The sequence below is a fragment of the Temnothorax americanus genome, unplaced genomic scaffold (genome assembly GCF_048541705.1).
Source record: "Temnothorax americanus isolate GAGA-0224 unplaced genomic scaffold, ASM4854170v1 Scaffold174, whole genome shotgun sequence".
Lineage (NCBI taxonomy): Eukaryota > Metazoa > Arthropoda > Insecta > Hymenoptera > Formicidae > Temnothorax > Temnothorax americanus.
Window position 1 is genome coordinate 75948 of NW_027509312.1, and position 72089 is coordinate 148036.

Genomic DNA, 72089 nt, shown 5'->3' on the forward strand with positions numbered 1-72089 from the left:
GGCCCACCCGTGCCCGATCCCGGGGTTGGCGGGATCGTACGGCTCGGGGTCCTCTCCCAGGATCTCCTCGATCTCTCGCAGGATATTTCGCTCCGTAGCTTGCTCCGTCGCTGTGTCTTCCGTCATGGTGACAGTCGATCTGACGGGTCGGTGGCCGCGTTGTTCGCTCGCTTCCTATCGTCGCCAGGTTTCCTGGCTTATTCGGGGGGGAAGGTCGTACCATCTTTATTTTGTTCGGCGTGACAATAATATTCCACGGTGATCGTACCCGTTGACAATAATATTCACGGTCCCTGACAATAATATTTTTGTCGGCGCTAACGGTTTCAGCGCGCGTCGTCGGCGTGGGTTCGTAATGTACGGTCGCGACGGCGGTTTCGTCGGCGGGCTCCCCTTCCAGGTCGGGATCGTGTACGACGGGTGTCGTATCGGTGGGCGCGCGTTTGAGATCCTGTACATGCACGTGACGGTACCATTTTCCCTGGCGGCTACGGAGGTCGACTATTACTGGCGAGATGATGCGACGAACTTCGAGTGGACCGATAAATTTTGGCGCGAGCTTCGCGTTGAATGCGGCTTCTTTGTTAGACAGGGGTCGGTCGCGCTTACACACCCACTCCCCGATTCGCGGTCGCCAGTCCCGGCGGCGGAGATTGTAATGTTTTTCCTGGCGTTGGAAGGCGCGGGCTAATTGAACGCGCACGAGCTCGTACGCCTCGTTCAAACGACGGTGTACCGGTGTGGCCGGACCGGCCGCGGACGGTAGGCCATTTTCCCCGGGGCGGCGTAGTTCGCGGCCGTGATTTAAAAACGCGGGTGTGTAACCGGTCGCGTCGTGCGTTGCGGTGTTATATGCGAACTGGAGTTCTGGCAGGTGCGCGTCCCACGTTTTATGTTTCTTGGCGTACTGCGCTATCATTGTTTTAATGACGCGATTAGTTCTTTCTACGGGGTTGCAGTGGGGTGCGTATGCCGGCGTGAAACGTTGTCGGATACCGCACTCGTTTAGTAGTTGCGCGAGTTGTTTTGACTTTAGTTGCGTACCATTGTCCGAAAGAATCTCCTCCGGACAGCCGTGTCGAAGGATGATGGTTTCGGTAATATGCTTTACGATCGCGGGCGCGGTGGCGCGTCGTAGCGGGCGGAGCTCGACCCATTTCGTAAAACGGTCTTGCATATTGAGCAACCATATGTGCCCGGCGGCGGATCGTGGCAACGGACCGACGAGGTCGATGGTGACCTGTTGCCATGGTCGTTCGAGGGCGGTCGGGTGCAGCTGGCCGGCTGGTTTTTCCTGCGCCACCTTATGTGCGAGACAGGTCGCGCATTCGCGGACGTACCGTGCGATATCGCGGAACATGCCGGGCCAGTAAAATCGTTGCGCGATCCGCGCGATTGTTTTGGCGATCCCCAAGTGGCCGGCGGTCGGGGCGTCGTGGTACCGCGCGAGAATCTCGGGGCGTTGATCCTTCGGCACGCACTCTTTCCACTGTTCGTCTGCCGGTGTATCTTTAAAATCGAGACTGTGGAGCACGTGCTTCCACAGTCGGCCCTGGTCTATTCGAAAATCGGGCGCCTCGTGGGGCGCGGTTTCGGCTGCATGCCACATGCGCGTATACCATGGGCACTTCGGGGCGGTGACGCTGAGGAGCTCGGATTGCCTCGACAGCGCGTCCGCCACCTTGTTCAGTGTCCCTTTGCGGTATTTAACGTCGAAGTCGTACTGCTGCAATTCAAAGGACCAACGTCCCAATCGGCCGGACGGCGACTCTAGTTTCTGTAGCCACTTTAACGATTGGTGATCCGTGATCACCGTGAACCGGTACCCCTCGAGGTAATCGCGCATCCGCCTAATTCCCCATACGACTGCCAGACACTCCAGTTCGGTAGCGCTATAGTTTCGCTCGGCGTGATTCAATGTGCGGCTAGCGTACGCGATGACACGCTCGCCCTCCGGAAAGTACTGCGTGAGTACGGCTCCCAGACCCGTGGTGCTGGCGTCCGTCTGGAGGTGAAATTGCCGCGTAAAATCCGGACAGGCAAGGACCGGCGCGGTGGTCAGCGTGCGTTTGAGTGTGTCGAACGCGTTTTGCTCGGCCTCCCCCCAGGCCCATCGGGCCTGCTTGCGTGTCAGCGCGGTGAGCGGCGCGGCGAGGGTGGCGAAGTCTTTGATGAACCGGCGGTACCAGCTCGCGAGCCCTAAAAATTGTCGGATGTGTCGTACGCTCTGGGGCACGGGCCAGTTCGCGACGGCGCTAACCTTGTCTGGGTCGGTGCGGATGCCGTCGCGGTCGACGATGTGGCCGAGATACTTGATACGGTCGGTACAGAAACGGCATTTTTCCGGGTTAATCCTTAGCTTCGCGGCCCGGAGTCGGCGGAAAACTTCGCGCATAACGCGTAGGTGCTCCTCGAACGTTTCAGTGGCGATCACGATGTCGTCCAAGTATACGAACACGTGCGGCCATAATTCGGGGCCGAGGATTGAGTCGAGCAAGCGCTGAAAAGTCGCCGGGGCCGAATGCAAGCCGAATGGCATAACCCGGAATTGCATCAGCCCTTTGCCGGGGACCGTAAATGCGGTTACGGGTCGGCTCTCCGGCGCGAGGGGCACCTGCCAGTACCCGTTTTTTAGATCGAGGGTTGACAAGTACCGAGCCCCCCGTAATCTATCTAGCGTCGCGGTGATTTGCGGTAGTGGATACGCGTCTTTTTCGGTAAGCTCGTTAACCCAGCGGAAATCAATGCAAAAACGCGGTTTGCCGTCTTTCTTTCGTACGATCACGATCGGCGAGCTCCAGGCGCTGTGCGACGGCTCGATGATGCCGTCCTGCAGCATTTTTTCGACTTCTGCGTCTATGATCGCCTGCATCGCAGGGTTCCGCGGTCGATACCTCTGCTTAACCGGGCGGTCGGTTTTTACGCGGATTATGTGTTCCCCGCGGTCCGTGGGGCCCTGCACCCCTTCGAACTGCGCGAGTTCGTCTGCCAGAAAACGGCGGAGGCGGTTCTCCTCGGTCGCCGCGTCCTCCTCGTGAATGCCCCCGACGGCGGCTGCTATCGTGTCGGCGCTGGGTGGCGGCGGGGGCAGGATGGCGAAATCCATTTTGCCCCACAGGTCTACGCCTATCAACATGTCGCAGTCTAGCTTGGGCATGATTTGGAACCGGTGCCAAAACATGCGTCCTTGTACGGTCACGGGGAACGTAATTAGACCCGGGATGTCCGCGCGCGTCCCATCGGCGAGATATACCCGCCCGGTAATTGTCGTGATTGTGAAGTTTGCCGCCAACGTTTCCGCGGTGCTCGCGTTCACGAAGGAGGCTTCGGACCCGGTGTCTAAGAGAGCGTCGAATGTTTGGCCCGCTACGCGGACGCTCAGGTGCGGACGCGGTTTGTACGTTATGCGGAGGACCGGGGGGCGGCCGACTCTTCCCCGGCCCGCGTGGCATTTCCCGACGGCGGGTGACAATCACGCGTAAACACGCCGTCCCGCCCACATTGTGAGCAAAACCGTTTGGGTGGCCGGCGGCAATCAAAACGGGTGTGCCCGCGCTGTTTACAGCGCCAGCAACACTCGTGTCGGTCGTATGCGGTAGCGGCGAGCGCGGGTTGCGGGGCGGCAGGCTGTCGCGCGCGAGTCCGCTCTTCGATGCGCTCGAACTCTTCCGCCTGGCGCAGGATCTCGCGCGTCCGGGTGACGGAATCGCGTCGGATGTAGAGCTGGTACCGCGGGTGCATATTATCGTAGAGCGCGTCGAGTCGGTCTTCCTCTGTGAACCCGGTCGCTCGGCGCATCATGGTGAGCATTTCGGTGGCAAATTTGCGGTACGGTTCGTCTGGTCGCTGCATTCGCGTCTGTATTTCGCGAATGAGTTGAGCGCGGTATCGTCGCGGGAGGTAATACTCGCGGAAATCGGCGTGGAAGTCCTCCCAGCCCTGCCATGTGTGCCGGTTATTTCGGTACCAAAGAAACGCGTCGCCCTTAAGTAACTCCGGAAGCCCCGCCAGTATTTGCGCGCCGGAAATCTGGTACGCGTCTTTAAGTTCCTCTAGCCGCTCGAGAAACGCGACGGGATCTTTGCCATCAAAATGGCACCCCCATTTTCTTATTTGATCCACGACTTGACCGGGGAGTCCGGCCGGGCGGTCGCTTGCCGCCGGAAAGAAAACTTCGTACGGGGTTGCCGGAGCCGGCGGCGGGCCGGTCGTTGTCGGCGCGAGGAGCGATCCCGGCGGCGGTATGACGATCGGAGGCACCGTTTTCGTCTCGTTGCCCCCCGCGGCGTCGGTTCGCGTCATCTCGGGATGATCGGTCGCATGAGCACTCAGGCGTTGCCGTAGCTCGTCCATCGTGCCGCCGGCGTCGAGTTCGCGTCGCGTGAGTTCTTCGATTAGCTCGTTTTTCGGTAGTTTATATATCCACGCTTTGGCCATTGCGTATCCTGGTCTTCTGTCTCTCGGAACGATCAAAACGGTCCCTGTTCGGGCGCCATGTAACGGCCTGCCTTTTGGCTGTTTTTATCGAACGCGGACTAGCTCGCCGGACCAGGAGTTCGATGGTAGGCCCAGAGACAGAAGGCAGTTTTGATACGAAACGTGGTTTATTACAGTGGTTCAATTACAGAGTACGGAAACGCATTCGGTTTATGCGGCGGACGCGGGCGGATCATATGCTATAAGACAGCCGCGATAAGTACAACGCATTCGGTGTATGCGGCGGACGCGAGCGGATTATATTCTATAAGACGGTCGCGATAATTACAAATTTCGGGAGCGCATCTGATTTATGCGGCGGACGCGGGCGGATTATATGCTATGAGACGGCCGCGAGAATTACAACGCATTCGGTGTATGCGGCGGACGCGGGCGGATTATATTCTATAAGACGGTCGCGATAATTACAAATTTCGGGAGCGCATTCGGTTTATGCGGCGGACGCGGGCGGATTGTATTCTATAAGACGGTCGCGATAGTTACAAATGTCGGGAGCGCATTCGGTTTATGCGGCGGACGCGAATCAGGTGGTCCGCACCGGCGCGATGCGGTACGCGTGCGAACGGGCCTTGAGGCCGGCCAATGGCTGGTCGGCCCGCGGCGCGAGAATCGCGGCGCGGGCGCGTGTGTGTTATCCGGCGCGGTTTCTTTTCTCGCGATATGATCCGGTGTTAATTATGCGGCGCGGAGGTAAGGGAAACGAACGGCCAGGGGCTAGGCTGGTCGATCGGTTGACGAGGAGGTCCGACTGTTCCGGCGGCAAGAACTCTTGTCGAGAGGCCGAGCACGCTCGACCCCTGGTTACCGTGGCAGACGGGGTGTCCCGGGTAGGAAGGCGGTCAGCGCTCGAGAACTCTCGAGCGAGGCACAGAACGCTGTACCCCGTTTCGTGAGCTGGCCTAGGAAGCGGAAAGGTACTCGTCTCCGAGGGTAGCGGAGCACAGGTAGCTAAGCTCGGATTGCGAGTGTCAATCTGTCGCGGCGCCGGTATTTTATACTCGCCCGGGTGGTACGCTAGGGAGGGGAGGCCGATTCCCGCGTGAGCCGCGCCGCCGGCGGAGCGGAGCGGGATCGGCGTGGCGGTAAGCGTGCTCGCGCTCGGCGGCGTTCGGCTCCCCTCGGTGTCTGTCGGAGACCCGGGAAGATGTCGGTGCGGCGGAGTGCCGCGCACACGATCGCAGTTCCTTCGTTTAAAAAATAAGGTGGGCGCACCGCGCCCTTTCCTCGCCTGACGGGGATCGTCGGGCGGCATCCGGCAGTTCTTCGCCGGGAATGATGCATGTGTGGGGGTGCATCGTTACAAACGAAAGAACGATAGAGATTACCGCGAGGACACATGGTGACGATGGATCAGACTGATCAGAGTCCGTGGCGAGTATGCCGCATGACAAGCGTAGCGCGGATTGTCTGACGCTGATATTTCCCACTGGTGTTCTGCAATCGTATTTGGAAATTACTAATAATGTAATAATTTCTTAATTAATATAAATTAAATCATCTTACTGCATCTCCTCCTCCATTGACCATCATCTCTACCTTTCTCATAGTCATCGTTGTTTTCTTCCATTCTCTATCCCAGCGGTCCTAGCTAATTTTCTTCTTCTTCTTCTTTTTTTCCTATTCGTATGACTCCGATTCTCTGGAAGGCTCGATACGGCCAATAATCTTTTTGTTAATGCCTCAGCTGCGATAACTGAAATTATATCAATATAAATTTGTCGTATAATAATTATTTACCATTCAAATAATTAACATGTTCTTGTATTTCTTATACTCTCCTTATACTTCTGGACGATCCCTCGTGGTTTTTAATCTCTCTTCCGCAAACACACAGCTGTCAAACTGACAGTGACTGACAGCTCTCCACGATACGGTTGACCGTGCTCCACGACGTTACCGACCCAACAATCATGAAGCACGAATAGCGCTAGACGCGACGCGTTCAGCTACTATCTGCCCCCGAACGCGACTGACTTTAGGTGGAAGGCATTAATGACCGCGACTGTACAATGGCTAAAAAATGAGGATATTTTAAGAACTATAGAGCACGCATTTTAAGTTGCAGAATTGAAATTTGTAAACTTCTTCTATGAAACAGAAATCAAGAAGAAGTTAAAAAGTATTTTATATTTAGAAGTATTTACAAGAATTTCAACACATTGTTCCACGCTACTTGATTATTTAATAGAGGAAACTGCACAAGAGTTTATTGTTTAATAGTGCAAATATATATATATAAAGGAAGATGTCCTGACTCACTTACTCACTCACTCACTCACTCACTCATCAACGCCCAGCCCAAACCCATGAACCGAATTTATACCAAAAGTATATGAAATAGGGGTAGAATTTTCCGGGGAGTGCCACTATGTGTATAGTTTTTTGTTACCGGTTTTCTGGAAACCGGTTTTTCTAATTCTTCTAATTTTTCGGGAAATAATTCACCGAATTTCAAAGAATTGTAGATCAAACAGGGGTAGAATTTTCCGGGGAGTGCTATAAAATATATAATTTTTCGTTACCGATCTTTTTGGGAACCGGTATTCGACATTTTTTCATTTTTTCGGGAAATAATTGACCAAATTTCAAAGAAATATATATGAAACAGGTGTAGAATTTTCCGGGAAATGTCATGATGTGTATAGTTTTTTGTTACCGATTTTCTGGAAACCGGTTTTTCTAATTTTTTTTAATTTTTGGAAAATAATTGATCGAATCTCAAAGAATTGTATATGAAACAGGGGTAGAATTTTCCGGGAAATGTTATAAAGTGTATAATTTTTTGTTACCGATTTTTTTGGAAACCGGTATCAGAAATTTTTCAAATTTTTCGGGAATTAATTGACCGAATCGCAAAAAATTATATATGAAGTAGGGGTAGAATTTCCCGGGGAGTGCTATAAACTGTATAGTTTTTTGTTACCGATTTTTTGGGGAATCGGTATCTTTTTGGAAATTGGTTTTGAAAGTATTGTATATGAAGTAAGGGTAGAATTTTTCGGGGAGTGTTATAGAATGTATAATTTTTTGTTACCGATTTTTTTTGGAAATTGGTATCCGAAAGTAGTATTGACTGTGAAATTTAATAACGTCACCAAGTTTCAAGTTAATCGGCTTCTCACATTCTATATAGATAAGTTGATAATTTCACTCAGTATATGTCAGTTGTTAGTAAATGTCAAAAGAAATATATGGAAAAAAAAATATATGGAAATGGAAATTAATCTTAAAAAAATGGATATTAAGGAAGAAAAATAAGAATAAAAAAATTAAAAAAATCTATATATATATATAAAAATGAATGAATGTATGTATGTTCTTTATGCACTCTTAAACTAATCGACTGGTTTTGAAAGTATTGTATATGAAGTAGGGGTATAATTTTCCGGGGAGTGTTATAGAGTGTATCGTTTTTTATTACCGATCTTTTTGGAAATCGGTATCCAAAATTTCCCAATTTTTCGGAATATAATTGATGAATTTTAAAGAATTGTATATGAATCAGGGGTAGAATTTTCCGGGGAGTGCTATAGAGTGTATAGTTTTTCGTTACCGATCTTCTTGGGAACCGGTATCCGACATTTTTTCAATTTTTCGGGAAATAATTAACTGAATTTTAAAGAATTGTATATAAAACAAGGGTAGAATTTCCCGGAAAGTGCTATAAACTGTATAATTTTGTGTTACCAATTTTTTTGAGAACCGGTATCCGAAATTTTTCCAATTTTTCGGGAAATAATTGACCAAATTTTAAAGAATTGTCCACATTATAAAGAAAATTTAATTGTTCTCCTTCAAATCCTTCAAATTTTAAATATGTGTATAATTTTTTGTTACCGATTTTTTGGAAACTGGTTTTTCTAATTCTTTCAATGTTTCGGGAAATAATTGACCGAATCTCGAAGAATTGTATATGAGGTGAGGGTAGAATTTTTCGGAAATTGCCATGATGTGTATAATTTTTCGTTACCAATCTTTTTGGAAATAGGTATCAGAAATTTTTCCAATTTTTTGGGAATTAATTGACCAAATCGCAAAGAATTATATATAAAGTAGGGGTAGAATTTTACGGGAAACGCCATGATGTATACAGTTTTTGTTACCGATTTTTTTGGAAACCAGTTTTTTTAATTTTTTTAATTTTTCGGGAAATAATTGATGATTGAATCTCAAAGAGTTATACATAAAATAGGGACAAAATTTCCCGGGAAGTGCTATAAAGTGTACTATTTTTTGTTATCAATCTTTTTGGAAACCGGTTCCAAATGACCAAATCCCAAAAAATTGTATATAAAAACAGGGAGGGAAAGAAAGAGGGGGAGAGGGAGAGAGATAGAGAGAGAGGGAGGGAGAAGGAGAGAGAGTAAAAGAAATAGAGGGAGAGAGGAAGAGAGGGAAAAAAAGAGAGAAAGAGAGAGAGAGAGAGAGAGAGAGAAAGAGGGCGGAAGAGAGAGAGAGAGAGAGAGAGAGAGAGAGAGAGGGAGAGAGAGATTATTTGCGTGTTTTACTACATATGTCCTCCGGGGCGAAGTCCGGGTAGCCAGCTAGTTTATTAATAAAATATTAAATGGAACCCAACGAGAAAATTATGAAAACAACTACATTTATAATGAATTGAAAAGAATGTCAATAAGGTTCACAAAAAAGAAAAATTTGAAACAAACAAAATAATTGTATCAATCTAAAAAAAGTGGCACCATCTTTCGACAGATTGTAAGTATATTACAGTGTCTTGATTATTTTAATTATTATTAATTAAATTATCTGAAATTGAAATAAATATTTTATGTGCAAATTAACAATAGATTAGTAACAGTAATTTTGGTATTTTTTATTTATATATATAGCAGTAATAATTATATAGTAGACGCACTTTTTGTATCAATAATATATTTCTTATTAAAAATTATGTCAAAAGTTATTTTATATCACTGAATTATTGAATGTTATATACTTAATTTAAACAAACAACTTATTTTTTTCCTTTTCTTTTTGCAATTTTATTATAAATAATTAAGACGCTATTTTTCTTACCAATTTTCTAAATAACTGATAATATTTTGTCTACGTGTACACATATATTGCTGATTTAATTGCGCAAACAATAATATTACTGCAAATAAATGTTTATGTTTTGATTCGACGTTCTTATAACTCACACAATCTATATCGTGTAAATTTTTTTTTGCAGGACGAGGTGAACACACAAATTGCAATAAACAATAACAATAACAATAACAATAACATTAACAATAATTAAGTAAACACAAAAATTGCAATAAAGCTATCAAAAGAATAAAATTTTTAAGAAATAAAGATACTATTTAACCAATGGTACGATTTATCAATACTCCTCTCTAATTTTATAAAATTGCGATAACAAAACATTCACTATTTACACATCGTTGCGATAACAAAATATTTACTATTTACATCCAAATTAAATTAATATTAAAAAAAAAGTCGGCAAAAATAATCGGATGTGATAGTCGAGACAACTGTAATCGGTCATCACATATGCATATTCATGTGCATATATGCTACGGTTATTTATACTTTTGTGATAAATAAAATATTGTATTAATATAACTATTACGAACGTTTCTCTCTTTTTTAACACAAAATTTAATTTTTTACTTATATATATATATATATATATATCCAGAGCCGGGATTTAGTTGCACATTTCGTGCCGATTCTCGATTTGAAACACAATGTCCGCAAAAATCGTACTTTTGATCGTACTTTTTTGACTCGGAGTCGGGTCGAGTCAGCAAATCGAATATGCCATAAATCCTGGCTCTGATACACACACACACACGCACGCACGCACGCACGCACGCACGCACGCACGCACGCACGCACGCACACACACACACACACACATATATATATATATATATATATATATATATATATATTACACATGTACATATACATATACATATATACATATATATTTTTTTTTATTTATATAGTGTCCGGCGAGGGCGCCACAAACGCTGGCTCTTCCAAAACCATGGGAGATTGTAGCCCCTGGATGAGTCGCGGTCTGGACAACCGATCTCACGTAGGCGGACTTTAAACCTACCGCCGGCGGATGGGAGCAGTGACAAGGGGCGCCCTAGTGCGGCGCGGCGGTCGCCTAGAGGGATTGCTGGCAGGCCAGGGCGCAGCACCGACCAGGCTAGGGAAACCGGCGCGCGCGGGCGCGCGCGGGCCCAGCGTGGTCCCGCCGGTCCGAGGGAACGCGACCATGATGGAAATATACATGGTGTGCTCAGTATTGGTCTGTCTTTTTCTAAAATCTCCCGGCTCTCTCTTTTCTTGTCGCCGAAAAACACAGGCTTCCATCAACAAAATATCCCTAGAATAGTGGGTATTTTGTGTTGTTACGATGCAGAATTCGACCCTCTTCCTGTGATTTTGGTTTCGTGTAAAATAAAGGTAAGATGTTTTTTTTAATTAAAACTAAAATATTTGGCCATTATTCGTAACAGTAATAAATATAATATGCAATAAATTTATATAATAATGAAAGTAAAAAACAGGAAAAAAAGATTTATTTTAATATACTGTCGATTAATTTTTCATATCTATTTTTTTTAAATAAAGACTTTTTTTTTTATAAAGACTATTGTTTATTAAAGACATTGTAAATTATTCATCATAGATGATCCACAATGTCTCGGTAGCTTCCTCTTCGAATTTAGGCTTGCATTATTCATATTACATGTGTACGTTAAATTTTTTTTTATTTACTTGTTTTCACGATTGTTTTGTGATTAATTTATATAATTAATAATACTTTTTAAATAATTCTTCTTCACTTACAACTAATTATTAGATAACTTAATCAATGTGATAAACTGGCTTCTAGTACTTTCTGTTATATTTACTAAATAAAAAATCATTCTTTTCTATGTTTAGACCAAATTCATTCAAGCTGTTGAATTGGAACAAGTGGATAAGAAAATCAATATTATCAGTCCAGAATGTGATACGCAAAATGCTTGTCTATCAGCAAAACCGAAGCTGCCAAAGATATTGCATATTGACTGTCACATATTTGCTACCAGGTCGAGGTATATTAATGAACTTGCAGGAGTTAAGGATTAATAAAAGGTATCTCTAAAAGTAAAGTTGACAGAAGATTAAGGTTTATTTAATATATACACAAAGACAATGTTTATTTAATATATACACAAAGACAATGTTTATTCAATATATACACAAAGACAAGGTAACAATCATATTAAACAAGTTTCTTTTATTTATGTACATTTTCTTCTTGTCGGAAGAACGTTCATTTTTTTTTAATTTCTTATCTTTTCTTTTTTTTTCCTTTCTTGCGTGTGTCTTTTTGCCAATTTCTTTAACTCGAATGTATGTGCGAGTTCTAACAAGGCATTTTAACACCTCCTCGGGTACCCAATTGACGTTGTATCCAGAGTTCTTAACAAGAGTGACCACTTTTTTGACGACATACTTTTCTTTTGAGAAACTGTCCCCATGAAAAGCTACAAAACAATCCTCCACAACTTTACTAAGCTTCATCAACTGTTATGCTTTTAAAACGTAAACTTAAGTCACTTTTTTTAAACTGATGATAAATAATGAATATCAATGCAATTACAAATTAATCATTACTACATATATTGCACCATAAATAGGCAGTAAAGTATTTCACTCACCGACGTTGACGTTTCAATGGTGGACTTCCTTGTTCACTATTATATGCTGCCTCGTGAACTTTCGTCTTCGAAGTAAACCGTTTACTCCTCGATCGTACTGTACTACACTTATGTAGCACTACCTTCTTCTTTTTGGATCTACAAAATATACATATATAAGGTCATTAAAGAATTTCCTAACTTGTCACTGTAAAACTTAATTATTGTATTGTTAAAACTAAACAAGAATTAACAGATATAAACAAATTGTGCAACGCATTGAAATGGACTTGCTGAAAAATTTGTTAAAAATTTTCCATCTATGCGTACGAGTGTGTTATATCACGAATAAATTTTACTAACCTTGTTGGAAAACTCTCACTGCGCAACAGTTCATAGGATACTTCCTGAACATCGTTGTCACTGTTAGTTGGTTCCTGGCAACGATTACTGAAAAAACATATAGAAAATAATGTTACAATTAATGTACACCGAACTTATAGTGATGACACATGGAAAAAAACCTGTGCACATTGCATTTCAAAAGAATCAAAATATCTTTAAATGACTCACTTAAGTCGAATGTATATTACACAACTGTAGGAATTACATTATTTATTGTGGAAAAAAATAACTTGAATACAAGATATATCCTCAAAATGTGGTACTTGTATTTTAATACATACCTAGTAGATACTAATGTTAAGTGCTCAGTGACTCCTACGGGGGATGGTACTGGGGTCGAAGATCGTATCGGAGTATTTGTGTTCGTAGATGGGCAAACCAAATGAAACTCCCGCCGTATCACCTTCATATTATTTTCTTCAGGAGATGCTCTAAAAGAAGAACAAAGTTATTGTAATTTCATATACATACTACAGAAAGACTACAATTGCTAGCTTTGTAATTTTAATAAATATCAGAGCAATGAAAATGATTGTTATATCTCGTCTAATAATTCATAAATAACATATGATAGCACTATATATTATTAACGATATGGAGCTATGGTTACAAAAGGACTATATTGATTTTTCCTTGTTAACTTACTGTTCATTTAATGGCTGCAGATGCAATGTAGGCACAGCGGATGGCAAAAGACTCCGCCTTTTTGAAATTTTTTCTGCAGCTCTCTTCCTCTTCGGCTGAACAAATGACTCTGACGTAAAGTGCATTGAACAAATTCTTGCTGTAATAACAAAAAATCGTAATGTATTTTGTTGATGTATCAACATCACCTTTAATTTACTTCTGGATGAATGTTATTACTAATGTTATAACATTTTTAACTAACGCTCGGAGTCAATTGAATAAAAAAAATGTTCCTTCAAATTAGCTAACTGACGTTTATTTATGTATATTTTCTTAAAAATTAATTTCTATCAAATTTACCTAAAAACAAAATGAAAACAGCAGTTTATCACTATTAATTTCTCATTTCTTATTAAATAATTTGATAAAATAAGCATAGACATAAGCAAACAATATAAAGCATTATATTTATTATTATTAAGACTTACCGTTCACCGTATTGGAAGGAAGGACAACTTCTCCGATATTTTTGTACCATCCTTCACGCATGATTTGGTTTTCCGGTATTTTGTGGAAACTGACTTCCTCCGGAGTACATGTTGTATTGGTGTTTTTACAATTTTTGACAATACACCGCACCATTTTTGCGTTCTCCAAGCTCCTGAAATCAATTTTCAAAATTAAACAAACGTTGTCTAGTAAGTGGAGGTTAAAAATACACACAGACACTTTACCTGAAAGAGACAGACGACGACAGAGGAATACGAGATACACACACGATTCACGTGCAAGAGAGACGCTACTAGTACAGTAGTGCCAAACTTCCAACGCTAAACATTTTGTTTCTCACAGTTGCCCACCCTGTGTTTTTCGGTGACATTCACGTTGAAAAGGGGCGTGGTTTACGAGTTCTGAGCACACCATGTATATTTCCACCATGAACGCGACTGTCGTGCGAGCCGCCATCCCGGCAACATCCAGCCCTGCGAGCCGAGCTGCCGGAACAGGAAGAATTTGTAAGTCCACTGCTCAGCCTTCCTCGAAGTAAGATCGCGGTAATACCTAGGCCCTCCCGGGAGTCGCGTTGTGCCGCGGTAATACCTAGGCCCTCCCGGGAGTCGCGTTGTGCCGCGGTAATGTATGAAATCAGCCGTAATTGAAGAATACCGAGTGCCATACTGCGGGAAGGCCCGCGTGACAAAGAGATCGCGAGTGCCCGTCTCGGGGATGCGAACGTACGGCCGCCGACAGTCAGCGTGCTTATGGTTTCGTTTCGTGTGATTTTGTTTCGCGTAATTTCGTTGCGGGTGATTTCGTTTCGTGTAATTTCGTTGCGTGTACTTTCGTTGCGGGCAATTTCGTCACGTGGAAATTCATGATCGCCGTTGGCTTAACCGTGCCGTAGTTTTGAGAAGGGGCTCTCGCGCGTGAGAGGGTCTCGTAGTTATCGTTGCCGGTTAAGTTTGTGCCATTTGTAATTAGCTATCCGTGCGTTTCATCGGGAATAATGGCCCACGGCTGTGTCGAGTTTACGGGTGAGGCCGTTCGTGCGTCTCGAGGGGAGAGAAGATCCCCAGCGTTGTCGCGGTAGACCGTAAGGAAATTGCGTTAATTGTTTAATTGTTAAACGTAGACGTTCCGAGTATTTCGCGTTTGACCGTCCGGGTAGAATTCGATGCAACTTATGTCGGGGAATACTCCTGTACGAATTTGATCGGGATTGCCGTGCAGTTCAGCGACGGAATGAGTATTGCGCTCGTGGGGTGACACGTGGCGCGTACTCGAATTCTGCTTGTTCGCCGTGGAACACGTCATCATCCACATGTTATCTGCTTTAACTGAAATATAACTTTATGTTCTTTGTTATTTGAGTGTGATGATTGCGCTACGCTCCCTCTCCTATTCCAACCGCGGTTAATCAAAGAAGCCCACGCCTGAGAATACTGTGATCTCGTGTATCGTGGTGCGAGGAATCGCACCTGGCGCCCAACATTACATCTTAAAAATATTCAGTCGAGCTACCATCGGGGTTTCGGAAAGGAATATTGCGAATTCTAAAGAGATTTAGTGAAGAAAGCGACGGCGCGCTCCTCCACGGTCAGCGAGACCGTGAGGACATCGTCGTCGTCTTCACAATATATATATATAATAAAATCATAGAATGACCCTCGAGAATTAAAAATAAGAAAGAAAAAAGGCTATTAGGGTTGGACGCGGTTCTTCGTGCGTAGAATCAGTATATTCGTCTTCTTGAAGTACATTGAAAAATATGAATTTCCCGACTCATTTTTGAGCCATCCTCAGCGTTAACAAGCAATTTGCCGCACGTTCTCCATGTCAACTGGCGAGGTTACAGACTCGAATTAACGTGGACCAAATCATCTTCTTATCTGTAATTTTTTAAAAATAATTAGATGAAATAAGAACAAAAAGGTTTATAGACTCACCAAAAGGTCAAAGTGAACGTGGGGCATGAAGCCGTAAACCATAAAAATAGCGATGGGACTTATTCGCCCCATCCACACGTTACAACAGCAATGAAATAATAAAATTTGAAAGGACGAAGCGTGTCACAAGTCAAACCATCGGTAACGTTTTACATAGATAGTTGTGTCAATACGATAATATAATGTTATGATATCGGATCCAGAGTACCAATGACAACGCCAGAACTCGACACGTCACCAAGTTTAGTTAACCAGTAAGAAGTGTTCATGGGCATAGTTTATAATTAATTTAAAACAGTTATATATGCGTGGTGTAAAACACTATTTCTCTGTAATTTTATGAGTCATTTCCGAGACCGATCTCCTGGATAAATATCTTTCTTTATCAGGAATTTCCACGTTCTCCCAATCAAATTCGTGATCCAGATTTAATCTATGTTCCGTGATGACAGATTGTGTCGTGATATTTCTGTGAATAAATTAATTAAAAGACGGCGATACAAGTCAAGCGCGGTACGTGGTGCGCAACTAGAGAATTAATAGTTACAGAAGTAACGAATTACAATGTATATACGTATATACATATATTCCAACTTAATAAACTGCGCGCCGATTGTTTGTCGGACTTGAAACACAGTTATCGTTGGAACATTAATACCCTTCCCTCCCCGGAATTAAATCTATACGATTTAATTATTTAAAAAACTGTAAAGAAATTATTGCGAAAAATATTACCTCAGCCAGGATTCGAACCTGGAACCTCCCTCATTCCGTGAAGGGCGTCGTACCAATTCGACTACCGAGGCATTTGGTAATATTTATCGCAATAACAGCGTTGATAAGTTTAACAAGCGCATGTTTCAGCTTGCGTAGATTCAAATATATCAGTTTATTAAGTTGGAATATATGTATATAAGCATATACATTGTAATTCGTTACTTCTGTAACTATTAATTCTCTAGTTGCGCACCACGTACCGCGCTTGACTCGTATCGCCGTCTTTTAATTAATTTGTTGACATTTTCACGAGTCTAATGATATATTTGAATCTACGCAGGCTGAAACATGCGCTTGTTAAACTTATCAACGCTGTTATTGCGATAAATATTACCACATGCCTCGGTAGTCGAATTGGTACGACGCCCTTCACGGAATGAGGGAGGTTCCAGGTTCGAATCCTGGCTGAGGTAATATTTTTCGCAATAATTTCTTTACAGTTTTTTAAATAATTAAATCGTATAGATTGTGACGTGACATTTGTCGCGTCCTCCGCCCAGACGGTAGCTCGGCCGAGGGGAAGGTCAGGGATGGCGCCTCGACTCGAGTTGAGGAAGGGCCACTCGCGTTAACTAAACCTTTTAGGCTAATTTCCGTAGGGACGACAGGTGGTGCCGGAGCGTGGGATCACGACCTAATGTACCGACGTTAGTCGCGACGAGAGAAGACCGGGCGCTCGGAGGACGTACGGCGGAGGGGTTGGACCAACGGGCGGGCTACTAGGGCCTGCCGCTGGAGAAGCGCCGAGAATGTCTCGCACAGCGTAACACGGCCCCGCCGCAGCATAAACACAGGTGCACCACCGCGACTGCAGCGCGGGTGGGCGACCCGCACACTCTCTCCGACGGCGCCCCGAGGGCCGAGCGGCGCCGCCACGGCCTGGCCAGCCGGGCGGGAAACCGCGAGGGGCCAGCGCGCAACCAGCAGCCAAATCAAACGAGCCGCGGGAAAATGGCGGAAAATCGTCTGCAACGTCGCGAACAGGGCGACGCACACGACCAATCGGCGGGGCGGAAGAACCGCGAGCTTGAGGGCGCAAGTGCGGGGGCCCGGCGTAATCCCGCCGAACCGACCACTCCTCACTGTCGATCGAGCCGCCAACGAGAAGCCACCCCTGGACGAGCGCCCCGACGCCGCCGAGCAGCAGCGAGCAGCCAGACGTGTAAGATCTCCACTCCGGTGCTACCAAGTAATCGTGGGCTCGATCTCGGTCGCGACCCGGCGCAAGTAAGCGTGTATATTGACTAGATTACCGTGTGAATCGGCCTGATTGCGTGCCGTATTTAGCTACCGGCCCCGCCGTCGTGGGTGCCGGGAACATTATCGCGACTGTTTGTCGGGATCGCGGGCCCGTGGAGGGCCGAGATCGTAGCCAGAAACCTCTCTGAAAGCCCTACTCGATAGCTCGCGTACGATCGGCAGTCAATTTGCGGCTATCGCCGTGCGTGTTTTGTGAATCGTGGACGGAGGCGTACCGCGGGCGGTACACTCCGGTGCATATTGTGTTTAGAGTTACGTATTCGGGTATATTGTTGCGTGTCGTGTACGGAAGCCCCGTGTGCGTGTCGGGAGGGACCGCGCCGGGCATCTTGTGGTGCATCGCGAGCCTCGCAGATGTTTTGCGTCGCGTGCGCGGGCAAATATCGTCGCGCCGGCTCGAGGAGGGATCTCGCGAGCGCGCCATTGCGTGGCGTTGCGTATATTGTGTCGTGCGTGTGCGAATCGTTGATGTCGAGTCGGTGAGAATTGTCATGTCGGGTGGATAAGAATTGTTCATGTCGTGCGCATAGGAATCGCCGTGCGTTCGGAATCGGGGGATTAAGACGGGGGCGGATTGGCGTTACCGCGTGGTCGCGCGTATTTAGACCGAGATTGCGGGGCTCGCCTGAGAGCTTCGTTCGCGAAGGGAGTCTCGCGGGCGTGAACATCACGCACTCCGCGCGCGCTAACGGCCGATCCGATTGCCGCGTTGGCACCGGCCCGTCGAGCAATATCCGGCCCCGGTTTTCCGATATGATTTATCCGCTCATTATGTGAAATATATCTAATTACTGTTGTTCATCGCCGAGCTTTATTATGTGTGTCGGTTGTGTCACGCTCCTTCTCCACTTCCACCTCTTTCGCGCGGACTTACGCCCTGAGCTCGCGATGAGGCCATTGAGGCTACGGTGAGCATTGCCGAGACGTGGTGCGCGTCTATAATCGCACCTGGCGCCCAATCACAAGGTATCGTCCAAGACCTTAGATACCGGAATTACGGTAATGAATCGGACCTCGGTATCCCCTTTTGAGCTATCGTCTGGCGGTAAGTCAATGCAATTGCAGCCGCGCTCCCTCGGCTAGCGAGACCGAGGGAAATCGGTTTGCAAGATTTAATTCCGAGGAGGGAAGGGTATTAATGTTCCAACGATAACTGTGTTTCAAGTCCGACAAACAATCGGCGCGCAGTTTATTAAGTTGGAATATATGTATATGCGTATATACATTGTAATTCGTTACTTCTGTAACTATTAATTCTCTAGTTGCGCACCACGTACCGCGCTTGACTCGTATCGCCGTCTTTTAATTAATTTGTTGACATTTTCACGAGTTTAATGATATATTTCTGTGAATGTGGTTCCGATGCTCCGAAATTCGCGTTTTTAATTGCCTCTTCGTCTGGCCTACATATGATGCGTCACAATTTTTGCAGGATATTTTATAAACCACATTTTTATTAAATTGAGTTGGGAGAACGTTTTTTTGTATTTTGATAAATTTATTAAGTTTGTTTAAGCTGAAGAAAGACAGGTTGACATTATGCTCTTTAACAACTCTTTTAAATTTTTCTGAAATGCCCTGAACATATGGGACAGTGAACCACGTACGCCGTTCCTCTTCGATTAGAGGTTCCTGTCTGCAAGTGCGTTTGTTGAGTAACGATTTAATTCTCGTGTTGATAGTGTTAAAGACAAAAGTCAATAGGTAATCGTTCTTGTACTGTATCAGTTAATTATTGTTTAACATTTAAAGAAATAAATTAACAACTCGAAAAATTATTTTAAAACAGAAATTTAATAAGTAAATTACAAACTGACAAAAAATATAAATATAAATAACAAAATATACAAAAAAAATATGAAACAAAAACGTAATTGTTCTTTGAACTATGGGAAAAGCATAACGGAAAGTAATATTAATGATATTAAAAAAGATGAATTTGCAAATAAGATTGCAAATGAGAGAAAACAAGAGATACATCGAGAAAGAGAGAGAAGAAAAAAAGTTAAACAAATGAAAAGACTACGACAAAATCCTTCGTATAGTAAACGAGAAAAAGAAAAGAATATATACAAAGAATACCCATCCCACACAGCACACTGTATCTTGAGGATATCCCAAATTGACCAAGATTTCCAAATACGATCCCACGGATATCACAGCAGGTGATCTCGGGATATTCCAATAAGATATCGTGAGATATCCTATTATGATCTCAGGATATCTAAATATTCTGCCATTCCGTTGGCTTTGCATAAAGATATCTTACGAGATCTTCTGAAGGATATCCTTTAGGATATCTTATGCTTTGCATAAGATATCTTAAAACTATAAAAAGATTAATTGCACGTACGTCATTTATTTATTATACAATAATCATATATTTTTGAATTAACTTCATAATTACATAATTAATTCTATAATTGAAAAATGTGAAACATTATTTTTTGGAAAGTATTGTATTATATGTAATAATATTATATTTAATCTATATTATAATTACGAAAATCGTAAAAACATTTAAAATATAAAATGTCTTTACTTATTTTATATATCTTAATTCATTAATTTTTATAGACAGAGAGGGAGAGAGAGAGAAAAAGGGGGAGAGAGAAAAAGGAGGAAGTACAAAGAAAATATTATAATTCAAATTACAAAAATAACGTTTTTATCATACGGAACATTATACAAGTTATTATTACACAATGTTGATACACATTTTAAAAAAGTTTCAACAATAAGTTTCAATACTGAACAAAATAAAAGTTATTATCAAATTAATCACTGTCATTGTGTAATAATGGAAGGACAACATATTTGTCATCTCTATACGGAATTATAAAAAATTTTCGGTTTACCGTAAACAATGGCCATATTGTGTTTTCTGATAACGCTAATTTTGAAACAACGTAAGTATCTAGCAAACTTGATTCGCAAGGAGTAGTATAAAAATTTTGTTTTCTTAGAAATCGTTTTCCTATTATTATGTAATCATTCAGCTGTACATGCCATGCTATTTGCTGAACGATTACAATGCTACCATCTTCTAAACCGCAACAATTATTAGCATCTTCTTTAATTGATAATGTAAAATTACTGCATACTGCTTTACTGTATAAAGGATTTTTACATCCATCTGGTACGACGTCGTTGTAAGCAGAAGATTGTACAGGTACTAATTTATCTAAATTAGTTATATTATGCTTATCATTTTTATAACGTTTATAAATTTCATTGTAACGATTAAAAAGCTGTTGTAGTGGTGTCTCGCTTTTACGAATCAATGTTTTGATAAAATGCATAAAATTTTCGAACCGAAATGCACTAAAATTTTCTATATTTCCTAAATGTTTAACATCCTCCGTAATATGTATAAGGCCATGAACATTATGTGATACTAAATAATTGTTATAAAGAAGACTAAACGACTCTACAAAATGTTCCAGAAGAAACTGAGCATAATTTAAATGTTCATGAAGATCGCTGCACGATAAAATTTTAACTGCAACATGCAATTGTACAAAATGCTGATATAAATCTTCACGCAATACATATCGGAGAACTACCAATCCTGTGTAAAACAACAATTGGCGATATTCGGTCGCTTTCCATTGTTTTAAAAATATCAACGAACGTGGTTTGCGTTGAAACTCACTTGGGACATACAATTTTATCTTTAGTAGAACATCTGACATATGTTGAATTTGATTTGCGCTAAGTTGCCATTTTCTTTTCTTACCATCATTGTGCACCCACAAATACATTAATTTACGCATCACACCTAAACAGATCAAATGCATATAATCGAGAGGGATACATTTAATCAGATCAATGTCTAATAAAATTTCTAATTCACTCCTATCCAAATGATAATAAAAATCCGCGTGCAATCTAAATTCTTCATTAGTTCTTTTCTGTGCATTTTTTTCCAAAAAATATACACGTCTATGGTCACTGAGACCCTTAACATGACATTTCGTACAACTGTTGTAACCTGTGTGCCCTTTCACATTCAAAACATATGATTTTGCTGGTGCATCCATGACAAAGTATTTGATAGAAAATGGAACTTTTATGCCATCTATTTCAATTCCGTTTTCATACAAAAATGATGCTTCATGTACAAAATTTCTCAAAAAAAGATTGCTACTTTTAGGTTTAAAATTTCCATGATAAGCTCCAATGATAAAGACAGATCCATTAGGAAGCACAGAACCTAAAATTGGCCAAAATGTACTAGATGATGATTTGCAAAGGGGAAGACCGTCAATACCTACAGCTATTTGTACACCTTGCAATTTACATTTTTGTCTTTTCAAATCATCATTTAATATTGTGTCCATTATATTAGCTATGCCGAAATGACAATATTTACCGGGTTCTATATCTATAGTATTACATTTTCGCGGAGTATGTAACAATGTTCTGGCATCTTTTGGAAGAGTAGAAAAGTACGGATATTTTTTTAAATGCGACAGAAGGTCTGTAACAGCAATATTCTTGATTAAATGTTTTACAGTCCAATTGCTTAAGAAATTCTCTACTTCTGACGTTGCCTCATCTTGATCGCTGTCTTCACTCTCTTCCAATGATGAATGTAATGTAGCCAAACATCTACGTTCATTTTCTTCATATCCACACATTCCATGATTTAACAATTCATTATCACTGTCAGATGGATTGTCAGTATGCAAATCATTGCAAAGTATAGGCAAATTGCTTGCAGTATCTTCTTCACATACCTGTAAAAATTTATTTAGATTAATATTAATATGCTTTTGTACTGTTTTAGAAAGAACTGCTTGAATTGAGTATTGTGCTAAAAGAATACTTATAATAAATACTTACTGTATCACTTGTAGCATTTGATGAGACAGAATTTAATGGGACATTATTGTTATTCTGATTACTTATACCTGTAAATTAAAACGTAAAGCAGGAATCATGCATTATTATCATATAGCGTTTTAAAACTAAAGAATATAGTTGCAAATTAACAATTCTAATTCAATAAAAACATTGGGTGCTTTCCAGTTAACGACACAAGTTGACGCAAGCGTCATTCTCTTTGTTGTTCATGCACTATATAATAAATGGAAAATTACTTACTCTCATAAGTAGCTCTGTTTTCAATCTTGTCTATTATCTCCATCATAGTATTGTGAACACGCCGACAAAATTGTCGACTTGAAATTTCAGACACATGTTTTAATTTTTTTAAATTCATTTTTGAATAAATGCTTTAATTTCCTGTAAAAATAAATGAGAGTTAATTTAAGGCTATGTTTGTATCTTTATACAACTATAGAAAAAACAAAATGTACTGTTTACACATTTTGTATAACATAACATTTTCTGCTTATATTAGATTCAGATTAGATTAACAATAATCCATACTTGGAAAAAAGAAATTAAATATTCTATATGTATATTTTTTAATTTAGCTAATTGCGCATGATAAATACTCACTTTTTGCAAATAAAGAAATGACAATGCTGTGCACCAATTGTGCAACAGGTCTTGCCCGACCAGCTTAAACCAGTGCGTAAATTGGATTTCCTTTTCCCTTCAACGTTAATATATGGTGTAGTACTTATTATTTCACTGTGTGGTGTAAAAGTTAAGTCTGCAATTTATTAATATAAAAAATAAATATATTATATAAGCGTAATAAGCGTACCAAACGTAAGGCGTAAAACCCGAAGATTTATGTACACCGGTATATAATAGCACACAAAACGTATTAAGTATTAAAAAACCATACCTTGGATATATTCGATGTATATATCTTATTTTTATATCTATACAAGAGAGAGCTGTATGCACTAGACGGTATTAATACGTGAAGCAACGTGATGTATCAATGTTATACACCATCGATCCTTTGTGCAACAGAACAGGTTAGGCCAGTGCGAAAGTTAGCTTTCGTTTCTTTTTCCTTTAACGCTAATATACGGTATTGCACTGTAGAAGTCAAATCATTACAGATAATTCAATAATATATAGAAAATAAACGTATAAAATATAATAAGTGTAGACTGAACGTAAGACGCGATACCCCGGAGATAACGTGTACCGACTGTACCGAGGTACCGACCGGCATAATCAAAACGTAAGCAGTAAGGGTGGCGTCCCATGGCATTTTCCGCATGACCAATCAAAAGCTTAACAGAAAATGCGTAACGCTTCTGATTGGTTAGTCTGCGTTCGGAAACGTCACCCGAGTGCACACGAGCCACACGAGTATACTTCAGCATACTCCCTTCTTTTTCTATCTCAGCGAGTAGTCGCGGTACGCGGGAAATACATCATTGGGGCACGTGGCACGTTATCTCCAGGTATCGCGTTTTACGTTCAGTCTACGCTTATTATATTTATACGTTTATTTTCTATATTATTGAATTGCCTGCAATATTAGCGTTGAAGGGAAAAGGAACGAAAGCTAACTTGCGCATTGATCTAACCTAAGATCTGTTGCACGAAATTGCACATTGCACGAAGGATTGATGGTGTATAACATTGATATACATCACGTTGCTTCACGTATTAATATTGTTTAGTGCATACAGGCTCTCTCTTGTGTAGATATAAGAAGATATACATTGAATATATCCAAGGTATGGTCTTTTAATGCTTACGTTTGTTAATTTGTGTGCTATTATATGCCGGTGCACGTGATCTCCGGGTCTCGCGCCGTTTGGTTACGTACTTATTATATCTATAGTTTATTTTTTATATTATTGAATTGCCTGCAATGATTTAACTTTTACAGTGCAATACCGTATATTAGCGTTGAAGGGAAAACGAAGTTTAGTTAACTTGCGCACTGATCTAACCTGTTCAGGCAAAATCTATTGCACGAAGGATCGATGGTGTATAATAATATTGACATACACATCACCTTGCTTCACGTACAAATATCGTCTAGTGTATACAGCTTCTCTCTTGTATAGATATCAGAAGATATACAACGAATATATCCAAGGTATGGTCTTTTAATGGTTCAGATTTAAGTATTATAAAAAATATCTTCATTCTCTCGAATAGCAGTGTACCAATTATTAATTATTATTTGTATTAATACCAACATTAATCAAATATAATGAACAGTAATATTATTTATTTATAATGTTATTCAAAAAAGAAATAATATCTACAAAATTACCTTTTCGAAATGATAATAAATGACGCCAAATGCACGCGCCCATCATTATGTTAAACATTTGTACAAAAGATTTGATATGAAAAACTGACATCAACTTATAGTTGGTGTCAATGAAATCTAATATTACAACATTTTATACTTTTGCACACTAAATGTGAATAGATCCTTTTATCATGTGTAAAAAACAATTGATAAAAAAACTGATGTCAATTAGCATCTGTAAAATTTAAATTACTGTAATTTAATATAAAAATTATTATATCATAAAAAAAATCTTTCAAGAATTTTTTATAAAATTAAAACCTGACACCTGCAATTTATAGTTTTTATAAAATTTATTTTTGTTTTTTAGTTAGTCGCTCATATTCTGCCTAATTCGTTTAATTAATATTCAAAAAAAGCGTTAATGATACTACCGACCGACGAATATGATAAAAATATTTTCCGTGTAAAACACTCATCCCTTTTGACAAGGATTTTTCCTCGTAAACTCTATCGCTGTAGTCTCTGTTCTCCGCGGAACGTTTTAAATCTTAACTCGTTTAAACACAGGGAAGTTTTAGTTGTGAGTTCATTTCGCGATCAACTCTTTTGTCTTTGATCGTCAAATGCGTGATTCACGACGCGAGTTAAAACATTAATGTCTATTTCCACCAATGCAGATTAACTTTAATCTAGGTTTAAATTATTTTTCATTTTTTTCTAATTCTTAGAAAAAGATAAAAAATTAGAAATTTGCACATGGCTTCCTCATAGAGAAAGTTTTAACTTCCGCAAATTTGGAGATATCGATCTATTACTAATTTTATTATATTTTTTAGTCTTTTCTACCCCTATTTCATATATAATTCTTTAAAATTTGGTTAATTAGACTTAGCTTTATATGCGATCAAAATTATGGACCTTTGATCGCGTATAAAGCTGGGTCTAATCAAATAAATCTTAAAAAATTATATATGAAATAGGGGTAAAAAAGACTAAAAAATATAATAAAATTAGAAATAGATCGATATCTCAAAATTTGCGGAAGTTAGAGCAACCACGGACATTTTTAAAAAAATTATAGTAATTAGCAATTTTTATTTATCGTGTTTGGAAATATCTATTATGTGGAAATAGCATACATCGGACCAAAATTAAATATTGGCGAGGTACAGATTCTGTACCGAAAAACAGATTTCACATTTCGATACTGGTCTAGTACAAGACCAGTATTAAAACAATAACGTTTTGCTACTAGCCTATTATCTAAATCAGTATTGAATAATGGTACTAAAACGGTGTTGTTTTATGTACGATTAGAGAAAACAAAACCTTTATTATTTAGTAGATAAAGGAACAGAACATCGACAAAGTGTGTACGAATTCAAATGTTTAATTCGGTTGTAATGACAATTAAAAGATATAAATATGCGGATGGCAGAACATGAAATATACACATGCGCTATATTGCAGCAGACAAAGTTTCATTTATAATATAGAACACATTCGATAATTATTCGAGCAAATAATCAAAAACATTTAAGTAAATATGACAATTTCATAAATAGATAATTCAGTAATTGAGAACAATACTTAAAATAAGAATCTTTGAATTCAATGACAATAAGAATCCTATTCCGTTCTTTAATATTAAGCACTGAGATGATTGTAAGCAAGCTTTACAATTGAATTCCTGACTATAAAGATGATAAAGGTAAATAAAAATGTAAATAGAAAGTAGGAATAGTCTTGCCAAAAGGGCATTTCAGAAAATCAAACGGATCAATTCATCATTGAATTCATACACATTATATACAGATATCAAGAGACACGGTAGTGTCTCGCGCCAAGTACACGCGGAGCGAGACCGACCGTGACTCTTTTACGCGACGCGACGGGTTGCGAGTACCCGAGATGTTGAGATCTCGATAACGAGTGAACGAATCAAGTTCTAAGTAGGCTTGATCGATAGCTTGGGGTCCAATTAGGGGGGGGGGGTTTCTCTCATAATATTCCGCTACGTGCTCTACGAGCGGAGATATTGTGACGCAAAGTCCAAATGCGAAAATTTATTTTTAAGATACTCCTCCTCCTCCTAACGCCGACGTCTCAATATTATTATGATTATCAGAGAAACGTCCCTTTCACTTTTTCGACGCTGGCGGCGCAGGTATCGCCAGTTTCGATATCGCGCGCGTATTTCGAAATTAGGTCGATAGACTTATCGGTCAGGAGAAAGATTTCTATTTAGGTAAATTAGGTATATATATAATAAATATTGAGTCAACGGAAAAGAAGGTTCTCTACGCTTGGCAGAAAGTGCCGCTAGACAATTTTTAAGTCGATTCTTATGAATCAAGCTTGAATTTGATGTCTATGACTACGTTTACACGGCCCGATTTAAGCCGAAGTTATAACATCGATGTTATAACTACTGACGTTAGATGCCGTGTAAACGCTCTTTTACGACGAAGTTATTACATCGATGTAGTAACTCAAAGTCGGTTGATGAAGAGGCTTAGGGTTACTACATCGACGTAAGAAGGACGTGTAAACGGTCGCACTGTAACGATGACGATAATGCCAACCGTAAAAATTAAGCATTCTGCGAACTCTCAATTATTTGCAGAGTACGTGATTCTATATAGTACAGAATACAGAAAGCAAAGAAAGTGAAAGAAATGGAAACCAAAAAGCGTGAAAGTTGGGAAACCGAGGAAACTCGATATTTTCTCAAATTAATGAGAGAACGGCAAATCATGAAAAGTTTAGATGGAAAAAGATTTCGGGCGGATGACATTTTCAAATATTTAGAATCGCCCATGAACGAAAGAGGTTATAATAAGATGTCAAAGCAAATGCAGACTAGATTTAGAACTCTGAGGCGTAAGTAAAAATATATTTTATGAGAAGTAAATATATGTAACGCAGTTGATAATGCTTTTGATTTATTAAACGATAATTTCATATTGTAACATTATTTCCAGTTCAATATAATAAAATCCGAAGACAAATGGGAAAAAGTGGATCTGGCAACTGCATGTCCTCATTTCCGTATGCCGAAGAAATGAGCCAACTTTTGGATTTCCGTCCTATTGCTATAGGAGATGTTATAGACAGCACACCGCCATCACAAGATTTCTCTGGCAATGAGAGTAATGACACTAATGACAATAGTTGTAAGTGATTTTGTTACATACGTAATTTTATGAAGTGTAGTACGTAAGAACCTAATGAGAGCATATATATAAGATAATATGAAAAAACTATCCTATACTATATTATTCAAGCGACAGGACCTATGAAGATGAACCAGATCCACGAGACGGTGCAATTCCAGGATGTTCGTCGACATCAGACAGTAATTTGACAACAGTAGACTGCCTGTCACAAGAAGATTCGTCAAGCAAATTGAATACCGCGGCTCCAAGTAGGGTTAAGAGCGCTGTTCCTGCAAAAAGACGTAAAGTGAGCAGATCAAATGAAGCTATCACTTTAAGATACGCGGACAAATTAAAAGAAAATTATGAAGAAATTCAAAGCAAGATTATGACAGAGAATCGATGTTTCATTGAACGGTTAATGAAATCTGAACAAAAGTTAGAAAAAGAAATAATTAACGATATGCTGGAAGGCCAAAAGAGTATATTGAAAGAAACAACTAATCAATTAATAACTGGCTTGCAAAATATTTTCGCTCCTAAAATCCTGTCTCAGCAGTCGACATTTTCAGTTCCTACAGTGAACCCAATTGCTCAAAGTCCTTTTGTAATCTCTTCAGTTCATTATTCCTCTCAATTTTCAACATTTAATCTTGATTCGCAAGCTTTTCGTTCTTCTACAAGTTCTTTTCCTAAAGTATTATTAAATTTAAAAAGTCCCGCTCCGGAGAAAGCCACAGCTGCAAGTGTCCAACAAAGTATTACTGTAAAGAAATATTCACAAGCTGAAAAGTCTAGTCCCGCTCAATCATTACTCAACGTAACGTTGCAAGACTCGCAGAATTTAAAATGTTTGGGTACTCAGGATTCATTACAATTTCAAGATACTCAGAACTCTGATAAAATTTAAAAATTGTTTAGTGTCATCAAACTTTATTTGCACTTTAATTTTTTTTAAGTTTATTTGTATCGTAAACGAAGTGCAATTATTAACCCTAATCCCTCCAACCATGCACGTTTGTGTCCCACGTGTTTCTAACGTCGTTTGTTCCGATCGTTTGTTCCGGAAAACCAACGGCCGTGGGATAATTTTTCCTACCCCTAAAAAAGTTGCCATAATAGGGAAAATCAGGTTCAGAGCTCTAGCTCATTTACTCTCAAAACGGCAAACAGTCAAAATCTCGTTGATTAAATGGCGGAAAAAACGTTGGAGGGATTAGGGTTAATTCAACCTAAGTATTACATTAAATATTAATTTTTAATGTGCAATGAACACATGATATATTTGGTATTTGGGCATTTGATTAAAAGCTAAAAGCTAAAAAAAAGTTGAAAGCTAAAATTTTATTCAAATTTTTAACATTTTTTGATTACTCAAAACAAATATATGAAAACAAATATTAAACAAAAAATAAATAGCATACTACAAAAACTAATGATTACTAAAATATCACAGTATATAATACTGTACTAATATTTCATTTATATTTTAAAAGAAATTTAAACGTTTTTTATTTTTTATTGATTCTATATAGATAATGTTATTGGCGGGACAACCTTTAATATAATATCTGAAAAAATTTTAAAACATCTAAGATAGACTAAATATTAATTATTTTTATTATGAAATGTAATATTTTGCTTTTATTTTTCACATTTAATTCAGATTTAATCGCCATTCCCGTATAAACTGAGAATCATATATAATTTTTTTGTGATGGTAAAAATTATTTTGTTACCTACTTATCTTTCTTTTTTTGTGATATATTTTATATTAAGTTGTACTGACTATACTCTGTGATTATTATAATAAGTTGTATTGATTGTACTCTGTGATTATTATAATAAGTTGTACTGATTGTACTCTGTGATTATTATAATAAGTTGTACTGATTGTACCTGAATGATTACTATAATAAAAATATAATTATAAAATATAATTATTGAAATTAATTTTCTTTAACTATTTTCCAATCGGGGATAGTTTTATGAAAGTTTGCACAAGGGCGGCTCATTCCCACACGACGGCTCTAAATACCGATAATATATATAAAGAAACATTGTACATTTTTTAAATAAATACTTTATTATATTATAATTTGTGCTATAAGACAAACAGCGAAAAAATAATTAATGAAGAGTACAGGTTATTTTTATATTATATATTGTTTATGTTACAAATGTTCTTCGGAGTTCAAAATTTTCAGCCAAATAATTTTTTAGGGTATCCCTTAGCTGACTGGCAATAAAGTTATCCAAGTTATGAGTTCTTGTTGGTTCTGGTTGCTGAATTTCGACTTGTACGTCCGTTACTGCATGCTCCCAAGCAGGTAAAAATGTTTCTTTTCGAGTCTCGACTATGTTATGTAAAATGCAGACGGCTGATATTATATTTGGTACATAAGTATAGTGTACGTCAATTCGTTTAAGTACTCGTCGCCAACGAGCTTTCAGTCTTCCAAAAGCTATTTCAACACATACGCGGGCAGAATTTAGATATACATTAAAGGATTCTTCCTCAGGCGTGAGACGAGCACTCTTAGTATATCTTTTGAAGAGCCATTCCAGTAACGGATAAGCAGGATCTCCTATTATAAGATAAGGCACTGACACATTTAATACCGTTTTTGTTCCCTAAAATATAAGTTTTACGTAAATTTGCGGAAATTATATAATATCAATTTTAGTAAAGAATGAAACATTTTTTACCAACTTTGGGAATTAATAAATTATAGTTCTTATACAATTTTGAAGTCTGAAAAACTGCAGCATCATGACACGATCCTGGTGAACCACAGTAAATATTACGAAACCTGGAAAATGATGGCGTTAATCAATTATTCTATTAAAGACAAAAACAGTGGAATGAACAAATATGATATACTTGCACATACCTATAGTTATTATCTACAACCGCTTGCAATATCATAGAGGGCCATCCTTTTCGATTAATGTAATCTCTATATCCATTACTAGGAGGAAGAATAGGGATATGCGTCCCATCAATTGCACCAATTAATTGTGGAATATGCGTTTTCTTCTCAAAAGCCGCAGCTATTTTATAGCACTCATCATTGTCAGGCATGGTTATCCACAAGCTCATTAGTTCTGTGTTAATTGCATCAATTACTCTATGAATACACTTCCACACGGTTGCCTTATGAATTCCAAAATTATTTCCAACTATGCGATATTCACAACAGCTAGATAAGAAATACAGACAAACAGCGACCTGCTTTTCCACTGATACTGGTTCTCGGGTTCCTATCTGGTTTAAACTTAGGGCGAGTGCTTCTCGTAATTGATCGCATAACCAGAGAAAAGTTGCTTTCGTCATCCGAAATGTTTCTAACCAGTCTTCATCCTTAAAATGATCATTAACAATACGATCCCACCAATCAAAACTTCGTTTTTTCATCCATATTTCTCTTTCTCGAGATAATTTTAATATAGGTCCAAGATCAAGCAAATTATTTGGTGGCGTTGTATTCAACAAGTGTTGTAATAGAATTTCTTTCAGATGCCTTCGCCGTTTGATCAAAATTTTTTGGATATGTAATGTACATTGCATGACCATGTTTTCCACAGTTGTCAAGTATACGGCAACAAACGAGCGAAAGCTTTCCATGTTCTCCCCAATTGTTTCCAATATTGATAACAATTAACCTGAAATTTTAATTTCTTGTTAGTTATATATTACATTTTACTCGACAAATAAATATTTAATGATTTCCAAATTCATAATGTAACCTAAAAATTCACTTTGTTTGTTGACTTATTTACATTCTTTCAGATCCTAACCACTGACAAGCAAGCATCTAATTTTTAGTACTTTATATTGGTACCAATGGAAATCTCACTCGAAAGTTGTTAAGCTATTTCAGCTTGGTGGGAGTAAGATAAGCCTGAACGTGTAAACGCAACTCACGTTAAATAGGAGTTATAACATCAGCGTTACTAAATCGAAGTTAGAAGCCGTGTAAACGTACTCTATGTATCCCAGGTTGCCGATGACGAGGTCCAGATAGTGCGCTTTATATTTTTCGGTGTCCAGGTGTAATAATACGTTGAATTTGATGTCTACGTGTCTCAGGTTGCCGATGACGAGGTCCACATAGTGCGCTCTGTAGTTTTCGGTGTCTACGTGTATTAATATCTTGAATTCGATGTCCACGTGTCCCAGGTTGCCGATGACGGGATCCAGATAATGCGCTTCATAGTTTTCGGTGTCCAGGTGTAATCGTACGTTGAATGCGATGTCTAGGTGTCCCAGGTTGCCGATGACAAGGTCCAGATAGTGCGCTCTGTAGTTTTCGGTGTCTACGTGAGTAGGTAAGGTAGGCCGGTTCCAGACCACATACCGAGGGCGAGGGGGGGGGGTGAGGGGCGAGGGGGAAACCGCGGGCGGGGGGGGGGAAACCGCGGGCGGGGGGAACCACGCCGGGGGGACCGCGGGGGAGGGGGGAACCGCGTGTTTCAGTGCCGCGGGGGAGGGGGAGGGGGGACCCGCATGTTTCGGCGTCGCGGGGAAGGGGGAGGGGGAACTGCGTTCTTGAACGCCGCGGGGAAGGGGGAGGGGGGAACCGCGTTTTTCAGGCGTCGCGGGGGAGGGGAAGGGGGAACCGCGTTTTCGCCGCGCCGTGTTTTCCGGCGCCGCGGGGCGACCGCGTTTTCGCCGCGCCGCGCCGCGGGGCGAGGGGGGATCCGCGTTTTCGCCGCGCCGCGGAGCGTTAGCGTTTTCGGGAGCCGCGGGGCGAGGGGACCCGCGTTCGCGTTTCGCCGCGCCGCGGAGTCCGCGTGACGTCACACGGCACGCTCGCGTTATCTCCCCCTCGAAGATGTTTCTTTCCCGTCCCCCCATTCGTCTTCTCGTTCGCGCGGTGTCCCCCCCCCCATTTGCGCGAGTCTTCTCGTTCGCGCGGTCTCTTTCCCTCGCGCGTTCTCGCTCGCGATCGCGTATCTTTTTTTCGCCAACGATATTTAATCGTTCAGATCTTCGCAATATTTAATTTTTAATATTACATTTAAGTAAACGATAAACGAAGACAGCTTTATGACAGGAAATGGGATGAATGGTAAATGAAAAGGAAAAACTTTTTAACCATATTATATACATTTATTTGTCATGTAGCGCATTATACACAATAGTATCTAAAGCGTAGGCCAACAGTTCGCAATCAATAATCGAATTTTCATCATAAATTTTACGCAAGATTGTAACTGCGATACATTTATCGGTGATACAATTTTGACGTAAAGTTGTTACAAACTGTTTGAATTTTTCACTTACGCCGTGAACATTTTGACATAGTTGAAAATACACGTTCTCGACGCAATGTTCTAGTTCGAACAGAAAGAGTACTGTTGACGGTTTCATGTACAAGCTGGTGCCGCATGACGTCAATTTTACAATATCTGCGTCACGTATTTTAACAAGCTCCAGATCGCGAAACGTTAGCGATGATGGTGCCGATGACTGCACGAGTCGCTGTATATCTGCATGTTTTTCGATAAATGTCACTCACGTTGCATGTGGCAGAATTATCCGATTGCCTCGGTTATCGCCAATAAGTATATCCACAGAGGACATAGGTCCCGCGTTGATTCCAACATCCAAAAATTTATACGCTGTTGATGTCAAGGCAAATCTTCTTCCCAAAATACGTGGCGTGTAGCGGGGTTTATCAAAACTGAAAAAAATACAATTATATGTTTATAAAAGTTTTTTTGCACAAGTATATATGAAAATTAGCGGTACATACTCATTGTGATGTTTCTCGCACGTTTCGTCCTGAATCGGAACGTAGTAGTTCGCACCGTGAGTGTTCATCGTATCTGGAGGCTGTTTGCGACGTACTCGAACCGTATCGAACTCTCGACTGCGCTCTAGAATCCTCGTAGACCATTTATACATACCCAAAACTGCAAATCTTGCAAAAATAGCGCCAATGCACGGCTGCTGCATGGTGACCGCCACCACAATCCACATATACGTTAAATGTGATATCTTTGTCAAGAACATTCGTGATGAGATCACCTCATCGGGCATCAAATATGATTTCTTTTCAAGAGCATACGTGTCTCGCGATGATTTCATCGAACACGTGCAAAACTGCAAAATTTGCAATTTCGCATAATTCAATGGAGCGTTATTGTTTTGAAGAACATGTCGCGACATGTCTCGCGATGATTTCATCGAACACGTGCAAAACTGCAAATTTTGCAAATAGCGCCAATGTACGGCTGCTGAGATGAAATTAGATACGATAAGCAAACGATGCATCATTAGTAGAATATAAAATGACGAATCTAGAGAATACGCTCAATAGTCGAGAACTGGAAGTCGCGAGTGCAACAAATGGCGTTAGCAAGAGAATCGTGCAATAACATGGAGCAAGAGTTGTTGGAGCAATCCACCCTGTTAAATTCGAGGGAAGACTTTGCCGCGTGGGAACAACGATGTGACGAGTTTATCGAATCATTGGAAGAACAAAGCCGAATTAAACGACCGCGATTATCGATCGGTCTCAAACAGTCATTGGTCGCATGTATCGCAAGACTCGAAGGTCTGAAAGACTCGGTACGTCAACGTTTCGTGCATGTGGGTGCGGGATACAGTGCGAGTGCGATAACAGGACTCAGATGGCGCGAGATAGATACGGCTTTTGAAAGCCGTATATTGACTGGTGCGGTGATAAATTCCAAACACATCGACCCTCGTCAATTTCTTAAAGATGCGGGAGAAATTGTACTCGATCGTGTGCAGAACGTCATGCAACGACATGACAATGTAAAAATTAACACAGTGTTTAATGGTGAATTTGTTGCGGGTGACAAACGCGCGAATAATAGTATCGCAACGAGAAACTATGAAATCTTTCGTGAGTCCAATCTGCACGAGTGGTACAAGCAACACATCATCGAGCCTACCTTAGCAAAGCTGGAGGAATTCCAGGAACGTGATAGCGGATGGGCGTTGTCGCGTATACTCAATTTAATGGTAAACGTGAACAAATATAATCCATTGCACGCGGGGTGTTTTGTGGAAATACCGCAAGAAATTAAAAAGAAGAATGCGGTGATAAACGTGCGATCAATGGACAATGCATGTTTCGCATGGTCAGTGACGGCTGCTCTGTATCCAACCAAGAGACATACAGATCGGAAATCGTCGTACCCTCATTACACGTCGGTGCTAAATCTTACGGACATTGAGTTTCCAATGACGTTGAATCAAATTAAACGGTTTGAAAATCACAACAACATCTCCATCAACGTGTACAGCATCGAGAAAAAAAACTAGAAACTTGCAATCCTACCAATACGTGTTACTGATCGAAAGATGGACAGACACGTAAATCTCTTGTACGTGCATAACGACAACGTGGGACATTTTGCGTGGATCAAGAACCTGTCCCGCCTCGTGAGCTCGCAAATCAGTAAAAAAGAGCACAGGAAATACTTTTGCGATCGGTAAGTACCGAACTATAGTTTTTTTTTAATAATATATAGAATATTTTGTGTATAAAAAATATTTATAATATTTGCGTTTATTTTTTGCAGATGTTTGCACTACTTCAGCTCCAACGAGAAATTGGCTGCCCACACCGTCGACTGTCAGGAGATGAATGACTGCGCGATCAAGTTACCGAGCGATAACAACAAGTGGTTGGTATTTAAAAATCACAACAGGAAAGAACAAGTTTCGTTTGTCGTATACGCCGAACTGGAATGTACTCTGGAGAAGATGGAAGCGGATCCGGAAACGTCCAGGTACACATATCAACATCATCGCGTGTTTAGCATAGGGTACTACGTGCGTTGCTCGTACGACGAGTCGTTATCTATGTATCGGTTTCGTCGCGATAAGGATTGCATCGCGTGGTTCGCCGAGGAGCTAAGACATTTAGCTCACGACGTAAAGACTATCCGCACAAAATTACCTTTTTTAAAAAAAGATAAAAAAAAGCGCCAAGTACACGTATAGTAGTGTATATGTTGTTACCTAAAAAAAAGAAAGTGGTAGTATTATACCTCGAAAAAACCTAAGTAACAAGTGGTAGATCTTTATATCTCGAAAAATCTCGAAAAAATCTAAGCAGTTAGTATCTTTATTTCCGAAAAATTATAACCCAAGTGATACACGTCACAAAATTATGTTACCTTATCAAAAAGAAGAGTCGCGCTTTAAGTGATCTATTACCATTACAAAAAAGAAATGATATCTCTTTAAATTAGAGCGCCAATTACAGAGAGAACATGTATATTGCCTCAAAAAATAATTGTTGCACTACTTTGAAAAATCTTTACATTGTGTCAATTAGAAAAAAATGTATGATAACAATTTTATAAGATTAACAAATTTTATTTAAATTTAACGAGGGAATACAAGATATTTAAATACAAAGTTTACATGTGTATTTTTTAATGGTCACAAAGAATTACAGAGGTAACAGTACAAAATACAAATATTGTATTAAAATATTTAATCCAACGAGGGAATACAATTTGTATTTAAATATAAAGTTTATATATGTATTTTTTAATAGAATAAAAGATTTAATCACAAAGAATTACAGAGGTAACAGTACAAAATAAAAATATTTTATTAAAATACATAAATTTTTCTTGTAAAAAAACTTGGCGCTGTTAGACCTCGAAATTTTAAATAATTAAATAAACTTATTCTATACTTAATTATAAGCCGCATTATCTGCCGTCCGCGTCGTCACGCACACCCATATCATTCACTCCCACATCCACGCTGATAATCATTTAATATTACTCCCATCGCATTCTTCTCTGAATTATTTTTATTTATTGTTGTCCTTATTTATTTAAAATTTCGAGGTCTAACAGCGTCAAGTTTTTTTACAAGAAAAATTTATGTATTTTAATAAAATATTTTTATTTTGTATTGTTACCTCTGTAATTCTTTGTGATTAAATCTTTTATTCTATTGAAAAATACATATATAAACTTTATATTTAAATACAAATTGTATTCCCTCGTTGGATTAAATATTTTAATAAAATATTTGTATTTTGTGTACTGTTACCTCTGTAATTCTTTGTGACCATTAAAAAATACACATGTAAACTTTGTATTTAAATATCTTGTATTCCCTCGTTAAATTTAAATAAAATTTGTTAATCTTATAAAATTGTTATCATACATTCTTTTCTAATTGACACAATGTAAAGATTTTTCAAAGTAGTGCAACAATTATTTTTTGAGGCAATATACATGTTCTCTCTGTAATTGGCGCTCTAATTTAAAGAGATATCATTTCTTTTTTGTAATTGTAATAGATCACTTGAAGCGCGACTCTTCTTTTTGATAAGGTAACATAATTTTGTGACGTGTATCACTTGGGTTATAATTTTTCGGAAATAAAGATACTAACTGCTTAGATTTTTTCGAGATTTTTCGAGATATAAAGATCTACCACTTGTTACTTAGGTTTTTTCGAGGTATAATACTACCACTTTTTTTTTTTTTAGGTAACAACATATACACTACTATACGTGTACTTGGCGCTTTTTTTTATCTTTTTTTAAAAAAGGTAATTTTGTGCGGATATCACGCCTTTTTGTAGTATATTACGCATTTTATAAACAGTATGTACAGGATAAAGCTATTTGGAGGTATAATACTACCACTTTGTTTTTTTTTCGAGGTAACAACATAACAGGGTAACAACATAATACATATACACTACTATGCGTGTACTTGGCGCTCTTTTTTACCTTTTTTTTTTAAAAAGGTAATTTTGCACAGATATCACGCCTTTTAATTTGTAGTGTTACGCATTTTAATCTTATAAACAATATATCTTTTAATCTTATAAACAGTATATAACACAAGGTATGAAGCTAAAAGTGTTACGGACTATTATTTCTAAAGAAAACAACAATTTAATATTTTGCTTAGTTTTTTAAAATAATAATCTGTAACCCTTTTAGTTGTACACCTTGTATATATTTTTTAATTTCAACATAAAACATAATCGCAATAAAGCATGATTAATGTTAATAAATCGTTAACTGTAAAATTCTTTATTTATTTTTATTTGCGTGTCTTACTGAATGTTGTTCGCAACTGTATATGTACCGATATCTTCAGGTATCGATATTTTTGATAATTATTTTTACGTCAGACATAATTTTAATTCATTCAATTTTTATTATGTCTAGACATAATTTTCGTCCAATTTTTATTATGTCTAGACATAATTTTAATTTAGCGATTTTTATTATGTCATGACATAATTTTAATTCTGCCGCTAGGGAAATTTTAAGTCGATTCTTATGAATCAAGCTTGAATTTAATGTCTAGGTGTCCCAGGTTGCCGATGACGAGGTCCACATAGTGCGCTTCGTAGTTTTCGGTGTCTACATGTATTAATACCTCGAGTTCGATATCTACGTGTCCTACATTGGGTGCGTTCAGCCGATACTCCGCTAGCCTAACAATCGTGAGCAGTCGCTCTTTTTCGCTCGTTACCTCTCTTTTGACCTAATGGATTAAAAGGAGAGGAAACGAGCGAAAACGAGCAACTGCTCACGATTGCTAGGCTAGCGGAGTATCGGCTGAACGCACCCATTTAGATTTAAAGTTATTAATACACCTAGACACCAAAAACTATGAAGCGCAGTATGTGGACCTCGTCATCGGCAACCCGGAACACGTAGACATCAAATTCGAGGTATTATTACACCTAGACACCGAAAACTACAGAGCGCGCTATCTGGACCTCGTCATCAGCAACCTGGGACACCTAGACATAAATTTCAAAATATTAATACACGTAGACACCGAAAACTACGGAGCGCACTATGTTTACCTCGTCATCGGCAACCTGGGACACCTAAACATCGAATTCAAGGTATTATTACACCTAGACACCGAAAACTACGGAGCGCGATATCTGGACCTCGTCATCAGCAACCTGGGATACTTAAACATCGAATTCAAGGTATTAATACACGTAGACACCGAAAACTACGGAACTCACTATCTAGACATCATCATCGGCAACCTGGAACACCTAGACATCGCATTCAACGTATTATTACACCTGGACACCGAAAACTACGAAGCGCACTATGTGGACCTCGTCATCGGCAACCTGGGACACCTAGACATCGAATCCAACGTACGATTACACCTGGACACCGAAAACTATGAAGCGCACTATCTGGATCCCGTCATCGGCAACCTGAGACACGTGGACATCGAATTCAAGGTATTAATCCACGTAGACACCGAAAACTACGGAGCGCACTATGTGGACCTCGTCATCGGCAACCTGAGACACCTAGACATCAAATTCACCGTACGATTACACCTGGACACCGAAAACTATGAAGCGCACTATCTGGATCCCGTTATCGGCAACCTGGGACACGTGGACATCGAAATCAAGGTATTAATACACGTAGACACCGAAAACTACGGAGCGCACTATGTGGACCTCGTCATCGGCAACCTGGGACACGTAGACATTGAATTCAACATATTATTACACCTGGACACCGAAAACTATGAAGCGCACTATCTGGACCTCGTCATCGGCAACCTGGGATACCTAGACATCGAATTCAAGCTTGATTCATAAGAATCGACTTAAAAATTCCCTAGCGGCACTTTCTGCCAAGCGTAGAGAATCTTCTTTTCTGTTGACTCAATATATATTATTTATATATATACCTAATTTACCTAAATAGAAATCTTCCTCCTGACCGATAAGTCTATCGACCTAATTTCGAAATACGCGCGCGATATCGAAACTGGCGATACCTGCGCCGCCAGCGTCGAAAAAGTGAAAGTAACGTTTCTGATTATGACGTCATCATATCAGACGTCGGCGTTAGAAGTAGTATCTTAAAAATAAATTTTCACATTTGGACTTTGCGTCGCAATATCTCCGCTCGTAGGGCACGTAGCGGAATATTATGAGAGAAACCCCCCCCCTAATTGGACCCCAAGCTGTCGATCAAGTTTACTTAGAACTTGATCCGTTCACTCGTTATCGAGATCTCAACATCTCGACTACTCGCAACCCGTCGCGTCGCGTAAAAGAGTCACGGTCGGTCTCGCTCCGCGTGTACTTGGCGCGAGACACTACCGTGTCTCTTGATTTTGTCCACTAATGTACCCATGGTGGATTTTACGCGAGACGAGTGGGAAAAGTTTAACAGTGCAACGCACTGTCACGTGTGCGAAGAACCGTTCGAGCCGGACGACGTGCGAGTACGCGATCATTGTCACCTGACCGGTCGATACAGAGGTCCCGCGCATTCAAATTGCAACTTAAATTATAAAGATTCGCATTGCATTCCCGTAGTGTTTCATAATTTATCGGGCTATGACGCACATTTTATTATAACTGAAATAGCAACAGCGTACAAAGGACACGTAGATTTACTCCCGATCACAAAAGAAAAATATATTTCGTTTACAAAAAACGTTCAAAGCACCGAAGATAAAGATAAGAAAACGTGCGTCAAATTGCGATTTATTGATTCGTACAAGTTTCTCACCTTTAGTCTCGACAAATTGGCATCTTATCTCAGCAAGGATAAACTGCAAATATTGCAACGCGAATTTTGTGAATTATCCGCAGAAAATTTTGATTTGCTGACACGAAAAGGCGTATTTCCGTACGAGTACATTGACTGCGTCGAAAAGTTGGAGGACTTGTGTTTACCACCGCACGACTCGTTTTACAGTTCATTGACAGGTGACACCGTATCCGAGAGCGATTACGCGCACGCCGTCAACGTCTGGCAGCGGTTCTCCATTCGAACGCTCGGTGATTACAGCGATTTATATCTCAAGACCAATGTCTTGCTGTTGGCCGACATCTTTGAAAATTTTCGCGATAGTTGCGTCGCGAGTTATGGACTCGATCCGGCGTTTTATTATACTCTACCGGGTTTTACGTGGGATGCTATGTTGAAGCATACACACATCAATTTCGAATTGCTCACCGACATTGACATGGTCATGTTTATCGAACGCGGTATACGCGGCGGTTTGAGTCAATGTTCAAACAGATACGCACTGGCCAACAACAAGTACATGCAATCGTACGATCCATCGAAACCGTCGTCGTACCTCATGTATTTTGATGTAAATAACTTATACGGCTGGGCAATGTGTCAACCATTGCCATACGCAGATTTTAAATGGGTCGACAACGTAACCGATTTTAATGTTATGGATGTCGCGTTGGATTCCTCGATAGGCTACATACTCGAAGTCGACTTGGAGTATCCGCAACATCTTCACGACGCGCACACTGACCTACCGTTCTGTCCGACGCGCGATAAACCACCCGGCAAGCGGCAGGACAAGCTCCTCGCAACATTATACGATAAGAAACGTTATGTAATACATTATCGCAACCTGCAGCAGTGTACTCGTCACGGTCTCCGTATATCAAAAATTCACCGTATACTGAAATTCGCGCAATCTCCATGGCTTCGCGATTATATAGAACTTAATACGAAATTTAGGACATTGGCCAAGAATGATTTCGAAAAAAATTTATACAAATTGATGAACAATGCAGTGTTTGGCAAAACCATGGAGAATGTGCGCAATCACGTTGACGTGCGCCTCGTGACTCATTGGGAGGGTAGATACGGCGCGGAGGCAATGATTTCAAAACCAAATTTTCATAGCCGAAGCGTCTTTTCGGAGAATTTAGTAGCAATAGAAATGCGAAAACTCGAGGTGAAGTTCGACAAACCAATCTACGTGGGTATGTGCATCCTCGATATATCCAAGACATGTTTGTACGAATTTCATCACGAGTACATGTTACCATTGTATCGCGACAAGTGTAAAGTCATGTACACTGATACGGACAGTCTCATTTATGACATTGAGTGCGACGATGTGTATGATATCATGAAGCGTCACATTCATTATAGATTTGACACTAGCGATTACGCGATCGATAATGCGTATGGTATCCCACTCGTCAATAAAAAAGTTCCGGGCTTAATGAAAGACGAAAATAACGGTGCGATAATGACCGAATTCGTCGGGCTTAGAGCAAAGATGTACGCCTTGCGAGTGGACGGTAAGAAAGATACGAAAAAGGTTAAAGGTGTTAAGAGTAACGTCGTAGCCAGGTCGATAACGTTCGACGATTACACGCGGTGTCTGCGCGACGAAATTGAAATGACGCGACAGCAGGTATGCATAAGAGCCAAAAAACACGAGGTATACACCGTGTCTGAAACAAAAATAGCTCTAAGTCCGTACGATGATAAGCGATACATTATACCCGGTTCTACCGAAACGCTGCCATGGGGACATTATAAAATACAATTGTAAATACCATTGTAAATATATTGTTAATACCGCTGTAAATATATTGTAAATACATTTAGATATTTAGGAAAATAAATGACTCATATGTATATATGTATATTTTTATACTGTAATAAATTTTACAATACATTATTCTTGTGTATCCATGAATTGTGTGAATTTTCAAATCCTAACCACTTTACATAAACCTCATCCCCTCTTTTGCGCAAAACTTTTTCAACGAGATACACGTCGGGATTAGCAACGCGATGTAACTCGTATTCATAGAAGCCACCGGCGACGGATTTTCCGCAGGAATCTTCCAACAGATACGTCACGGGATTAGTTTTCTGCACTTTGACGATTCTAAATACTTCCGTGGTCCAATTTGGCGTGTATCCTTTTTCGAAGATTGTCTTGAATTTACTCACACGTACCGAGTTGCCCACTTTGAATCGCGCGGGAGCAGCGATCTTTACGTAACTGTACACCGTTGTTAGGAGCTTGTCGGCGATCGCGGGGGTAACATCGATGGGCCGCATGCCGATAGTTCGATGCTTTCGCGCGTTGTAATCCGATACGAGACCTGACAGCGAGTCGATCCATTTGTAATTTCCATTGCGCGTAAACATTTTCCACATGTCATTCTTGAGCGTGCGATTAAATCGTTCGACGACCGATGCCTTCATTACGGAATAGGTCGAATAGTGATTGATATTATGTTTCTTCAAGAGTTTCTGCACGTTTGCGTTGTAAAATTCTTTCCCCTTGTCAGTCTGCAGATTTTTCGGACATCTTCCGCCGTCTCGAATTATTTTTGCAATCGCCGTAGTAACCTCGGTTCCGCTCTTGGCCTTGAGCGGTACGGCCCATGCGTGCTTGCTCAGCACGTCGATAATGGTGAGTATGTAGTGGTGGCCTCTGTTGAATCGCGTGTAGGGACGCATCTCGACCACATCCGCCTGCCACAGGTCATCGTATCCGCGCACTATGACGCGTCTTCGCGAAAAATTTCTTCTCGCAGGAGCGTGTAATTCTTCCACCAGCCGCCGTTTTTCAACTGATTGCTTCTTACCAGCCATGACGATGACGCGCAACTGACGCAGAGATCAGATGTACGTTCTTATCTATTCGCGATGATTCACAATTACATCTTGAATCATCTTTTGAAGTTCGTTTAGGGTAATTTGCATGTTATTCTGGAATACTGCAATCTTTCTCTCCATTTCATCCTGTCGATCTTTTAAATTTTGCACGCTCTGCTGCACGTAGCGTTTATTGGCGGCATTGCCATCATCTACGGGTGGCGCTATCCGTCGAATCTTGCGCGATTTCGCGTCAAAGTCGGTGGCGACCACGCAAAGAGCGTTATCGCGCACGTAACTTCTGATTAATCCGCTCCATTGATAGTACGGTTCCGCACCGCCTCTTCCGAGCGATATACCAAACTTGTTGATCGGCATTTCGATGTTGATTGAATGACTCGTCGACGCGCGGTTTAATTTATAATAAGTCCAGTTTCGCGAAGTTCCTCGATAATCGACAGGATGTCGTTATCGTGACCGTTGTGACCCGCTAGGCGCGAAGCTTCGAGCAATCGGAGACGATCTACAAGCTCGTTGGGGTCGTCCCAATGAACATAGTCGATCTTGTTGTCGTTTAATGTCATGGCGCGCGGTATACCTTTTTTACCCGAAATCGGCGATGCAATTATATTTCTGTACTTGTTACCTGTCATGGCACGCGGTATACCTTTTCCAGCTTATTTACCCGAAATCAACGGTGCGATTATATTTCTGTACTTGTATCCCCCATTGCCCTTTATTTGAGCGTGAGCATCGTGATTGCGTTTATGAGCATTCGTCATCAACAGAATGCTCTTGTATTTTTGCATGTCATCCTCCGTGTAGATCTCGTCATTGGGAATTTTCTTAAAGATCAACTCGTAAAGACCGCGTGTGCCTGCGTATCGTATGTCGTCGATAATTATGTTGTCCGCGTTGTCCACGTCAAAACGCTTATTACCGAGCATCATTCCATCGTTACTGAAATAAACGCCGTACACGATGTCTATACCGCTATCTTGATCGCCGCTCAGAACAGCCCCGATGTACTTTTGGCTCAATGGACCCAAGTGATCTCTCAATGTTTTTCGACCCTCAGATGTTTGCAACTGCTGTCGAACGGACGTCACGAGTGAGTCATCAGTGGTTTCAAAAACATCTTCGTTTGCGAGCACTGTGTGTTGTACGGAAGACGCAGAGGTTATCGACGGTTCATTCGGTGGAGCAACTTTCGATCGTTTCGATTTACGCGGTTGTAAAATTTTAGTTATTTCGCTCAAATTAGATGGCACATTTATCGATCGTTTCAACGTAACCGGAGTTGAAACATTTACAGAGTCGTTAAACGAGGCGTTTGGTCGTTGTCGTTTGAGCTTCGGCTCTTCGTCTTCCCACGCCGTTTCATTCTCAATCTTTGACACGTCAGATTCTTTGTCAGCTACGGTGTTTTCGACAATCTGCTTTAGAGGCTCGATGATAGGCTTAAAGTGTCTCTCCAACGCGATATCTTCCTCCATTTTACCAGTTTTCAAGGCGTGATATTTTTTGCGAATCGAATTGCTCGTTTTCGCAATTTGATTTGCTATCCTCTCGCGCTCTCTAATCTCCTCGCTGCTGTCCATGTTGCGATAACGTTGCTCAATTGACGCGTCGGCAACAACTAACCACGTTTTGGTATCGCAAAGTCGTTAAATCCTATTCTGTATCGACCATTCGAAATCGCGCTGTCTTTGTCTATCACCACGAATCCGTACTTTTGTCGCCAACATGTATGACACAATTTACAGAAATCTTCGTAAGACATATCTGTGTTTACGTGATCGCTGTATATGTGTTTCAGATTGGTACCATCCTGTTTAAACAGAATCAATAAATTCGCGTTGTCGCGTATAAGATGCTTCGGTATCTTCGCATACGTCTGACAAAGATAGAAGGAATCAACGTCCGCGTTCCGGCCCATTGCAAAATATTCTCTTATCGTATCCTGCTTGTCGCACGCCACGTCATCAAAGATAAAAATAGAATTCGGGAGCGCCTCGCTCGGCGGAATGACGTCACTGTTATTCGAGAACGTAAAGTAACCAATTTCGTCTATCGGTGTTAATATATTCTCCAAATATCGATATTTTGGTTGTTGCAACGATTTCGAGTACACGTACACGTTCTCGAAACGTACACCGTGCGAACTTTCCAGCAAGCTTATCAAGACGTTTGTCTTGCCGCAATTCGAAAGACCGCAGATGATACCGCGTATAGATTTTGGTAGCATGCCTCCATGTTTGCGTAACTCTTTTATTAATGGCATCCTATCGTCAAAGTTTGTCACTTTGATCGTCCGCGATTGTCGTACGAACCGCATTTTATCTCCCCTCCACAACGAATGAATAATAATATCGAGAAGCTGGCCTATTTATAGAGACGCGTAGAGCTGATATGCTCAGTCGTTAAAATGTTTTTGCTCGTGTCGGATAACAGCGATATTTACGATTTAACCACCGAGCAGTTGAAGTATATACCAAAGGTCATTCTACTGCGACAGTTTTATAATTACATAGATTATTTGTGGGATAAGCTGCCCAAACATATCAAGACAGATTCGGAGGTTCAGCAATATCGACGCTGTTTAATACATTATAATTTGCCGTGTCAGCAAACGCACATCAACGGTCCGCCGCCGCTGATAAAAAACTGCGGCGAATGCCGTCGAAGATAGGTCGAGGTCTGTTGAATCGCGCGATAAACGCGCTTCCGATCGAATTACATATCCCCGGTTATCAATTTTGCGGACCGGGAACTCGCTTAGAAACACGATTGGCAAGAGGTGATCGGGGTATCAATCCATTGGACGCGGCGTGTCGCGAGCACGACATAGCCTACTCGCGTAGCAACGATCTCGCAGAACGACACGTGGCAGACAATATACTCGCCGCGGAAGCGCGAAAACGTGTCACCGCGAACGATTCGACTCTCGGAGAGAGAACTGCGGCTACAGCCGTCTGGGCGGCCATGAAGGCTAAAACGAAACTCGGTATGGGTTTGAAAACGAAGAAAAAGAAGAAGACCAAGCAAATACTTCCGGTTGCGAAACGCGGCGGTATCCTACCGATTTTGCCGTTATTAGGGGTTCTTGGCTCGTTGGTCGGCGGAGCGGCAGGAGTCGCAAAGGCCGTGAATGACAACAAAGCCGCGCGACGTCAGCTGGAAGAGATGCAACGTCACAATCGCGCCATGGAAGGTCACGGACTTTATCTCGCTCCGTACAAACGCGGACGGGGAGTCTCGAGAAAAAGAAAACGTCGAAAGGGCGCTAAAAATTCCCAAGGGTGTAACTACCAATGTGCAACTGCAACAATTGGCAAAACGTATGCGCATTCCATATTTTAGAGGTGTTTTCATGCGCGACTCGTTACCGATCGGCGGCATACGTCAAAACGAGAGCGGTATCGTGAATTTGAATAATACTGATGGACCGGGTACTCTCTGGGTGGCGTATGCGAAGAAAGGAGATCGTGCCATATATTTCGACAGTTTTGGCAATCTTCGACCACCGAGAAAATTGGCGCAGTATCTAGAGAACAATGTAATAGAGTTGGGTTTCATCGTACGAAATGGCTAATATCTTAAACATTGGAGGTGACCCAATTTTTGACGACAGCGTCGTCAAGATTGAGACACACACGTACAATCCGTACGCCAACACAACGTTTGGACATAACGATGAGATAAGAATACCTATACAACAGCAGGATTTATACACGTTGCCGTGTGAAAGCTTTCTCTACGTTGAAGGAAGATTGATGATAAAGAAAAGGAATGACGAGTCTCAGGCAACGCTTGCAAATAATTGTGCGGCGTTCATGTTTGATGAAATTCGATATGAGCTCAACGGTGTGGAGATTGATCGCAACAGAAACGTTGGAATAACCAGTATTATCAAGAACTACGTATCGCTATCGTATAACGATTCTCAAATCTTGCGGAATGCTGGATGGGACGTTACATCGAGCATACCTGAAGGATACTTTAACTTTTGCGTACCGCTTAAGATGTTGCTAGGCTTTTGCGAGGATTACAAACGCGTCGTTGTTAACGCTCGTCACGAATTAATTTTGATACGAGCGCGTAGCGATAACAATTGCATTGTAGGAAATCCGGCGACGGAGCCGGAAATTGAATTGTTTAAAGTACAGTGGAGAATGCCTCACGTCACATTAAACGAGGTCAATAAGCTATCCATGCTACGGGCTTTGGAAAGCGGACGATATCTTAGTGTTAGTTTCCGTTCGTGGGATCTGTACGAGTACCCAATGTTGCAGAGCACGACCAAGCATTCGTGGGCCGTCAAAACGGCGACTCAGCTGAAGAAGCCGCGGTACGTTATCTTTGCGCTGCAGACCGGCCGCAAGAATATCATGTCGCAAGATGTTAGCGTATTCGATGACTGTAACTTGACCAATGTGAAACTTTATCTAAACTCGGAATTTTATCCGTACGATGACTTGAATCTAGATTTTGGCAAAAATCGATACGCCGTCCTTTTTGATATGTACGCGCGTTTTCGTAAAGCTTATTACGGATACGACAGCTTCGATACGCTTTGCAGCATGTATACATTCCTAACGGAAGGACCTTTTGTCGTCATTGATTGCTCGCGACAAAACGAATCTGTCAAGAGCGCCACCGTGGATGTGCGAATAGAATTTGATTGTAAAGAGAATGTACCGGCAAATACTACAGCCTATTGTCTCATCTTGCATGATCGTGTAATCGAATACTGTCCGTTATCGAACGTAGTGCGCAAAATCATGTAAATTGCGATATCAGCAGATATTGCGATATAAGAGATACATATGTAACGCGATAAGATACAGATTGCTTCGTCGATTCGTTATGATCGTACCAACGTTTGTCGATCTGCAAGGATTCACCGTCGGGATGAAATTTGTCGTAAAGGAGGTGACGGTGCTGAGAAACGGGACCGTTTTGACACATTACATGTTTACATGTCCCATGCCATGGAGTCTCCTCGCGAAATCCGATAAGTCATGCGCTTCCTGGTTGATTGCAAATCACCATGGACTACGATGGGAGGACGGAAACGTGTCCTACAGCATGGCGAAGCACCTAATTACATCGGCTGTACTTGGAGAGGGTGACGAGACGTCGACTCTTGTGTACGTCAAGGGATGCCAGAAACGAGAATGGCTGGTGGATCTGCTTGAGAATAAAGCGAGAAGACATCTAAAAATTGAGGCTTTGGATGCAGATTACGAAGATATCGAATCTTTAAATAATCTAGATGTTACTAATACTGTAAGATGCGGAAAACATGTTAAGAATTGCGCATTACAATATGTATTAAAAATATTTAACTGGTGGTCGCGACACCAAAAAAAAAAATGATTTTTTTTTAAATAAACTATATATGTATATATAAACGTTTTATTTTCTTTTCCCACATACTTTGTAGTATAATATAGATGTTTTAAGTGCATGATAATTGTTTTAAAGATGTTTTAGTTGTTTTAAAGATGTTTTAGTTGTTTGATAGTTGTTTTTAACGATGTTTTAGTTGTTTGATAGTTGTTTTTAAAGATGTTTTAGTTGTTTCATAACGGTTCAATAGCTGTTTTAGTTGTTTGATAACTGTTCAAGAGCTGTTTCATAGCTGTTTCATAGCGGTTCAATAGCTGTTTTAGTTGTTTGATAGCTGTTTTTAGCTGTTTCATAGCGGTTCAATAGCTGTTTGATAGCTGTTTTAGTTGTTTGATAGCTGTTCAAGAGCTGTTTGATAGCTGTTTTAGTTGTTTGATAGCTGTTCAATAGCTGTTTGATGGCTGTTTTTAGCTGTTTAAAAGAAGTTTGATAGCGGTTCAATAGCGGTTATACAGATCGCAGTTATACTGATAGCTGTTTTTAGCTGTTTAATAGCTGTTCAATAGCAGTATTACAGATTAAACCATTGAAAGTTAATGGTGCGATATCGTTTTCAAGAATATGTCTCGCGGTGACTTCACGCACACGTGCAGGTATTCGCGCAAACGGGGGTCGGGGGCGAGCGAGAACACGCGAGGGAAAGAGAACGCGAACGGGGGAAAGATAACGGGGGCCGGGAGCGAGAAACCGCGCGCGAAGGAGAGATAACGCGAGCGTGCCGTGTGACGTCACGCGGACTCCGCGGCGCGGCGAAACGCGAACGCGGGTCCCCTCGCCCCGCGGCGCCCGAAAACGCGAACGCTCCGCGGCGCCGGAAAACACGGCGCGGCGAAAACGCGGTTCCCCCTTCCCCTCCTCCGCGACGCCAGAAAAACGTGGTTCCCCCCTCCCCCTTCCCCGCGGCGCCCAAGAACGCAGTTCCCCCCTCCTCCACCCCGCGACGCCGAAACATGCGGGTCCCCCTCCCCCTGCCCGCGGCGCCGAAACACGCGGTTCCCCCCCCCCCCGCGGTCCACACGCCCGCGGTTCCCCCCCCCCCGCCCCTCACCCCCCCTAGCCCTCGGTATGTGGTCTGGAACCGGCCTACCTTACCTACTTACGTGTATTAATACCTTGAATACGATGTCCACGTGTCCCAGGTTGCCGATGACGAGGTCCACATAATGCGCTTCGTAGTTTTCGGTGTCCAGGTGTAATAATACGTTGAATGCGATGTCTACGTGTCCCAGGTTGCCGATGACGAGGTCCACACAGTGCACTCCGTAGTTTTCGGTGTCCACGTGTATTAATACCTTGAATTCGATGTTTACGTATACCAGGTTGCCGATGACGAGGTCCAGATAGTACGCTTCATAGTTTTCGGTGTCCAGGTGTAATAATACGTTGAATTCGATGTCTACGTGCCCCAGGTTGCCGATGACGAGATCCACACAGTGCGCTCCGCAGTTTTCGGTGTCTACGTGTATTAATACCTTGAATTCGATGTTCACGTATCCTAGGTTGCCGATGACGAGATCCAGATAATGCGCTTCATAGTTTTCGGTGTCCAGGTGTAATCGTACGTTGAATTCGATGTCTAGGTGTCCCAGGTTGCCGATGACAAGGTCCACATAGTGCGTTCCGTAGTTTTCGGTGTCCACATGTATTAATGTCTTGGATTCGATGTCCACATGTCCCAGGTTGCCGATGACGAGGTCCAGATATCGCGCTCCGTAGTTTTCGGTGTCTAGGTGTAATAATACCTCGAATTCGATGTTCACGTGTCCCAGGTTGCCGATGACGAGATCCAGATAGTGCGCTTCATAGTTTTCGGTGTCCAGGTGTAATTGTACGTTGAATTCGATGTCTAGGTGTCCCAGGTTGCCGATGACAAGGTCCACATAGTGCGCTCCGTAGTTTTCGGTGTCTACGTGTATTAATATTTTGAATTCGACGTCCACGTATCCCAGGTTGCCGATGACGGGATCCAGATAGTGCGTTTCATAGTTTCCGGTGTCCAGGTGTAATCGTACGTTGAATTTGATGTCTAGGTGTCCCAGGTTGCCGATGACGAGGTCCACATAGTGCGCTTGGTAGTTTTCGGTGTCCAGGTGTAATAATATGTTGAATTCAATGTTTAGGTGTCCCAGGTTGCCGATGACGAGGTCCACATATTGCGCTCCGTAGTTTTCGGTGTCTACGTGTATTAATACCTTGAAATTGATGTCTAGGTGTCCCAGGTTGCTGATGACGAGGTCCACATAGTGCGCTTCATAGTTTTTGGTGTCTAGGTGTATTAATAACTTTAAATCTGAATAAGTGCGTTCAGCCAATACTCCGCTAGCCTAGCAATCGTGAGCAGTCGCTTGTTTTTGCTCGTTTCCTCTTTTTTTAATCCAGTAGGTCAAAAGAGAAGAAACAAGCGAAAACGAGCGACTGCTCACGATTGCTAGGCTAGCGAAATTTCGGCTGAACGCACCCAATGTAGGACACGTAGATATCGAATTCGAGGTATTAATATATTGTAACGATGCACCCCCACACATGCATCATTCCCGGCGAAGAACTGCCGGATGCCGCCCGACGATCTCCGTCAGGCGAGGAAAGGGCGCGGTGCGCCCACCTTATTTTTTAAACGAAGGAACCGCGATCGTGTGCGCGGCACTCCGACGCACCGACATCTTCCCGGGTCTCCGACAGACACCGAGGGGAGCCGAACGCCGCCGAGCGCGAGCACGCTTACCGCCACGCCGATCCCGCTCCGCTCCGCCGGCGGCGCGGCTCACGCGGGAATCGGCCTCCCCTCCCTAGCGTACCACCCGGGCGAGTATAAAATACCGGCGCCGCGACAGATCGACACTCGCAATCCGAGCTTAGCTACCTGTGCTCCGCTACCCTCGGAGACGAGTACCTTTCCGCTTTTTAGGCCAGCTCACGAAACGGGGTACAGCGTTCTGTGCCTCGCTCGAGAGTTCTCGAGCGCTGACCGCCTTCCTACCCGGGACACCCCGTCTGCCACGGTAACCAGGGGTCGAGCGTGCTCGGCCTCTCGACAAGAGTTCTTGCCGCCGGAACAGTCGGACCTCCTCGTCAACCGATCGACCAGCCTAGCCCCTGGCCGTTCGTTTCCCTTACCTCCGCGCCGCATAATTAACACCGGATCATATCGCGAGAAAAGAAACCGCGCCGGATAACACACACGCGCCCGCGCCGCGATTCTCGCGCCGCGGGCCGACCAGCCATTGGCCGGCCTCAAGGCCCGTTCGCACGCGTACCGCATCGCGCCGATGCGGATTACCTGATTCGCGTCCGCCGCATAAACCGAATGCGCTCCCGACATTTGTAATTATCGCGACCGTCTTATAGAATACAACCCGCCCGCGTCCGCCGCATAAACCGAATGCGCTCCCGAAATTTGTAATTATCGCGACCGTCTTATAGAATATAATCCGCCCGCGTCCGCCGCATACACCGAATGCGTTGTAATTCTCGCGGCCGTCTCATAGCATATAATCCGCCCGCGTCCGCCGCATAAATCAGATGCGCTCCCGAAATTTGTAATTATCGCGACCGTCTTATAGAATATAATCCGCTCGCGTCCGCCGCATACACCGAATGCGTTGTACTTATCGCGGCTGTCTTATAGCATATAATCCGCCCGCGTCCGCCGCATAAACCGAATGCGTTTCCGTACTCTGTAATTGAACCACTGTAATAAACCACGTTTCGTATCAAAACTGCCTTCTGTCTCTGGGCCTACCATCGAACTCCTGGTCCGGCGAGCTAGTCCGCGTTCGATAAAAACAGCCAAAAGGCAGGCCATTACAATATGTAGGCACCGAAAACTACGAAGCGCACTATGTGAACCTCGTCATCGGCAATTTGGAACACGTGGCCATCGAATTCAAGGTATTAATTCACCTGGACACCGAAAACTATAGAGCGCGCTATGTGGACCTCGTCATCGGCAACCTGGGACACCTAAACATTGAATTCAAGCTTGATTCATAACAATCGACTTAAATTTCCTTAACGGCAGAATTAAAATTATGTCATGACATAATAAAAATCGTTGAATTAAAATTATGTCTAGACATAATAAAAATTGGACAAAAATTATATCTAGGCATAATAAAAATTATATGAATTAAAATTTTGTCTGACGTAAAAATAATTATCAAAAATATCGATACCTGAAGATATCGATACATATACAGTTGCGAACAACATTCAGTAAGACACGCAAATAAAAATAAATAAAGAATTTTACAGTTAACGACTTATTAACATTAATTATGCTTTATTGCGATTATGTTTTATGTTGAAATTGAAAAATATATACAAGGTGTACAACTAAAAAGATTACATATTATTATTTAAAAAAAACTAAGCAAAATATTAAATTGTTGTTTTCTTTAAAAATAATAGTCCGTAACATTTTTAGCTTTATACCTTGTATTATATACGGTTTATAAGATTATAAGATATATTGTTTATAAGATTAAGGGGTTAGTCTACTCGAGAATGGTCAAAAAATCGATTTTTTTTTTATTGGTTTAAAAAATCCTTTGAACCCTCTAGAATAAGGGACAAAATGTCTTATACCTGCCAGAACTCGTTTTCATTGAAATTTCGAGCTCCTACCCAAGCGCTCCGGAGTGCTCCGAAACGCCTATCTGCTGCAAATCGTTACCTGTTCGGCGGGTACAACATAACGATTTACCATTCAATTTTGAATTTCTCTAATACACTAACGACACCAACAGATGTCGTTAAAAATACTTTATAGTCAGTCAGAAGTATTTTCAACAGACAGCACGCCAGTATTGCATCATTTTGCTCTGAAACGAGTGTTTAGTGGCGCGAAAACCGTGGAAGTGGCATCGTATTTTGCAGCAAGCATTTTTAATTACGGGTACGAGAATATTCTACAAATGATAGACGTCCTGAACTTACAAATTGAGCCAAATGCCGTCGAAATGTGCGATAAAGCGGATGAGCTGCGAATCGCGATTGCTGACAAGCGGTCGTTCGAGACCTCCAAACAAGAAAGAATTAATAGAAGAATAGCACAATCGGCTCTCGAAGATAATTTTTATGAGGTGGAAGGTTTACTGTATGACGCAGGAATAGCTGATTAACGGTAAGACGCTTAAAATGCAATTTTTCACTCAAAAAACTAGTACCGAAACTTTAAACGCGTTTTTCTCAAAACTATGTTTTTCAAAACGGTGTACACGATATCTCGAGTTCTAATCGATGAATCAACTTCAAATTTGGTACACATATTCTATGGAATAGTAGTTACGGAATGACGAACGATTTTATCATTATAATATTTTGTTCAATAATTATTAATAATAATAACACGTAATTTGAGTCCAAAAATGCAGCAAAAAATTCAGGAATTGTTTTCTTGACGCCAAAAACAAGGAGAGAAAAAACGCTTCGTCATTCCGTAGACAATACAATATAGTTTATGACTATATATTTTTTTTTGTTTCAGACCATCTACATTCCAGAAACCATGTACACCGTTTGACCACCTCTAAAAAACATGGTTGCGCGCGAAGGAGTGCCTCATCGCCATCTTAAAATTTTTCAACGCATAAAAATTTGGACATGTTCTCGAAACTTTAACAAAGAAAATAAAAAAAAAAACATTCATTTATCACCGATACTTCGTCTGAAATTAATTCTTGAAAATTCGCCTGTTTTTGGCTCTCTCGAGTAGACTAACCCCTTAAGATGCGTAACACTACAAAAAGGCGTGATATCCGTACAAAATTACCTTTTTAAAAAAAAGGTAAAAAAGAGCGCCAAATACACGCATAGTAGTGTATATGTTGTTACCTAAAAAAGAAGTGGTAGGTATTATACCTCGAAAAAACCTAAGTAACAAGTGGTAGATCTTTATATCTCGAAAAATTTCGAAAAAATTTAAGCAGTAGTATCTTTATTTCCAAAAAATTATAACCCAAGTTATACACGTCACAAAATTATGTTACCTTATCAAAAAGAAGTGTCGCGCATCAAGTGATCTATTACAATTAAAAAAAAAATGATATTTCTTTAAATTAGAGCGCCAATTACAGAGAGAACATGTATATTGCCTCAAAAAATAATTGTTGCACTACTTTGAAAAATCTTTACATTGTGTCAATTAGAAAAGAATGTATAATAACAATTTTATAAGATTAAAAAATTTTATTTAAATTTAACAAGGAAATACAAGATATTTAAATACAAAGTTATTTACATGTGTATTTTTTAATGGCCACAAAGAATTACAGAGGTAACAGTACAAAATAAAAATATTTTATTAAAATACATAAATTTATCTTGTAAAAAAACTTGGCGCTGCTAAATCTCGAAATTTTAAATAAATAAATAAACTTATTCTATACTTAATTATAAGCCGCATTATCCGCCGTCCGCGTCGTCACGCACACCCATATCACTCACTCCCACATCCACGCTGATAATCATTTAATATTACTCCCACCGCATTCTTTTCTGAATTATTTTTATTTATTGTTGTCCTTATTTATTTAAAATTTTGAGGTCTAGCAGCGCCAAGTTTTTTTGCAAGAAAAATTTATGTATTTTAATAAAATATTTTTATTTTGTACTGTTACCTCTGTAATTCTTTGTGGCCATTAAAAAATACACATGTAAATAACTTTGTATTTAAATATCTTGTATTCCCTTGTTAAATTTAAATAAAATTTTTTAATCTTATAAAATTGTTATTATACATTCTTTTCTAATTGACACAATGTAAAGATTTTTCAAAGTAGAGCAACAATTATTTTTTGAGGCAATATACATGGTCTCTCTGTAATTGGCGCTCTAATTTAAAGAGATATCATTTTGCTTCCTCATAGAGGAAGCTTTGTAATGGTGAAAAATTTTTTTTCGAGATTTTGATGGAAATAGGTTTAGAATGTTCTAAAATGTCGAAAAATCATATTAGTAAAAAATGTCCGGAAGTATGTGTATGTGTGTGTGTGTGTGTGTGTGCGTGTGCGTGTGCGTGTGCGTGTGCGTGTGCGTGTGCGTGTGCGTGGGCGTGTGCGTGGGCGTGTGCGTGTGCGTGTGCGTGTGCGTGTGCGTGTGCGTGTGCGTGTGCGTGTGCGTATGTGTGTGTGTGTGTGTGTGTGTATGTGTACGGATTTTTGTACACGCATCTACTTCTACAATTTTTTAGATACCAGTTTGAATTTTCGCACACAAATAGAGTATCATAGAAAGTATGTCCTCCTCAAATTTTATTGAAATCGGTCTACCGGTATAGATTTTATGCAGATTTTCCTTTTTTTGAAAAATCAAGAGACACGGTAGTGTCTCGCGCCAAGTACACGCGAAGCGAGACCGACCGTGACTCTTTTACGCGACGCGACGGGTTGCGAGTACCCGAGATGTTGAGATCTCGATAACGAGTGAACGGATCAAGTTCTAAGTAGGCTTGATCGATAGCTTGGGGTCCAATTAGGGGGGGGTTTCTCTCATAATATTCCGCTACGTGCCCTACGAGCGGAGATATTGCGACGCAAAGTCCAAATGTGAAAATTTATTTTTAAGATACTCCTCCTCCTCCTCCTCCTCCTCCTAACGCCGCGATCTATCAGAGAAACGTCACTTTCACTTTTTCGACGCTGGCGGCGCAGGTATCGCCAGTTTCGATATCGCGCGCGTATTTCAAAATTAGGTCGATAAACTTATCGGTCAGGAGGAAGATTTCTATTTAAGTAAAAATTAGGTATATATATAATAAATATTGAGTCAACGGAAAAGTAGGTTCTTTATGCTTGGCAGAAAGTGCCGCTAGGGAATTTTTAAGTCGATTCTTATGAATCAAGCTTGAATTTGATGTCTATGTATCCCAGGTTGCCGATGACAAGGTCCAGATAGTGCGCTTTATAGTTTTCGGTGTCCAGGTGTAATAATACGTTGAATTCGATGTCTACGTGTCCCAGGTTGCCGATGACGAGGTCCACATAGTGCGCTCCGTAGTTTTTGGTGTCTACGTGTATTAATATCTTGAATTCGATGTCCACGTGTTCCAGGTTGCCGATGACGGGATCCAGATAATGCGCTTCACAGTTTTCGGTGTCCAGGTGTAATCGTACGTTGAATTCGATGTCTAGGTGTCCCAGGTTGCCGATGACGAGGTCCACATAGTGCGCTCCGTAGTTTTCGGTGTCTACGTGTATTAATACCTTGAATTCGATGTCCACGTGTCCCAGGTTGCCGATGACGAGGTCCACACAGTGCGCTTCGTAGTTTTCGGTGTCCAGGTGTAATAATACGTTGAATTCGATGTCCACGTGTCCCAGGTTGCCGATGACGAGGTCCACACAGTGCGCTTCGTAGTTTTCGGTGTCCAGGTGTAATCGTACGTTGAATTCGATGTCTAGGTGTCCCAGGTTGCCGATGACGAGGTCCACACAGTGCGCTTCGTAGTTTTCGGTGTCCAGGTGTAATAATACGTTGAATGCGATGTCTACGTGTCCCAGGTTGCCGATGACGAGGTCCACATAGTGCGCTCCGTAGTTTTTGGTGTCTACGTGTATTAATATCTTGAATTCGATGTCCACGTGTCCCAGGTTGCCGATGACAAGATCCAGATAGTGCGCTTCATAGTTTTCGGTGTCCAGGTGTAATCGTACGTTGAATTCGATGTCTAGGTGTCCCAGGTTGCCGATGACGAGGTCCACATAGTGCGCTCCGTAGTTTTCGGTTACCTACGTGTATTAATACCTTGAATTCGATGTCCACGTGTCCCAGGTTGCCGATGACGAGGTCCACACAGTGCGTTTCGTAGTTTTCGGTGTCCAGGTGTAATAATACGTTGAATGCGATGTCAACGTGTCCCAGGTTGCCGATGACGAGGTCCACACAGTGCGCTCCGTAGTTTTTGGTGTCTACGTGTATTAATATCTTGAATTCGATGTCCACGTGTCTCAGGTTGCCGATGACGGGATCCAGATAATGCGCTTCATAGATTTCGGTGTCCAGGTGTAATAATACGTTGAATTCGATGTCTACGTGTCCCAGGTTGCCGATGACGAGGTCCAGATATCGCGCTCCGTAGTTTTCGGTGTCTAGGTGTAATAATACCTCGAATTTGATGTTCACGTGTCCCAGGTTGCCGATGACGGGATCCAGATAGTGCGCTTCATAGTTTCCGGTGTCCAGGTGTAATCGTACGTTGAATTTGATGTCTACGTGTCCCAGGTTGCCGATGACGAGGTCCACATAGTGCGCTCCGTAGTTTTTGGTGTCTACGTGTATTAATATCTTGAATTCGATGTCCACGTGTCCCAGGTTGCCGATGACAAGATCCAGATAGTGCGCTTCATAGTTTTCGGTGTCCAGGTGTAATCGCACGTTGAATTCGATGTCTAGGTGTCCCAGGTTGCCGATGACGAGGTCCACATAGTGCGCTCCGTAGTTTTCGGTTACCTACGTGTATTAATACCTTGAATTCGATGTCCACGTGTCCCAGGTTGCCGATGACGAGGTCCACACAGTGCGTTTCGTAGTTTTCGGTGTCCAGGTGTAATAATACGTTGAATGCGATGTCTACGTGTCCCAGGTTGCCGATGACGAGGTCCACACAGTGCGCTCCGTAGTTTTTGGTGTCTACGTGTATTAATATCTTGAATTCGATGTCCACGTGTCTCAGGTTGCCGATGACGGGATCCAGATAATGCGCTTCATAGATTTCGGTGTCCAGGTGTAATAATACGTTGAATTCGATGTCTACGTGTCCCAGGTTGCCGATGACGAGGTCCAGATATCGCGCTCCGTAGTTTTCGGTGTCTAGGTGTAATAATACCTCGAATTTGATGTTCACGTGTCCCAGGTTGCCGATGACGGGATCCAGATAGTGCGCTTCATAGTTTCCGGTATCCAGGTGTAATCGTACGTTGAATTTGATGTCTACGTGTCCCAGGTTGCCGATAACGAGGTCCACATAGTGCGCTTCGTAGTTTTCGGTGTCCAGGTGTAATAATATGTTGAATTCAATGTTTAGGTCCCAGGTTGCCGATGACAAGGTCCACATATTGCGCTCCGTAATTTTCGGTGTCTACGTGTATTAATACCTTGAAATTTATGTCTAGGTGTCCCAGGTTGCTGATGACGAGGTCCACATAATGCGCTTCATAGTTTTTGGTGTCTAGGTGTATTAATAACTTTAAATCTGAATGGGTGCGTTCAGCCGATGCCCCGCTAGCCTAGCAATCGTGAGCAGTTGCTCGTTTTTGCTCGTTTCTTCTCTTTTTAATCCAGTAAGTCAAAAAAGAGGAAACGAGCGAAAACGAGCGACTGCTCACGATTGCTAGGCTAGCAAAGTATCGGCTGAACGCACCCAATGTAGGACACGTAGATATCGAATTCGAGGTATTAATACATGTAGACACCGAAAACTACGAAGCGCACTATGTGGACCTCGTCATCGGCAACTTGGAACACGTGGCCATCAAATTCAAGGTATTAATACACCTGGACACCGAAAACTATAGAGCGCGCTATGTGGACCTCGTCATCGGCAACCTGGGACACCTAAACATTGAATTCAAACTTGATTCATAAAAATCGACTTAAAATTTCCTTAGCGGCAGAATTAAAATTATGTCATGACATAATAAAAATCGCTGAATTAAAATTATGTCTAGACATAATAAAAATTGGACAAAAATTATGTTTAGACATAATAAAAATTGGATGAATTAAAATTATGTCTGACGTAAAAATAATTATCAAAAATATCGATACCTGAAGATATCGGTACATATACAGTTGCGAACAACATTCAGTAAGACACGCAAATAAAAATAAATAAAGAATTTTACAGTTAACGACTTATTAACATTAATAATGCTTTATTGCAATTATGTTTTATGTTGAAAATGAAAAATATATACAAGGTGTACAACTAAAAGGGTTACAGATTATTATTTTTAAAAAACTGAGCAAAATATTAAATTGTTGTTTTCTTTAGAAATAATAGTCCGTAACACTTTTAGCTTCATACCTTGTATTATATACGGTTTATGAAATTATAAGATATATTGTTTATAAGATTAAGTTGCGTAACACTACAAAAAGGCGTGATATCCGTACAAAATTACCTTTTTAAAAAAAAGGTAAAATGAGCGCCAAGTACACGCATAATAGTGTATATGTATTATGTTGTTACCCTGTTATGTTGTTACCTCGAAAAAAACAAAGTGGTAGTATTATACCTCCAAATAGCTTTATCCTGTACATACTGTTTATACAATGCGTAATATACTACAAAAAGGCGTGATATCCGCACAAAATTACCTTTTTTAAAAAAAGGTAAAAAAAGGCGCCAAGTACACGTATAGTAGTGTATATGTTGTTACCTAAAAAAAAAAAGAAAGTGGTAGTATTATACCTCGAAAAAATCTAAGCAGTAGTATCTTTATTTCCGAAAAATTATAACCCAAGTGATACACGTCACAAAATTATGTTACCTTATCAAAAAGAAGAGTCGCGCTTCAAGTGATCTATTACAATTACAAAAAAGAAATGATATCTCTTTAAGTTATTAGAGCGCCAATTACAGAGAGAACATGTATATTGCCTCAAAAAATAATTGTTGCACTACATTGAAAAATCTTTACATTGTGTCAATTAGAAAAGAATGTATAATAACAATTTTATAAGATTAAAAAATTTTATTTAAATTTAACAAGGGAATACAAGATATTTAAATACAAAGTTATTTACATGTGTATTTTTTAATGGCCACAAAGAATTACAGAAGTAACAGTACAAAATAAAAATATTTTATTAAAATACATAAATTTTTCTTGTAAAAAAACTTGGCGCTGCTAGACCTCGAAATTTTAAATAAATAAATAAACTTATTCTATACTTAATTATAAGCCGCATTATCTGCCGTCCGCGTAGTCACGCACACCCATATCACTCACTCCCACATCCACGCTGATAATCATTTAATATTACTCCCATTGTATTCTTCTCTGAATTATTTTTATTTATTGTTGTTTTTATTTATTTAAAAGGTCTAGCAGCGCCAAGTTTTTTTACAAGAAAAATTTATGTATTTTAATAAAATATTTTTATTTTGTACTGTTACTTCTGTAATTCTTTGTGGCCATTAAAAAATACACATGTAAATAACTTTGTATTTAAATATCTTGTATTCCCTTGTTAAATTTAAATAAAATTTTTTAATCTTATAAAATTGTTATTATACATTCTTTTCTAATTGACACAATGTAAAGATTTTTCAATGTAGTGCAACAATTATTTTTTGAGGCAATATACATGTTCTCTCTGTAATTGGCGCTCTAATAACTTAAAGAGATATCATTTCTTTTTTGTAATTGTAATAGATCACTTGAAGCGCGACTCTTCTTTTTGATAAGGTAACATAATTTTGTGACGTGTATCACTTGGGTTATAATTTTTCGGAAATAAAGATACTACTGCTTAGATTTTTTCGAGGTATAATACTACCACTTTCTTTTTTTTTTTAGGTAACAACATATACACTACTATACGTGTACTTGGCGCCTTTTTTTACCTTTTTTTAAAAAAGGTAATTTTGTGCGGATGTGTTTTACGCTGCCGCTTTCTCAATATTTGAGATAGCGATTTATTTTTAATTTTATTATATTTTCCAGTTTTTTTTCTACCCTTATATATATTTCATATATAATTCATTAAAATTTGATTGATCAGATCTCGTATTACACACATTTGAAATTTCGAAGAATTCGTACATTCATAGAAGCTTTATAAAACTTGATCTGATCAACCAAGTTTTAACCAATTATATATGAAATAGGGGTAGAAAAGACTGGAAAATATAATAGAATTAAAAATAAATCGCGATCTCAAATATTTATAATATCAGGCTGATTTTTTTTATCGATAAAGTATTGTTTTAGTTTTTAAGTGGACAAGTATTTTTAGTATTTTTTAGTGAATGTACATAATTATTTACGCAGTCCCCAAAAGAGTTAAGTGTGAAATCAGAACCTTTGCTAACAAAGCTTCCTCTATGAGGAAACCAAAACAAATAAATACCGATAATTATACCTCGAATAAAATAAAAACTTGCACACTTAGGAACTATGAGGAAGCAATGTGCAAGTTTCTACTTGCACAATTAAAAACTACGAGGAAACAATGTGCAAGTTTCTACTTGTTTTTTTTGTAATTGTAATAGATCACTTGAAGCGCGACTCTTCTTTTTGATAAGGTAACATAATTTTGTGACATGTATCACTTGGGTTATAATTTTTCGGAAATAAAGATACTACTGCTTAAATTTTTTCGAGATTTTTCGAGATATAAAGATCTACCATTTGTTACTTAGGTTTTTTCGAGGTATAATACTACCACTTTTTTTTATCCAATTACCAAAAATGAATATAAACAGAGCATACACAAAAGATAAAGGAAATTCCTTGCAAGTTACTTAAGATCCAGAAAAATCTCTATTAGGCTTTTGGTTATTACAATTGAAAATAATAATAACTCAGAATTAAAAGTTAAAGTTAAAGTTAACACTGTTTATACTGAAAAGTAAACGCAACTAATGTGAAAAAGAAGAAGCAATTAAGAATAATATTAGACTCAAATCAATAAGATATGTACCACAAAACTGTTTGAAGAATTAAACGTAGACAAACAATATATTATCGAACTCACTTAATGATAAATAATCTGCTCACGTGACAATTGTCTTAATAATCATTCTCGATTATAAATAATTATTTTGATTAAAGAATCACTACGTCCTTGCTGGATATTTATTCCGGTTAAAGGATCACTACGTCCTTTTTCGAGTTATGCGCATAACAGAGAATACTAAATCTCGCACCGAAGTGCCTCGGCGAGACGTCTCTGAATTTATTGTAATCAAGAAATTGATTGCAGTATTCCTTTCAATATTTAATAACAACCACACTGGCTAAGGTTTCTTACCTTTGAGTGTTCAAAAGACAAGCGTTTCGAAGGAAACATTAATGGCGGCCACAAGGAATCTCAATGGCTGATTTATTTTATTGATCTTCGTATTTCCTTAGACAAACGAACGGATTGTTCGTATTATTTATCGATTCGGGAAACCGAATCAGAGACTGAGAGTCTCGAATAAAGGTGGATGCTAGAGCTGAGAAGCTCGGATGGATACGATACGCACTTCCTTCCTTCCTTCCTTCCTTCACTTTTAGAATATTCGAGATATATGATGCTAAAAATTATTACGTGCTCACTAATCGAGCTGCCGAACGAAAGTGAAGACACGAAGACACACGAGTCACGCGTAGAGAAGCTGTCGCTGAAAACGTCACGTATAGATGAGCATCAGCGCTATGGTTACGATCTGTTTACTGATTAATATATCGATAGTGAGTTTAAGGGAAGTCGGTAATGCAACTCGCGATCTTATTGATTCAACTTAGTAACCTTTTTACCAACAAAAGCTCTGTATGCCATCTCTATTTACAAGAATTTATGCTACATTCTGAACAGGTGTAATGCCGGTAAATTTAAGGTACTATGCCCGTACTGGAATTGGCAAAAAGAGAGCATTGAATGCCAGTACTGAGACGGTATAATGCCGGTAAATTTACGGTACTGTGTCTGTACAAAAATTAGCAAAAGAAGAGTGTCGAATGCCAGTACTGAGACGATATAATGCCGGTAAATTTACGGTACTGTGTTTGTACAAAAATTAGTGCAAGAAGAGTGTTGAATGCTAGTACCGAGACGGTGTAATGCCGGTGAATTTATGGTATTATGTCAGTACAAAAATTAGCAAAAGGAGAGTATCGAATGCCAGTACCGAGACGGTGTAATGCCGGTAAATTTAAAGTACCTTGCCCGTACTGGAATTGGCAAAAAGAGAGCATTGAATGCCAGTACTGAGACGGTATAATGGCGATAAATTTACGGTACTGTGTCTGTACAAAAATTAGTACAAGGAGAGTGTCGAATGCTAATACCGAGACGGCGTAATGCCGGTGAATTTAAGGTATCGTGTCTGAACTGGAATTGGCAAAAAGAGAGCATTGAATGCCAGTACTGAGACGATATAATGCCGGTAAATTTACAGTACTGTGTCTGTACAAAAATTAGCAAAAGGAGAGTGTTGAATGCCAGTATATCGAGACGGTGTAATGATGACAAAAGCTGCGTTTCAATATTCACTGCCAGTACTAAAAATCTATAGTTTATGTCAGTACACTATAGATTTTCAGTACTGGCAGTGAATCGGAACGCAATCAAAGTTAAGGTACCGTGCCTGTACTGGAATTGGCAAAAGCAGAGCGTTGAATGCCAGTACCGAGATGGTATAACGCCGATAAGTTTAAAGTATTTTGCCCGTACTTAAATTGACAAAAGAACAACGTCTTCTTAATTAATATACATCATATAAGGCGCTGTAAATCTTCCATAAAAGATTTCCTTCTAATGAAGTTTAAGCAAGATTAGATGAAAATAATTACCGACCAACGCATCTCTTTTGTGTAGGTAAAAAACTTTTATCTATTTTATGCGAAGCATTAAAAACAATACCATTTTATTTTTATTAAACAGAGGGATAGAGAAAGGGAAAGAGAGAGTAAAATATAACCTACAATGAGGAAATATCTAATATTTATTAAAAAATATATAAAAATGGTTTAAATCTATGGCACATTTTTAAAATTTTTCCAATATTTAGTAATTTTTTAATTATACCTATCTTTATTTTTTGTTTTCTAGGAATAAAAAATGCCGAAAAGGAAGTACTTTTATATAACTAATTTAAACGGCGAAAACTACCAAGTATGGAAGTTCAAAATGGAACTCCTTCTTATTAGAGAAAAATTGTGGGATCGAATTAGCTCGACTATGCCAACTGATGTTACGCAGGCCGCGGCATGGAAGAAAAAGGACGATAAGGCTCGATCCACAATAGGCTTGCTCGTAGAGGATTCACAGCTTATGCACATTCGTAAGGCAACAACAGCGAAACAGGTATGGGTCTCTCTCAAGAACTACCATAAAAAATCTACATTAACCAGTAAAATATATCTGCTGAGACAAATTTGTAATTTGAAGTTAGCGGAGACTGGAAATATAGAACAGCATATAACTATTATGCAAGATCTGGTTGATAAACTTACTGCGCTTGATGAAGAAATAAAAGATCATCTTTTTGTAGCCATGTTGCTGAGTAGTCTTCCAGAAACTTACAGTACTCTGATTACAGCTCTCGAGAGTAGACCCGAAACAGAGCTCACACTCGATTTAGTCAAAGGGAAATTGCTTGACGAATATAAAAGGCGCAAAGGAGTCCCAGACTCAAGCGAAAATAGTACAGCGTTGAGAGCATCGCAGAAAAGCAATAGCATGATCAGCGGAGGCGAAAAATCATGCTACTTTTGTCACAAGCAAGGACACTTCAAGCAGGACTGCATAAAGTACAAAAAGTGGAAGGCAAAAAAAGAAAAAGGAGAAAAAGCAAACCAGGTTGACGCAGAAGAGGAACAATCAGGATTCATATGTTTCAGCGTTCATCAAGATAAGAGGCAAAGGAACACGTGGTACATAGACTCAGGCGAGCCACGAGCCGTATGACGAGAAGCAAAACATTTTTTAACGTTTTGGAGTTAAAAAAGCTGCCGGACGTGACACTAACGAACGGAATAAGGGCTAAAGTGGCAGGAATTGGCTCAGACGTCATGAGATGCATGGATGGAAATAAAAAAAAGATAAATGTCAGACTAAACAATGTCTTATTCGTACCGGACCTGACTGAAAGTTTGTTGTCGGTAAGAAAATTAGCGGAAAGAGGTTTGACAGTGCGATTCAAGGATAAGGAGTGCAAGATCGTTAAAGGTAACGTTGTGGTGGCAATGGCAGCTCTCTCATCGAACATGTACGCGCTAGAAGCAATGCCCATGGCAATGGCTGCGAAACAGGTTTCGCATACAGAAAATTGTCAACACACCTGGCATCGAAGGTTCGGGCACAGGAACATACACGATGTACAGCTGCTCTAAGAAAAGAACTTGATGTCACGGATCAAAATACAAGACTGCGGGATTCGAGAGGTGTGCGAATGTTGTGCGAAAGGCAAGTCCACAAGGAATCCATTTCCGAAGACCACGGAAAACGGAGCGACGCACGCACTAGATCTGGTGCACTCCGACCTATGCGGCCCCATGCAAACCGCAACACCGAGTGGAAAGCGATACTACATGACGATGATCGACGATTACAGCCGATAAACGGAAGTATATTTTTTGAAGAACAAGTCAAAAGCAGTCGAACACATTAGAAAGTATATACGATATGTGAAGAATAAATTCGGCAAAGTTCTGAATGTGATAAGGTCTGATAACGGACGTGAATACGTCAATAAGGATATCAAGCGACTATTTGCCGAAGAGGGAATACGTAGACAGTATACAGCTCCCTACACGCCAGAACAAAATGGAGTCGCAGAGAGAAAGAACCGGACGCTTATGGAGGCAGCAAGATGCATGCTGATCGACGCGGGTATGGACAAGAGGTACTGGGCAGAAGCAGTCAACGCGGCAAACTTCTTGCAGAATATTTTACCCAGCAGGGTAATAAAAAAGACGTCGTATGAATTATGGAATAAGCAAAAGGCGGACGTCGGTGGTCTGCAAATCTTCGGCTCTAAGGGATACACACACGTACAAAAAGAAAAAAGAAGAAAACTCGAAGATAAAGCTATCTTGCTTACTTTCGTGGGCTACTCGATGGAATCTAAAGCCTACCGGATGTTAGACAAAAGGACAAATCAGATTATCATCAGCCGTGATGTTAAGTTCAACGAAGACTACTCAAAGGACACTGAGCATGACATCCAACAGGAAAGGAAGACTGAAAAAATAATCATCGAAAGAGGAAAAGCAGCCACGAGAGATAAGATGGTACGCTCAACAGAGGCCGAAATAAGTCTCGAAGATAGACCACAAGACTCACACGAAGACCTCAAAGGAGTCGAGGATGAACATGAGGTCAGCGAACCTGAAGAATTGAGCGAATCTACATTTGAAGACTCAGTTGACACAATAGATTTAGTACAAAGGATCGACGAAAGAACTGCCAAATGTAGCCACGAGACAATCAGAAAGAACAACAAAGGGACAGCCTCCAGAAAGATTCGAGCACTCAGCAAGAACCGTGAAGAGCACGATAGGAGAATATCAGGAACCAAGGAATCGAAGTGAAGCACTCAGCGGACCCAAACGTAGACAGTGGATACAAGCCATGGTCAAGAAACTACAGTCACTCAAAAAAAACCAAGCATGGGAACTAACTGAATTACCTCAGAGACGAAAAGCGGTCGGCTGCAAATGGGTCTTTAAACGGAAACAAAATACAGAGACGGGAACTTTTAAATACAAAACGCGACTTGTCGCGCAAGAATTCAGCCAGAAATACGGAACCGATTACGATGAGGTGTTCGCGCCAGTGGTCAGAGCAGAGACACTGCGTTTATTACTCACAGTCGCTGCCAAGAAAAGACTGCACGTTTACCATTTTGATGGAAAAACGGCTTTTCTCAATGGGAAGCTCAAAGAAACGATCTTCATGAAGCAGCCCGAGGGATACGTCATCGCTGGAGAAGAACACCTCGTATGCAAACTCACAAAAGGCTTGTATGGGCTGAAGCAAGCTGCGAAAGTGTGGAACGAAACACTTCACGAAACAATCATCAAACTGGGATTCAAACAGAGTACAGCAGACCCGTGCCTGTACTCAAAGCAGTCAGCAGAAGGAATTTAATACATAATTATCTATGTAGACGATATTTTTGTCGCAGGCTCAAACAAACAAAGAGTAGACGAAACGGCAAATGGTCTCGAACAGGAGTTCGAGCTCACACGGCTAGGAGAACTCACTAACTATCTTGGTATCAACGCACGAAAGGATGCAGAGGGCATCTACAGTATCAATCAAGAGCAGTACATTCAAAAAATCGTTGAAAGATTTGGACTCGAAGAAGCGAAAACATCAAAATCACCCTTGGACGTAGGATATTTGAAAATGGTAGGAGACAAGAAGCCTATGGCAAATAGCGACAAATATCAGATACTCATCAAAGCCCTACTGTATGTGGTGACACATACGCGACCCGACATCGCAGCCAGCGTATCTATCTTAAGTCAACGCGTTAAACAACCGACTGAGGCCGACTGGACCGAAGCAAAGATAGTCGTACGGTACCTAAAGTGCACAAAACACCTACGACTGAAACTAGGAGGAATTACGAACGGGCTCGTGGAATACTCCGACGCTGACTGGGCAGAAGATGCAACAGATCGCAAATCTCATAGCGGACACTTGTTCCTATACAACGAAGCAGCAATCGCGTGGTCCTGTAGAAAGCAGTCATGCACAGCCTGGTCAAGTTGCAGAGTACATTGCCTTGGCAGAAGCTAGTCGAGAACTAATCTGGATAAGAAGACTTCTAGAGGACTTCCACGAAACGGCAACCGGAGCAACGAAGGTTTACGAGGACAACCAAAGCGCAATGAAGATGGTTAAAAGCAAAGAGTTTCAAAATCGAACCAAACACATTGACACCAAATACCATTTCGTCAGCGATCTAGTCAAAAGAGGAATCGTAGACTTACGTTACTGCCCAACCAAAGAAATGATCGCAGACATGCTTACAAAGCCTCTGCAATCAATTAAACTGAGAAGACATCGAGAAGGATGCTAACTGGTGGACAAATGAAGACGACACAATGTAATCATTGAGGGGGGGTGTTGAGATTATTCAAATATATAAATACATGTACAACGAATATATGTACAACGATTATCGATTTCGATTATCGATTTCGACGTGACCGATCGCGCACATACTTTCCTTTTTTAACTACACACACACTTTCTGTTCTTTTTTGACAACGCTCTCAACGTAGCAACAGACCTTCTTAATAAAGGTCTCTACTATTGAGCATAAGATAAAAGGTATGTGCACTCATTTAGCGGCCCAAAAGTCCTGCCCTGGTAGTTTACAATATAGTAATTTTTTTTAATATTAAATTTTTTATAATTAAATAAATAAAATCTTTACTTTAATATCTCTAGCTCTGATAGTGAAATTACATCATCTTCATCAAGTAAAGAAATATACTGCGATGAGGAAGTCGACGAGCAATTTGAAGTATACTAAATCCAAAAATTTCTTTTAAACAAAAAATACACAATTGGTCTATTAAAAATATTTCATGTCTCAATAACAGAATGTTGTCTGATTGTGAGTTGTTATGTATTTTGAAAACTAAACATAATGAATTTCCAAAAGCAGCTACAACATTTCTACAAACTAAAAATTCAAAAAATGTTGTTGAACTTATGTTAGGTGGTAATGGATTTTTTGGTACTTATATTTATTTTGGTTTAGAAAAAGCTCTTAAATTGATGATAAATCCTGAAGTATATGTAAAAGATGCAATTGAAATTTTGATTAATATGGTGTACAAATTTATAAAAATTTATAACAACAATTTTGGCCTATATTGGTCATGTTACATGATGAAAAATGTATTGTCAAACCGCAGGTTGTTGCTATATATCACGATGAATTTAAACCAAAATCGCAAGAACTATCAAGTTTAATAACTAATAAAATAAAATTGGCAGATAAAATATATAATATTGAAGTGTTAGGTTTTGTATGTGATACACCGGCTAGAGCATTTATTAAATGTGTCAAATCTCACATAGCATTTTATGCTTGCGAACGTTGTACTGTAAAAGGCAAAACGGTTGGTAAAAATAAACGCATATATGCGAGAACCACTTGTGAAGAACGCATTAAACAATCATTTGAAGAGCGTAGGCAGCCTCAGCATCATCTTGATAATGAGATCTCTCCTTTATTAAAAATTCCAGGATTTGATCCAATAAAATCGGTTGTCCTTGATTCAATGCATCTTTTATTTCTTGGTATTACAAAAACTTTGTTAAACAATATTCTATTCGGTGGCCCTAAGACTAATGATATTGGACCACGAAATCATTTGTTATTCAGCAATTTACTCCGCGGTTTATCTGGTCAAATTCCTGCAGAATTCCAAAGAAAAGTTTTTGATATCGTTGATTTAAAAAATTGAAAAGCGACGCAATTTCGTTTATTTCTTTTATACAGCGGTATATTAGTACTTTGTCATGTCCTTCCAACTGATAAATATAAGCACTTTTGTCTTCTGTACGTAGCATGTCGACTATTATGTAGTAATAATTCGGCAGTATTAATCGCAGAAAATGCAAAAAAATTATTAATATTATTTTTTCGTTTATTGCCAAAATTTTATGGTTCTTATATACAAAGTATTAATTTGCATAATTTAATTCATATAGCAGATGATGTAACTTATACGGGACATTCGTTGACATCAATTTCAGCATTTCTATTTGAAAATATTTTAATGACTAAAAAAATTAGTTCGTACACCAAATAATCCTTTAAGTCAACTTGCGAATCATCTGAGAGAAATTAATTTAAATACTGACATAAAGACTGATCGAATTGTATCGGATTATGTTCTGGAAAAATCAATTGATTTAGGCAATCATATGACGAAAAAGATATTTAAAAGTATAACATGGAAAGATATAATTATTACAAATACTTCTTCTAATAACGTCGTGCAATTTAAAAATAGCAAAATTATACAAATTGATAAAATTTATTCATTACAAGATAATGTTTTAAATCAAGAAAGGATAGTACTAAAAGGATCATTATATAATAGAGATGTTTTTAATTATCCTTATAAATCATCTCATGTAGGTTTATGGCAAGTTAGTTTAAGCAAATACCGTCGCGCTTTTCAAGTTAGAGAAATTAAACACAAATGTATACTTTTAAACATTGAGAATGTTACGTATTGCCCACAATTATTACATACTTGAGTTTTTTTAAATAAAACATAAATCGCAAAAATATAATGTAATGTATATCAATTATACATTTTAAGTATTTTATATAATACATAGTTGCATATACATAAATAGAATAAATATAATAAATATATCAAGAGACACGGTAGTGTCTCGCGCCAAGTACACGCGAAGCGAGACCGACCGTGACTCTTTTACGCGACGCGACGGGTTGCGAGTACTCGAGATGTTGAGATCTCGATAACGAGTGAACGGATCAAGTTCTAAGTAGGCTTTATCGATAGCTTGGGGTTCAATTAGGGGGGGGGGGGGGTTCTCTCATAATATTCCGCTACGTGCCCTACGAGCGGAGATATTGCGACGCAAAGTCCAAATGTAAAAATTTATTTTTAAGATACGTATACTATTTCTAACGCCGACGTCTTTAGGGCGGTATTTATAGTCGATGCTTAAAAATAAGAATTTCTTAAGAATGGTCTTAAGATGGCGTTTCAATTCATAGAGAGACAATAAGATCGTATTTTAGTAACTGCTTAAGAGTAAACTTCAGCAAGACTGTCTTATTACGGAATATCTTATTATAATTTATAAATGCATCTCATATGCCATAAGCACAATCTGAAGAACTCCTCAAATAAAACGATATTCATAGTCCTTTAAGACGGCCTTATCTGTTCACAAAAATGGCAAATAAGGCGTCTTATTCCAAGTCAGGTTCGTAGACCTCTTAAGACAATAGTTGTTCGAGATTCCCTTAACGTTGCGCCGTCCGATCAGATGGCAGCATCGATCGGGTAACGACGCTCGATCACCGCGGCAGCTTGCGCCCGCACGGGCGCGCTCATCGCCACCGTCTTCCTCGCGATCGAGGCAATTGTGCAAATGGCCGCGCGGTGACTAGACGCATAACGTGTGCTCTGTACGGTTCGTTCATTGACTTCGGTTAATCGTGCACATCGCAGTGCTCACGCTGTTGTAGATCGTATCATAAACTGTGAAATAGGCCGCTCATCAACTCTGGTGCCTCAACACGACGACTCAGGCTCACATGTGCGCGAGTGCCGACCGCCACGTGTCTCACCGGCTCACGGGCGACTCACCACACGAGAAGGACAATTGATATAATTGTCGCTCGCCTGCAACGATCATACAAAGACTTCTCTTTTATACACCGCTCATCGATTCTCAGGTCAGACTGTAACAATCTCGATACATTAAAGACGGCTCAGACTGTGGTCTGAGTTACACAAAATAAAGTGCATATTCGAGTTAACACCTTCCACGCGCGTCCTTCTCATCCCGCTTCCATCGCCGGGATTAATCAGCGATTT

At 40.4% G+C, this 72089-nt stretch overlaps 3 protein-coding genes, 1 long non-coding RNA gene and 3 pseudogenes across 4 annotated transcripts; 3 read left to right on the plus strand and 4 right to left on the minus strand.

The window, feature by feature from the left end:
- The first annotated feature begins 10745 nt into the window (after nt 1-10745).
- LOC143896023 (uncharacterized) lies at nt 10746-14159 on the plus strand. Its single transcript, XR_013256536.1, has 3 exons — nt 10746-10944; nt 11428-11622; nt 14055-14159. It is a non-coding gene; the product is annotated as an uncharacterized LOC143896023 (long non-coding RNA).
- On the minus strand, nt 11788-13955 carry LOC143896022 (uncharacterized). The gene is made up of 7 exons (XM_077403576.1): nt 13937-13955; nt 13691-13863; nt 13221-13359; nt 12857-13006; nt 12534-12620; nt 12192-12329; nt 11788-12017 (listed from the first exon to the last, which is right to left on the minus strand). Exons 2-7 carry the CDS (start codon nt 13842-13844, stop codon nt 11954-11956), a joined length of 732 nt encoding a protein of 243 aa, XP_077259702.1. The 5' UTR covers nt 13845-13863; nt 13937-13955; the 3' UTR covers nt 11788-11953.
- Nucleotides 14160-20428: 6269 nt separating the features above from the next.
- Nucleotides 20429-23712, minus strand: LOC143896019 (uncharacterized). Its single transcript, XM_077403574.1, has 5 exons — nt 23451-23712; nt 23156-23312; nt 22796-22936; nt 22535-22602; nt 20429-22428 (listed from the first exon to the last, which is right to left on the minus strand). Exons 3-5 carry the CDS (start codon nt 22911-22913, stop codon nt 20464-20466), a joined length of 2151 nt encoding a protein of 716 aa, XP_077259700.1. The 5' UTR covers nt 22914-22936; nt 23156-23312; nt 23451-23712; the 3' UTR covers nt 20429-20463.
- Nucleotides 23713-27209: 3497 nt separating this feature from the next.
- On the plus strand, nt 27210-28351 carry LOC143896025 (uncharacterized). Its single transcript, XM_077403577.1, has 3 exons — nt 27210-27719; nt 27821-28012; nt 28124-28351. Exons 1-3 carry the CDS (start codon nt 27515-27517, stop codon nt 28201-28203), a joined length of 477 nt encoding a protein of 158 aa, XP_077259703.1. The 5' UTR covers nt 27210-27514; the 3' UTR covers nt 28204-28351.
- A 4406-nt stretch (nt 28352-32757) lies between these two features.
- On the minus strand, nt 32758-33959 carry LOC143896030 (uncharacterized; annotated as a pseudogene).
- LOC143896021 (uncharacterized) lies at nt 33704-35639 on the plus strand (annotated as a pseudogene).
- A 7995-nt stretch (nt 35640-43634) lies between these two features.
- On the minus strand, nt 43635-45008 carry LOC143896026 (uncharacterized; annotated as a pseudogene).
- Between the last annotated feature and the right edge of the window lie 27081 nt (nt 45009-72089).

What these genes read in the sequence shown, in the direction of transcription:
- LOC143896019 (XM_077403574.1), bottom strand. Translation starts at nt 22,913, where the DNA reads ATGAATTTAAAAAAATTAAAACATGTGTCTGAAATTTCAAGTCGACAA. An exon ending in AAACAGAGCTACTTATGAGA is followed by an intron (nt 22,603 to 22,795) that starts GTAAGTAATTTT and finishes TTTAATTTACAG; the next exon opens with GTATAAGTAATCAGAATAAC. An exon ending in CAAATGCTACAAGTGATACA is followed by an intron (nt 22,429 to 22,534) that starts GTAAGTATTTAT and finishes AAATTTTTACAG; the next exon opens with GTATGTGAAGAAGATACTGC.
- LOC143896025 (XM_077403577.1), top strand. Translation starts at nt 27,515, where the DNA reads ATGGAAACCAAAAAGCGTGAAAGTTGGGAAACCGAGGAAACTCGATAT. An exon ending in TAGATTTAGAACTCTGAGGC is followed by an intron (nt 27,720 to 27,820) that starts GTAAGTAAAAAT and finishes CATTATTTCCAG; the next exon opens with TTCAATATAATAAAATCCGA. An exon ending in TGACACTAATGACAATAGTT is followed by an intron (nt 28,013 to 28,123) that starts GTAAGTGATTTT and finishes ATATTATTCAAG; the next exon opens with CGACAGGACCTATGAAGATG.
- LOC143896022 (XM_077403576.1), bottom strand. Translation starts at nt 13,844, where the DNA reads ATGGTGCGGTGTATTGTCAAAAATTGTAAAAACACCAATACAACATGT. An exon ending in TCCTTCCAATACGGTGAACG is followed by an intron (nt 13,360 to 13,690) that starts GTAAGTCTTAAT and finishes TTGTTATTACAG; the next exon opens with CAAGAATTTGTTCAATGCAC. An exon ending in TTAACATTAGTATCTACTAG is followed by an intron (nt 12,621 to 12,856) that starts GTATGTATTAAA and finishes ATGTTTTTTCAG; the next exon opens with TAATCGTTGCCAGGAACCAA.